Genomic DNA, 71,749 nt, shown 5'->3' on the forward strand with positions numbered 1-71,749 from the left:
TCATTCTTTTTCAAATGCAGGTTTTCAATAGTACACAAAATAGAATTATATAAGAACATCCCCATCTTTGTTAGCCACGACCAACAAATATCAGCTTATGGCTGCCCTTGTTTTACTACAAGCCACCCACTTACCTTTCCCTATATTCTGTAAAGCAAATCTCAGATATCATATTTCGTCTGTCATTTTGCCAGTATGTTTCCGTAAATGAGGACTCTTTTTGAAAGTATTCTCATCATAGCATTATAATTGTTCATAAATTAATTCAGCATCTTTAATGTCATAAAAGAGTGCTCAAATTTCCCATTATTGTTTTTAAGTTATTCTTTCTTGGGACCCAAAGAAAATGCACAAACTGTAATTAGTAGGATATGTGTTGAAGTCTTTACACACATATTTACTCTGGGTTTCTTCCTCCCTCCCTCCCTTCCTTTCTTCCCCTGCCTCTTCCTTCCTCCCTCCCGTTGTCCCTCCCCCCCTTCTTTCCTTGCTTCCTTCCCTCTCACTCTTGCTCTAGCTCTCTTGGTCTCTTGCTGTCCTTTTCTTTTCCTTTCTTAAATCATTCATTTGTTGAAGAAATGGAGTTGTTTGTTCTGTAGCATTCCCACAATGTAAATTGTATAACTGGGTGTACTTTAATAAATTCTTCCGTCCTCCATACTTTCTTTTTGGTGGTAGAATCTAAAGCAGTGCTGGAATATAATGAAATTGCAAACCACATATGTAATTTCAATTTTCCGAGTAACCACATTGAAAACTGAAAAGTATAAGCACACAATAATACAAATATTATCTTCTACACAGCTAATTAATGCTGCACATTAAGGGAAACATAATTCCACCAAAGCTTTAAAGTTGTGCTTAATAGAAAAATGTTGTGCATATCTTCAGCCTTTAAGTTTACATTCACATGAATTATAAATTAAACATAATTAAAATCCAGTTCCTTAGTCGTCCTAGCCACATTCTAGGTATTCAATAGCCATATGTGTCTAGTGGCCCCTATTTTGGACACAGTAGATACAGAGGCAGAGGAGATTGTGTTTGGTATCCTGGCAAGGGCACCTCAGAAGTGGTGTGTGCTCTCTGATCAGGAGGCACATCAACTCCTGTGTGTTTCCTCAAATAATGTTAGCAGCCCTTGGAGTTCAAGGCCTAGATCCGTGAACTAGTTATGTGGAGCAAAATGGTGATATTCCATGGCCATGTGTTATCTAGCTGGTACACTTGCATAAAAAAAAACTTCCCCTTAGTACTAAATACTGTTTAGTTACTTAGTGGTTCCCTCTGTAAAGAAAACTGCAGCTTAATGAGCAATTCCCCAAGCATCCTCCATGGTCACCAACTAGTTTCTTTTATTTCTTTTTTTTCCCCCTGTGCTAATATGAAATCAAAGTTTCAAACACATTGAAGTATTTCAATTCATTGCAATAGAGTCCTTACTGATACTCCAATGATCCTCTCTTTCAGCAGTGAATGTGCCTTTAAGCTGGCTCCTTTCTCCTTTTCATAAGATTTTAATAGTCTTTGAGACCTTTGTAGATATCACTATGACAAGGTGCTTCTGTCTCATCTGCCCCTGACCGGGACTCAGTCATATCTCTCAAAATCTCTGATTCCTTTCTGTGAAAAACATTATTCCCAAATCAAATTGTGTAACCTAAAGACACTCAATGGAAGTGGTTGAATTCTAGACCTTTGCAGTGGACAGAGCTAGCAAATACATACTCATATTTGTATGTGTTCATGCATTCACATATATTCACATTCACAATTCAAACTCAGAACTACAGGCTTTGATTGAATGTCTGTCTTTCAGCTGAGACTCTTTTCTCTAATACCACTAGTTTTGTTTTTAAGGGCACTGGGAGTAATAGAAATACAATATCTTATACCGCCTCCTTTGCTTTTCCCCACACTATATTGACAAAAGAATAAAGAAATACCCAACAATGCCAATCATAACACAATTGACGAGAGCAGGTGTTAAAATTTTGTCACTGTTCTGGGGTACACATAAATTATTATGTTTTATACTCTCTTCGGCTAGTTCTTATCCATGTGGCTGTTCCACAGAAGGCCTTGCACAAAAGGTTTATGTGTTACATTGTGTTTTCCATATCCAGAGGCAACATTTGAAAAAGGAATTTAAGTTTATAATGATAAAAAATTAAATCTGGTTTCCACCCAAATCTAACCAAAGTATATTCGCTACAGGCTAGCCTTGATGATAAGCTCTGCAAGTGTCTCAAAGGCCTTGGGTGGAGAGGGGTCAGGGAGCCCTGGTCTCCCCAGACGCTGGAATCCTTGGCCTTTCTCCTCTTTCTGGCTGAGCTTGGGATGAAAGCACGGGACTTCCTGGGGTCAAGATTGAAATCTCAGCCTAACAGCGGCTTTTCGTGTCCAATGGAGACTTAGGAGCTAGAAATTCTGAATAAAATCGGAACACAGTGGAATAGGATCAATCAAACTTCAGAATAGAATAGGCACCTCAATACAGCACTACCCATTCGGGTCTGGAACCATAAGAGGCTGTCACCCTGTCTGACCAGCGACATCACAGCCCCCCACAGCGACCCCTGACTCACAGGGACAAGCGCGCAGTTACGCCTGCGGTGTGACGCCCCCTCGCGGGGCAGGACTCAGGCGGCGCAGCCTCTGCCTTTTACCCCCGAGACCCAGGGGGCCCCGACGGCGGGGTGGCACTGGCTCGGTCGCTGCGCCGCTTGGCGGCGGGGCCGGGCCTCCGATGGCCAGAGACGGGCTGACCGCCCGGGGCCAGCGGGGACACCCCGGGCTCGTCCCCCACCTGCGCGCCACCTGCCCATGTGGACCGCGCAGGTCGGAGAAGCCGGTTTTCTGGAGAAGGAGCCGGCAGAGGTCAGGGAAGCGGCTGCGAGGTGCCTGCGGTGGCAGGAACAGGAGCCGGAGGAACGCGGGCTTCGGCAGGAGACTGAGTTCTGGCTGCGGGAGTAAAAGACGCCGGCGCGGCCTAAAGGGAAAGGTCCCACCGAGACTCGAACTCGGATCGCTGGATTCAGAGTCCAGAGTGCTCACCATGACACCATGGAACCGCCGCAGGCCCGCCCCTCCCGCCGCGGAGCCAGGCCGAGCGCAGCCCCGGGGGCCCAGCACCCGCCTCCCGCCGGGCGCTCTCGTCCCCCCGCCCCGAGCCCGCTTCCTCCGCGACGCCAGGAGGCGCCTGACTCGCCTGCCCTCAGGTTTGTACGTCGTGGAAAGACACGAAGTCCATTCGGGAGGAGCGACAGGGGAGGGCTTGGCGGCCTCCCCCAAATGCGCCTGCTCTGCAGGCATTTCTAGAGTTTTCTGCCCTGAGGTAAAATTCCCGCCAGAAAAAAAAACCCAAACGCCAAAAAACCCCCAAACTTCCTTTCCCCTTCTTTGCAGTTGTCCTCTCGCCGCTGCCCTGGGAGCTCTGAACATCCTCAGGACAGGGCTAGGCACGTCGTGGGGTGTCCCCTCCCTGGGACCCAGGTGCAAGGGTAGACGCGCGGGGCGCTGCCGGCTTCGTCGGGGGACGGCGCATCCTCTCTCTGTTGGGAACCAGATGGGAGCCGAAGCGGCCGCGGCCCCACCCGTCGCACCGCGAGCACCCAGGCCGCTGGCGCCCTGAGGGGTGAGGTCGGGTGTGAGCAGCTGACAGTGTTTCTTCTGGGCTCTTTCCTCCCTCCCCTTCGTGCTCCTCCTCCGCTTTCCGGGTTCACCCCCTCTCCGCCCACCCGCGTCCCCGAGACTGAGGCGGCCGCTGGGTCCTGGGAGCGGAGCTCAGCGCGGCCCACGGGCTCCCCGTCGACGTTTCCAGCCTCCGGACGTTTATATGGCTCAGCGGCCAGTTTTAAAGTTTTGAACGTCGGCCACTTTTGAAAGCCTGTCCCAGCCTCGCATTCGGCGGAGGGGGACGCGCAGGGAAGAGGGGCACAGGGCGGGCTGCAGCCCCAGAGGCTGTGGCGGTCCCCTGTCACCTGAGCGGAGGCTCCCGAGGCGGCGAGGCGCAGGCGGCCTGGCCCACTCCCTGGTATCAAGGCCCTCATGTGCCCCATGTGAGAACAGCGTGTCCTGAGTGGCCAGTCTGAGTGTGTTTTCAGAACCGGAGGGAGGGGTTGGGGGGCACGTTCTCACCCCGTGGCAACAGCAGAAGAGTGTGTAATGCGGCTCTGTGAGTACAGTATGCGAGCGTGCTGTTACCTGGAAGACTGGTGGTTCAAGCCACCACGGAACATTCGAGTCGTACTTCAACTCATTTTCCTGCTTCCCATTCTCAAAATTGACCAAAGCCTCCTGAGCTGCTTTTATCTTTCAGGCAGCCACCTCATCCGGTAGCTCTCAGTTCCTGTCCTCCCTGTCCTTTGCTCTGTGGCCACGGGTGGGGCAGCTGCTGAATCTGAGCCGTCCTGGATCTTCACCGACCTCGGCCCTCCGATGGTTTCTCCCAGCTGTCACCACATTCCAGTGTTCTCTCTGCACCATATGGAGCTCTGCGGCCACCTTGACCTACATGTTTCCACAGCCAGATTCCAGGGGAACTGCCAGGCTGCAGAGGCTGATGGCATAGGCCTGGTCAGACTCCAGGTTGGTGCACCTCAAGGGCTAGTATTAACTATGCAGTTATAGGATGCCAGCAACACTTTGATTTGAGGGTGTTGCATCATTACATTTTTTTAAAAATTTATAACATTACTTGTTAGAACAGTTTTAGGTTTACAGACAAATTGAGCAGATAGAGACTTCTCATATATGCTCTGTTCTCTCTCACACAATTTCTTCTATTATTGGTATCTTGCATTGTTGTGGTACAGGCGCCAGGGAGATCCCATGATCAGCAAGATGGTTTTCCAAAAAAAAAAAAAAGGCTTATCCGTTGCACTCCGGATGTACTGAGCCCTTTGATTTCTCCAAATTTAGGAAACTCGACTGCACAATTTGTGGTAATGGGGGACAGTGTTTGCACACTCTCCTGACAGGTAATGGTTAATAACAGACCACTGTAAATATATTCAGTAGTTTGGGCAAATTCTTGGGGAGCATTTCCTAGATACATTTTCCTGGAAGATAAACCTTCCTACTCCCCTTCTAAGTTTGTTTTGGGGAAAAATGCTGTATTCCTTTCCAGGGCCAGACTGAATTGACAACCATCATAGTTGATGAGGATTAAGGCCCTAATCAGCCAATGAAGAACACTTTATTTCAGACCAGTCCCATTCCCCATTTTCTGCTGGAAAGAAAGTGGACCAGCTTATTCCTTTACTGCAGAACCACCACCAGAGGTCTTAAACTCAGGGAGACCTGTGTGGCCAGGTGACTGCCTCTTGCAGCCCCGGGAGGACAGATATTTCTAATACCTCACCTAGCTTTCCCGTCTTTCTTTTCTTTTGTATAACTGGCATGGCAATACACCCAAGAAACAGTAGTATCTAGCGCTGTGTCCCCTGCTTAGCAAATAAGGCACAGGGTCATTTTATACCACCAAGAGGAGGAAGATCCTGTGAGTGGAGGACTTTGTGGGGTCTCTTTTGGAGCAACCGATGAGGTTCCTGAGAGAGGGTCTGGGAATCTCTGCCCCTCGTTCAGTGCCTGGGTTGTAGCCCACCAATTTGAAATGTTTGGTGTCTCTCCCTGGTTCCTCAGGGAACATAAGTCAGCCTAGAAGCAGTGTTTCCTAAGAGATACTCCACGAAAGCCCCAAAGCTGGAACTTTCCATTGGGCCACTTTGTAGTCACGTTCACCCTTCCTTTGAAGGACCTTTTGGAGAATAGGAATAATCAAGGGTGACATGCTTTTCAAGAGGCATCTCCACTCACAAAGGACTGGTTTTCACCACAGACCTCAAGGGAACATTCCCTCAGCCTTTGGGCAAGGGGCTATGGGGTTTGCAATCCCCAACATAGAGTCAGGCCAGCATTGTCCTTAAAACGGGTATGGTGCTTTTAAAATACACTTTTTTTTTTTGGTCGTAGAGTTGATATACATTATTATATAATTTACACATGTACAATATAGTGATTCACAACTTAAAGGTTATATTCCATTTATATGTATTATAACCTATTGAGTATCTTCCCGGTGTTGAATAATATACCCTTGTAGCTTATTTTATTCATAATAGTTTGTACCTCTTCATCCCGATCCCTAGGTTGCCCCTCCCCCTCCCCCTCCCCGCTCCCCTCTGGTAACCGCTAGTTTGTTCTCTATATCTGTGAGTCTGTTTCTGTTTAATTTTATTCACTAGTTTGTGGTATTCTTGAGGATTCCACATATAAGTGATGTCTGACTTATTACACTTGGCACAGTACTCTTCAAGTCCATCCATACTGTTGCAAATGGCAAAACTTCATTGATTTTTTTAAGACTGAGAAGTATTCCATTTACTACATATACCTCATATTCTGTATCCATTCATCTGTTGATGGACACATAGATTGCCTCCCTATCTTGACAATTCTAAATAACCCTGCTATGAAAACTGGGGTGCATGTATCTTTTCAAATTAGTGTTTTGGGGTTTTTTTGGATGCATACCCAGCACTGGAATTGTTGGGTTATGTGATAATTCTGTGCCCACTAACCATGTGTCAAGGTTCCCTTTTCTCCCCATCCTGGCCAGTGTTTGTTATTTGTGTTCTTTTCGATGACAGCCATTCTGATAGGTGTGAGGTGACATCACACTGTGATTTTGATTTGCATTTCCCTGATGATAGTTGATGTTGAGCTTTTTTCCTGTTGGCCATCTGTATGTCCTCTTTGGGAAAACGTCTGCTCAGGTTTTCTGCCCATTTGTTAATTGGGTTGTTTGGGGTTTGTTGATGTTGAGTCCTACAAACTGTTTATATATTTGGATATTAGCTCCTTATCAGTCAAGTTTAAGGGTTTTCCTTCGTTCACAGTCTTACCCTGGTTGTGACTGTGCTTTTTATTTTGTAAAAGTTTCTTTTCAGGATCTTGATAGATATTTTCCAACTGTGATTTTATAAAGGGGGTGCCACATGAATACACACTAACAGAAACTGGATTTACTCTCCCACTTGAAACAGCAAAAGAAAGCAACAACAATAAACTGGACAAAATAGATGAGACAGAGATTTTCAAAAGACTGGCCATCAGGCAGTAAAGGTCAGTGAGTGATCCTGAGAGATGAGAAACAAGCAGATGAGCCTACATTTGCTCCAGTTTACCACCTGGAGAGAGTTTCCAAGCAAGGCAGGGGAGAGGAAACTGAAAACAAGCCAGTGGACTTCATTGAGTTGAGGACACTGAGCTGAGTCATTGCACCTCATCCTCATCTTCCCTTTCAGCAGGTGGAACCTATTGGTGTCTGCTGTTGTTATTCTACCTACAGAGAGATACCTAGGCTGAGCTGGGACCAGTCATCTTCAAACTTTCTTCAGTAAGGAATGTGTACCCTCATTCATATCCCACAGTAGAATTAGCACAGTGCTTTACCCACAGGGGCTTTGTAAATGCATTCGTGGAACTCAGCTAATTTAGGATCCAAGTCATCTAGATGAGCAGAGATATTATATTTTGTACAACATGATGGGATAGAGGAGTGACTCAAGGAGTGTTAGATTATTCTGTTTCTAAGAGCACTAAAGAGATATCAGGCACGTGAAAGCCAGGATTTTACTGCTAGACCCCACTACATTCTCACTGCAAACTTGGAAGTTGCTTTACTCCTTTACTTTGCTTACTGGATCTGAAATGTAAGGGTAAAGCACCAAGTTCTAAAATTCTAGGAATATGACCAATATTTAAATTGTCTTTGAAATGGGGAGAGAATTTGAAGTCTAGAAGGCATTGCCTTTTGTAAGAGAAGACAGATAGTCCCTGATTGTTATGACATGATGAAACTATAAGACTTATTCAATTTGTCTGTTCCTTTCTCCTACTGACCAGGACATAGACAGTAGAGACAGACATCAGCAGTTTCCTCTGGAAACGTTGGCAGTGTTGGCTACTTTGAGCCAACATAGATTGCAGATGTTAGTTGTATCATGAGAGGATGAAATCTGGCTGAGAGCCACAGTTGTTGGACCTGGATTGGTCACCAGCTGTTGATAAAGAAAGAAGGGCGGCCACGAGAAACACTGAGGTCATCCCTAGGCAGCACGGGTCACTTCCTCCAGTGAATCCACCCCCATTACACTTCTCATGACTTTTTGGTCGCTGGACTGAGAGCTCCAGGAAAGTTGGAATACCCTTTAATCATCTCTGTGTTCATGTCTCCTGGCACCGAATCAAGCTGCGAGTAGGGTCTCAGTGACATTTGTTCACTGATTGAATAAAAGTGGTTGCAAATCTTCCACCTTTTCAACTACATTCCTTCCCAAATGTGCTCTCAGAGATACTCTGCTTTCTCCCAAGATGTAGCAAATCCCCTTCCTTAAGGGACGTGCCTGCCCTACATTATCCACGCCCTTTGATCCAGACCTCTGGTGACTCTGATGAAGACCCAACTCTCCGCAGTGATTCCTCTCAGGGGTTCACTGTCATTAGGAAGAGATGTCCTTGGCCTCCCCTCCCATCCTCTGGTCTGCCACAACACCTAATTGAGAAGAGCCCCACACTTTGTTGAAAGTATCCACTTGGATTCTTCTTCCCACTGCTTTGATGTCCTCAGGTAAATCTTACTGATAGCTGAACTCCAAGTTGTTCACAAAGCATGAGGAAAAATAAACCCTCACAAATACTTAAGAAATACTGTGTGTAAAGTTTTTCCAAGTGTAAATGTGGAAGAATATTACTAGTATCTCTGCTTCAGATGGAAGGGTCCCCTTACCCTGCCCCCTCCTGACCTCAGGGCAAAACTGGTGAAGAAAAGAATGGACATCTCCATCCCTTCTCCAAACATTCTTTCTCCCTCTAAGCTCACGCTTACTTGGGGCATCTGCTGTGGGGGCAGCTGCAGGTGCAAACAGCAGGGTCCAGCACAGAGCCTCAGGGTCTCCTCCTCCTCCTTTTGGAATTGGTGCTCCCAGCAGTGCAAACGAACCCTGATCCATGCTGTGGATCTCCTCGGCAGGTGCACAGGTTCACTGTGGAGTAAGTTACTCTCTCAGTCCTCCCTGCTCAGCTCAGGCTGCTCCTTGAGGACGTGGATAATGCTGTGTGCACTCTTCACTTTCCCTTGATTCTTGTGAACTCAGCTTGTCCTTCTTTTCATCTCTGCTGGCAGCCAACTGCTCTACCATTTCTTTACCCTTCTTTGTGTTATTCTCGTTCTTCCAAGCTGCTGATTTTCTTTCTTCCATCTCCTCTATCATTTATGTCTTTTCAGGGTTTGGGCTTGGCTTAGGCTCCTGCATGAGACACACAGAGAAGATACCAAGGTCTGCTCTTGGCTGCAGTTCCCAGGTCCCATTTAATACGCATCTCAGTCTCTTATGCATTCAGAGAAATGTGAACTGAAAGGGACTTTGGAGGACTTGAATAACAGCTTTTTTTTACTGATAAAGAAACTGATTCCCAAAGAGAACAGGAGATTTCCAAAACCCTGGGAACAACTTAGTGACGGTAGAACCATCACACAGGTTTGGACACAGGCTACGCTGTCCGAAGCGTACAACACACTGTCCAGGAACCTACAGCTGAAATTCAGAGGACATTGTGTCAAACATCAGTATTTCTACTGGTAAAATAAAGTCTGATTATTTATACTCAGTCAATTTTCAATCCCTGCTGACAAAATGGGAGCAAGGAACATGTGTATGAAATACACCACGGTCATCCTTAAAAAACATATATGTGATTCTCTGTAAAACACCTGGCTCTGGTGCTAGAGGTCATCTTCCTGAGAGCAGGTGCTCTGTGTGCCTTGTTCACCCCTCCTCCCCAGTGCCTGCTCCAGAGCCTGCCAGATAGAACATTCGGTAAATATTTGTCAAGCAGGTAAATATAGCTAACAAGGAGAAACTAACTTTTACTGATGTGTTCTAGTGCTACCGTATTTCCAGTCCGATCCTATCCTAGGACTGTGCTGTAGCAACGAGAGCACAGCCCTAGGAATAGCTGTCCAAGATGCAAATACCAGCTCCACCGCGTACCAAGTTTGCTGTACATGGTGATTTCATTACCGTCTTTGAGCATATGGTCCTCATGTGTAATGGAGAAGAATGTATAATGTAAAACAGAGAAAGTAGTATTAACCTTGGATGAGTAACTATGATATCATGCGGCTGACAGGCCCCAATCCCTGGGCCCTAGCTGCGCAGCTAAAGAACACCTACATCAGGGTCATTGTGCTGCTTCTTAAAGGCCTAAGAAACTGCATTTCAGACAGAAATTCCCAGGAGATTTTCATGAAAGGAAGAAGCCACACCTTCAAACAAGCACTTTAGAATGGAGACCCCAAAAGCCTAGTGGCAACAGGAATGACCCAGTGGGATCAAACCAAGTCCGTTGTCCAAGGTGCTCTGCCAAGGGGAAATGTCTTCTTTTCCAGGAAGGGCACCTACCTGAAGTGGAACACAAAGAGGACCCTACTTCTTCATTCGGGGCTTTTAGTGCCTCCATTGTCTTTTAGATTTTCTCCCCTGCTCTAATCGCTGGGGATCTCAGCCCTCATATGGGTCCTGTTTTATGAAGACCTCTGTTATTTTATTCTCCTCTTGGAGAAGGACATGGCAGAGATCAGTTCTGGGCCTCCACATTCCAGGCTTTCTCCTAAGCCTCTTTCTTTCAGGTGAGCTGCAAGAAATCATGGGGGTTGGAATTCAGGTCAAGAAAGAGGATCCCAGAGGAACACGAGACCACGAGGGCAGCCCCTCATGGGAGATGGTCACACCACGACGTGGTCAATATCAGCCCTATTCAGGTGGGGAGGACATAGTGGCCAATTGTGTGGGCAGAGGACCCAGCTACATCTTTCCAAACCTCTAATCAACAAGATTCTGAGATAACAAAAATGGATTGCTTTAAACTATTGTTTTTGTAACCTGTTAATAGGCAGAAATAGGGAACTAATTCAGATGCTTATCTCTACTTACCTGATTTTCTGACTTTTCAGAAAAAATGTATGCTAAACTTGTATGCAAAAAAAAAAAAAATCAAAGAATCACAGTAAAAATCTTGTGCTCACCTTCATGTGGCTGTTTCCAAGCCCTTGTAACATAAAGGACACTATGAAGGGCATTTCTGGTGGTAGAGGAATGTGTCATTAATGTTACCAAACAACCTTGAAAAGAATAAAGAGGGTACAACACTTAACTCCACATAATATTATCCAAGAATTTATCATATATCTCTGTGTCCTGTGGCAGATTTGTTTTTAGATCCTTGTTTTCCTGGGCTCTCCAGACAAGGCTTATGTGAAGTATCAGTTACCAGCATAGGCGAACCAATTCCAGGAGAGCAATACAACAGCCACTGTTATTAAGTTCCCCAAACAAAGTCCTTTGAATGCAGTCTTGTGGGAAGACATTCAGGAGCCTTTCTGAAACCTTGAAAATGTTTAAGTATGTGGGCCGAGCGATGGGATTCAGAATGTCCCGCTTGAGCAGTGGAGGAGCTGAGGGTGCGGGGCGTGGAGACTATGGGGGCGTAGGCAGAGGGTTGGCTGTCTCTAGGGGCACAGCCCCTTTCTCACTTGCACACCTCATATCACCCTGTTTGGCCCTGGAGGATGACTGGTTAGCCAAAGACGGGTAAGATTCCTCAGGGGAGGTACAACCTAAGACAGGCACAGCCTCAGAGGAGCCAACAGGGGTAGGGCCCAGACCCTTCCTCATATCACCCTGTTTGGCCCTGGAGGATGACTGGTTAGCCAAAGACACATAAGATTCCTCAGGGGAGGAACAACCTAAGACAGGCACAGTCGCAGAGGGGCCAACAGGGGTGGGGCACAGACCCCTAATATCGGAGAGAGGTCTCCTGCCCCCAGGGCTGTTTGGCTCTCCACGCCCAGCTCAAATCCACACCTGCTCAACTCGGACCTAGGAGGCAAACAAAGATCATTGCCCCAGTCATGTGAGGCCTTTGATTGTTTATGGGATTAACCTGGGAGTGTTAGCCAAGAACTCAATAAAAGCCACGTGGGATGAATCAGCAAGGCTCTTGATCCTAGAGGTCTTGAGTCCCCCGGTCCCATCTTTCTCTTCAGTCTGTGTCTGCGTTTTCTTCAAGCTTGCGGCACCCGTCACTCACCTCGAGTCGCCGAGCTGGTCTCGACACAGTCTCTCCTTTTGTTTTGACTACAAATGAAGAAAAGATCTAATAGTTAATGTCCTATTCAAATGAAACGTACACTTAGAAATCTGTTTTCTAATTTTTATTTTGCTCAGGCTCAATCATGGAGATTCACTCCTCAGGATGAGTGAGTTCCCAACTGGCAGCAGCCTGGGCTGTCTGTGAAGGGAAGTCAAGTTAACACAACCTCATATCTCTTCTGTGAATCAATCCCTCACCCTCAACATCGCGAACAATACATGAACCCAACAGGCAAGAGCATCCACCAAGCAACAGTGATATGTTTGCACTTTACTTGGCTCAGCGTATCTGAGAGAACAGAGCAGTCATAAAGAAGAAGAGAACACAGAAAAGTCAAAATATCAGCTCTTCCAGGATGTCAGTTAAACCAATGAGTGTAAACTCACTTGAAGACATCTCTCAATAAGGGGTTAATTGTTGACAAAATGAATGGCATGTACAGAGCTATCCAGTGTTGAACACAGAGTGGCAAAAAGACTTTTCTCATAAATGATTGAGAATATGAATTTGTAAAGCTTCTTTGCAAGGCAGTAGGGCAGGATTAGCAAAATGAGATACATGTGTACAAACCATTTCTAAGCTGAGAAATTCCTTTTACAAGAATAGCTACTAGAAAAACCCTTACACCAGCAATAATGGGGATATAGTTGGCACTGTAGCCTGCTGGTTGCACATTCCTGGACTCAAACAAACAACGACCGACAATATTTTTAACAGTTCCAAACACTTAGTTAAAGTCACTTTGATACCCTGTCAGGTTTGCATCTACAGCTTGAGGACCAGAGTGCTTGCTTTTTCTGTTCTCTCTTTTAGGGATTTCCAGTGAGAAAGAAAAAATACCAGCGTCTGCTGCCCTGAACTAATCTTACACTCACAGCCTGACTGATTTGTTTTTATATTGGAAGTAAACAATCTCAGATACGGAATATCAGCCTCACACAAGATTATTCTGAGACTGAAAATCAAGCAAAACCAGTCTACCTCATAAACATTTCCAGGCACAGACAAAAACAAGGTCACCATGGAACCTACAAAATCCCAAACCTCCTCTTCTTTTCATAACAAAATGACTGTTACTTCTTTACTTCAATCATAAATTGCCGGTGCTAACAGTACTCAATATGGAACATCCCCTACGTCCTCCCATCCTCCCCCATATCACCCAACCAAAGCCCAAATCTTATAATAGACTCTTTCTAACATCCTCTTACCCTGAAGTGTGTTCTTTCTGGCTACAAGGAATAAAAAACAAACAACAAACAAACAAAGAACAAAAAAGAACCCCCCAAACCAAGTTGTTCAATGAGAGACGTATTCTCGCTATTTGGCTTCAGGGAATCGGTACCAGCTGTCCAGGAGAGAGCAGCTGCAGAAAACTCAGCCTCAGGAAGAAAGGTTATATTGTCAGTGAGCTTGGAATTCCAGAACTTGTTTTTACCCTTAAAAAAAATAATTCTTTTTACCAAGCCCTTTAGAAACTAACGTGAACCTTAGGAGTAGGGGCAGTATTTTCCTGTATCTGATTGAAAGGGAGAGGGTGAGGATCAGGATCAGAGAAGTAGTGCACAGAGAATGTGCAGCACAAACAGAGCTCAAAAACACCTGGGATCAGTCACAGAACACTATCTGTTGGGCTCAAACCATCAACCATTCAAGTAACAGGTAAACGAGCTCATGGGTTACCCAGGGAAAGAGAGTCATCTTCTAACCTACATCCTATTCATGGTTTGTGAGCCTGGAACATGGGCAGTTCCCCTGATCTGTGTGTCACTCTAACTCTGCTGGGATTGGCTAGGCTGGTGGTTTCACAAGGGTGACAATGGCCACAACGTCTAGCTGTCCCTCTAAGCATTCATGACTAAGTAAAGGAAGGAGCAAGCAGATTGTTTTTCTGCACTGGGGCTCCACCTTCTCACAACCCCCATGCAAACTGAGGAGTGAATTTAGGGTGTGAGGAAGCTCAAGAGTACATTCTATGGCAGGAAAACAATAGTTGGCCAAATTCTTCCTAAACTTCAGCAATTGAAACCTAATCAAAGTTAAGTGACTTGCTTAAAGTCACATTGCAATGATTTATTTGAAGTGCTATTAAAATAGCCTAAACCCCATAGACCATATATTAAAGCAATTAAGCACCAAGCTTATTCAAAACCTCTGGAGCCCTAGGCAGAACTTGCTCAGTGCAGAAAGCTAGTTTTCGGAGTGATGATTTATTTTTTAGTTTTTGTCTCATGGAAATCATTTTCTGAATGATTCAACTAAAGTAGTATCTGTTCTGTATAAAAATGTTACCATGAATAGAATAATCCGCAATTCTTTTTTTTTTAAACTCTTTATTGGAATATATTTGCTTTACACTCTTGTACCCACCTCTGAGGTGCACCAAAGTGAATCATCTGCATCTACACACATATCCCCATATCCCCTCCCTCCCGCGACTCCCCCCCACCCTCCCCGTCCTGGCCCTCCAAAGCATCTCCCATGAAGTTGATCTCCTTTTGTTATACAGCAACTTCCCACTAGCTATCTGTTTTACAGCTGGTAGTGTAAATATGTCTATGAAAAAATCTGAGATGGCTTGTTTGGAACAAACAGTGCTATTCAACTCCATTGATCCACAGAGAAACAGGAGTCTCTTCCTGCACTTAAACAAACTATACATACCATCTCTGTCTCTCAAATCATGTAATAATGCAGAGATCTTCAAGGTACAGGATAAAGTGACTGAAGTTGATGACAGTGACCACAAGGTATCAGGGAAAGATGGCCTTGGGATTTTGGAGTTGCTCATGGTACCTGCAAAAGAACAGTAGTGATTTTGGAAGACACTCTAGCAAAATATGTGGTTATAAAGGCCATTGAATGTTTAATCCATGATTTGCCAATCAATTTGTACACTGATTAGCCTGGTTTGATTTTGGCCAACAGTGACTTTTAACAAAGTTAAAACTGTGATATTTAAAAAGGTCAGTGAATGGTATACGAGCACATCCACTTGAAATGGAGATAACATGAAAAACACAAAAATCATAAATCTTGCCCAGTGTCGAGTTTTACTCACATTTTCAAGGAGGAAGTTAATTGTGAAGGATGAGCAAAGCAACAGAACGTCTGAGCTCACCAGCACTGCCTGCAAGGACCTTCTTCCCACATTAGCACATGCTCCGGCCCAGCCTCAACACACGTGGTCTCTAAGTGATGTATGAGGTCATCAGTTACACAGAATGGAGCTCTTGGGGTCATCTCCTATGCTGACACTTACTTAATCAATGTGACAGTCTCCAGGGAACTAGTCCACTTAAATCCCGGGATTCTAGGTTTGATCCCCTAAAGAGTTCAACACAGACTAGATACATCCCACTGAAAGTATTCCATAGGTAAATAGTCTCCCAATAGTAACCAGCATTAATGCATTTGCCAGGAGATTCCTCGCTAACTATTTACAAGGGAAGTTGACCAGGATATTTTTCTTTCTTTCCAGGCCATCCCCCACTGAAAGGAAATGATAGCAACTAGAAGAAATACTGTTTCCCTTCTATCCCTAAACTGTCTAGGTGGAGATTTTAGGCACAGTTTATACATCAGTAGGGATTTACTTGTCTTTCTTTGAGAGAAGGTACAGTGGTTTCTCCCAGCATCTCTGATTAGTCAGTGCCATATTTCAGAGAGAGAGCTAGACATGTTTTTCTTCACAATAGCATGATCACACTCCTCTCTGGAATCCTAACTCACTTATGAGCATGCCTGCTTTTTGCTATGCTTTCCCCCATTTGCATTATGCACTATTTGACCTACATCTTCCCCCAGTAATGGAGCCAGCTCAGATGTAGTGCTTAAGCTAGAGGTGGGGCCAAGGAGAAGCAAACACATGGCTATCTTGGGGCTGCATTCAAAGTTAGCCACAATTTGGCTACTTGCTGGTATAAACCCGGCTACAGTACCATTAGGAACATGCACTGCCGAATGTAATGGTAGATTTTGTGTGTTTTGTATTGATATCAACTTTCTTGGTACAAATGTATTTAGACTTATGCATGAGACCATGGCCTCAGAAAAAATGAAAGAAAAACTGCATGAAGCGTGGAAGATGTTGTTATCTTCGTTATACTGAGTTGTATAATTGCACTCTCCTGTAGCCTCCCCACATCTGATAATGAACTCAGGTTCGGCTGCTTGCTGCTCAAAAGCCAGTACTGGAAAGACAAGTGTTGGTAGGAAAGGGAAGGTTGCTTTATTCAGGAGGCCAGCAACATGAGGAGAAGGCAGACTTGTGTCCATAAGCCAATTCCCCAACTGCCAATCAGTGGGCAAGAGCTTTTAAAGGGCAGTTTCACGAGTGTATAGGTTGAGGGAGGGGGCTTTGTGCAGAACAGGACAGTTGGCTCTGACAGTCAACTTGAAATTGTTCCTGCGGTGGCCTGATGAGTGTCACCTTGATTGTTTGAAGTACGGTTAATCTTCAGGTCCAGAGTTGCTTTGTTGCCATTCCTTTGAGGTGAGTTCTCAGAATTGTGTAGGATGGAGCAGCTTATGTCATGGTTACAGTCTGGTCACCTTGTAGTTAACTTGTATCACCTGGTGGGGTTTTCAGTATCTGCAAAACAGCTCAAAGGATATGGCTTAGAATATCACGTATTGCCCTTGAGGAGGACCTAAAGGTCCTTCACTTTGGTTAATGGCTAATTATTATTTTGTCTTGTTTGACTATTTTCCTTTGCTTCTGCATTCTCTCATTTTTCTGATTAACTTTATCCTTCAGCTAAAATTTTTCTATAGTCAGGAGTCAGACAGAGGACATGGGTATTGGGGAGGGGGGTTGTCCTGTGAAGGCCGCATGAGGTCATGCTCAGTTACATTTCTTCCTGCAGAACCTAGAACATTTTTCAGTGGAGTCCCCACTTTACTTTCCAGCAAATTCAATCTGAGGACACAATAATTTATACTATTAACCGACACTTTCAACCTGTTCCCATAACCTGTGTTGCATACCACGTTTCAATTGCCCATTCCTATTTTCAGTGAGACCACTACAGTGAGGGTGGTAAGGAATGTGGTCTGTCTACGGAATATTGTATTTCTTTGTCTATTTCTGTACTCAGCATGTCAACTTCTGTCTGCTAGTGTACCTTTGACCACACATGACAAACTCAGGAATCTTCAAATTGTAGGGTCTCTGGGTTGAGCTTGGGAAATGCCAGCCAATGCTTAGGATTCTCTCAGAGCTGAGAATGGCTCTTGATCTGGCTCTTGATCCCCTATCCTTTCCCTAGACAGAGTAACTCCAGATTCCTGATCCACACACCTTATGATAGCCAAGGTAACACACACACGCACATACACAAACACAAACATACATGCACGCAAATGCACACACCCCACTGTTTTCATGTTGGCAATAACGTTTACGAAAGTGCAAAATGTGTTCCATCTGCTGTGATCCCTCCAGGTATATATTCACTGAGTTCGTGCTGTGCAAGTCCTCCTTCCCATCCACCCAGTAGGAGACCTTCTAGAAGCCCAACCCAGATCACCTGGATCCCTTTGATCCTTCCTGTGTAACCCTCTCCTGCTTTTGGTCTATTTTGTGACAACGGCCTCCTCTGAGTAGGACAGTCCTCTGACTCATAGAGCTACCTTGTTCCCAGTCCCAGAGAATGGGAAGTACATGGAGTGTATGAGCACCAGAACCCATTTATTTGACCTCTCCCTAGGCACTTAGCCACTCAATAAAGGGTGCAGGAATATGAAATCTCAGTGTCCTGGCCTGGGGGAGATTAACTCTTAAAGGTAATTTACCTCCAAGATCTCTTGCCGTCATAGGGCACTTTGCTTGAAATGACACCACATATAGCAATTAACTCAAAATAAACCACAGACCTAAATGTAATAGCTAAAACAAAACTTCAAGGGGACACATAGGAGAAAAGTTACTGTGCATGTAGGTTAAGCAAAGAGTTCTAAGATCCTACAGCAAACGTGTTATATAGAAGAGAACTTTCATGAAAATTGAGAACTTTGCCTCAAAAGACAGCATTAAGAAAATGAAAGGACAAACCACAGACTAGGAGAAAATATATGCATATCAAATTGCCAATGAAGGAATTGTATTTACAATTGCTAGAGAGCTATTTCAACTCAATAGAAAGATGCGACACAATTTTTCAAATCAGCCAAAGACTTGAATAGACATTTTCCCCAAGAAGACAAATACATGGGTCATAATCTTAGGAAGAGGTGCTCAATGTCATTGTCCATTGGGAAAATGCACATTAAAACAACAAGATATCACTTTTCCCCGACTAGGATGGCTATGTTTAACTAGGATAGACCATAGCAAGTGCTTGTGAGAAGGTGGAGAAACTGAACCTTCAGATGTTGCTGGTCAGAATGTAAAAATGATACTGCCACTTTGGAAACCAGTTTGACAGTTTCTCAAAAGTTAAGCATAAGCTTACCATAAACCCAGCAATTCCACTTCTTTATATCTATTGAAGAGAAATGAAACATAGGTGCAGATTGTTCAATGTATTTATAGCAGCATTATTTATAATAGCAAAACCAAAAGAAAAACACCCACAAAATCAAAAAACAGGAAACACTGAAATGCCCATCAACTAGTGAATGGCACCTGAAATGTGGTATATTTACACAGTGGAATTCTACTCAGTAATAAAAAGCAAAGAAACTCAAGCCAGAGCATGGATAAACCTCAGAAACATTGTGCTAAGTGAAAGACGCCAGTCACAAAGCACTACATATTGATTTATTCCATTTATCTGAAATGTCCAGAAAAGAAACTTATGGAGGCAGAAAGCAGATTAATATTGCTTGGGGCTTGAGGGAGGGTTGTCTGAAGCAGGGCTGGAGGGAATCGAAAGCAGTGTTCTGAACCTGGATTATGGTACCTGGGGTGGGGCAATAAAGGAAAAAAGAAAGCGACAGTCTCAAATGAAAGGGTGGAGGCATCTGAGATTGGTCCGTGAATACTGCGCGTTGCGGTGCCCTGCAGGTGGTGCACAGAGCCTGATTGCCGACATCCCAGCTTGAGTAAGAGATTCCCCCCACCCGTGTGCATGTCCCTTTATCCTCTGGCAGGTGCCCTGGAATGTACAAGGCAGATGAGTTAGTGAGGGGCAGCCCTCATGGAGTGGTGCCAAGACACAGGGGCACCAGGGTTAAAAACCCGGAGGAAGGTGCGTGCTGGGGATCAGCTGGGCTGGGTGGAGATTCCTGAAGAAGGGCGCTGGGGAGGAACTGAAAGGGCAATTGGGCAGACACGGAAAAGCGGCAGCTGAGACCTCCTTCGATTCTAGGCCGAAGCTCGTCCCTGGGTGGGCTCGAACCACCAACCTTTCGGTTAACAGCCGAACGCGCTAACCGATTGCGCCACAGAGACACAGGGCTGCGAGATCTTGCTGTAACATTCTGGAAACAATGTATTTCCCGTCCCTTCCAGCCCCAGCGGAAAACAGAGTAGAATGCCTCTATCTTGTCCAACCTCGCTGGCACCAGAGACACTGAGTCTTGTCACTCGGGAACGTCAGGCCGTAGACACCGAGACCGAATCAGCTGCGGGCTCCGACGAAGCAACGCCGGGCCCACGACCATCCTCGCCTGCTCCTGGCCTCCTTAAAAGCAGCCCCTCTACGCAGCACGACTGCAGGCTCTCTCGGGCCAAAGTCTCCCGTTTCCCACTAGTGATTGGCCTCACTCGTCGCGCTGACCGCAAGTCCCCCCTCACCCCACCCCACCTCCAGGTCCGGTGGTCGTGTGGGGGAAAGGACAGCAACCGGCTGTGTCCCCACCGCGCTGCCTCCTCTTGGCGCTTCCAGAGAAGGACTCCACGAGGCACGACCTGGAATTTGCGCACCAGGAAGCCCCTTGCCCGGAGCAGGGCCTGGAGTCCAGCTGGTGCCCAATAAATGTCTGGCTGAGGATGCATTCCGCCGCAGGGGCCGGAGGTGGTGGGTCCACCGAGAATTCTTATGCCACCTCTAAGTTTTTAGTCCTAGAGGAACCTAGAGTTTTCCAATCGGCTGCTCTTCAAAACCTTTCTTCTGGCAGCTGATTTAGAACCAGGTAAAAGTTCTAGAAAGTCCAAGAGGGCACCACCTGGACCAGCTCTGAGCTCCCATCCAAGACAGTGCAGTGGCCTCAGCCTGTGGGTGCAGGTGTCATGTCTGAGAGGGATGAAGGAGGAAAGCTGCTAAGGTGAGAGACGGTTGGAGTAGGCAACCTCAAGTATGATGGAGAAAGGGAGAGAGAGAGGGAGAGAGATCTGTGGAAACTGTCTTTCCATTTCCTTAGGTATGCTTTCATCACTTGCAACTATGTTTTGTGGGTTTCAGTGTGCAAGTTTCACCTCCTTGTATATGTTAATTCAATTCATAAATATTATATTCTTTTGGGTGCTATCTTGTTGCAGAAATCGAATCGGTCTGTCGAGAAACCAAGCACCACACTCGGAGAGTTGGAGAACTCAGGTTTATTAAGCCGGCGGCCCCCTTAGCATTTTGGTTGATTGGTTACCTGCTTACTATAGGTTGTGGGCAGTTACAGAGTGGGAGTTGTTATGGGTCCCTCGCAGAGGGTTTCCAAACAGAAACTTGCAGGAGCAAGAGCAGAACATTCCATATTTATCAGAACATCTTAAGGTTACAGTTGATTGCTAGGTCATCTGTTCTTATCTTGGTTGCAGCAAGCAGATTTTACAAAAGCAGAGCAAGCATGAAGTTATTTCTAGCTGATTCCAAACTTCTAATTTTCCTCTTCAATCTTAAATCGAATTGTTTTCTTAATTTCTTTTTCAGATTCTCCACTTCTAATGTATAGATAGACAACTGATTTTTGCCTATCTGTACTCTGCCACTATACAGAATTCGTTTGTTGACTGGTAGCCTTGTGTTGTGTGGGTTATTGCGGATTTTTCTATGTATAGGAGCTGGCCATTCACAAAGACGACGACAGACAGGAGAGGTTCCTTGTTTGGGTGGCTGCAGCCCCTGAGCCTTGCTTGTATCAGCCTGCACAGCCTAAGCCAGGGAAATCAAAATCTGCCTGAGCCCTTGTTCTTTGCAAGCCAAAATCCAATCGGCAGGAACACAGCGACCCCTCGAGGCCCCTGCAAGGGGCACTCGGCCCCATGAGGCCAGAAAAGGGTAGATTCTGACCAATCCAGCCAAGTCTCCAGTTAGACAGAGGAGAAGTTTGTTCCTGGAGCCCCAGGCACTCTTCTCAGCGCAGGGGGGACCTGGAGGGGATGCTGACTTCAGGCCTTGGGGGCCTCGGGCGAAGTCTGGGCCGCCTCAGAGTTTGAGTCCCCCGGTGAGGTGTGCGCCGCGTCCCCTCGCCCACCTGCTCTGTGGGCAGTAGGGGGCAAGCCACCAAGTCCAAAAGGTAGACCCACAGGCTATTGCCGGCGGTGATCAGGCACGGGAAGCCGGTTCTCTGTTAGGATTTGAATTCAGACCCAAGCAGCCAGGCTTCCATCACCGCACCAATCACACCGCGACCACTGTGCTCCACCGGGGGATCCACGGAGCGGTGGTCGGGTCGACGTTAGCACTGGAGGTAAGCAGATGGCTAGAGATGAACCAGTCTCTCTCCCTCTCTCCCTCATACTCCAGATTGCCTACCCCAACCGTCTTTCTACTTTGAAGCTTTCCTCCTTCATCCCTCTCAGACATGACACCTGCACCCACAGGCTGAGGCCGGCGTACCGTCTTACATGGGGAGCTCAGAGCCGGTCCAAGTGGTGCCCTCTTGGACTTTATAGAACTTTTTTACGTTCCTCTAGGACTAAAAACTTAGAGGTGGCATAAGAATTCTCGGTGGACCCACCACCTCCGGCCCCTGCGGCGGAATGCATCCTCAGCCAGACATTTATTGGGCACCTGCTGGATGCCAGGCCCTGTTCCGGGCGAGGGGCTGCCTGGTGCGCAAACTCCAGGTCGTGCCTCGTGGAGTCCTTCTCTGGAAGCGCCAAGAGGAGGCAGCGCGGTGGGGACACAGCTGGTTGCTGTCCTTTCTCCCGCCCGACCACTGGACCTGGGGGTGGGGTGGGGTGAGGGGGGACTTGCGGTGAGCGTGACGAGTAAGGCGGATCACGAGTGGGAAACCGGGGACTTTGGCCCGAGAGAGGCTGCAGTCGTCCCGCGGAGCGGGGGGCGGCCAGGAGCAGGCGAGGATGGTCGTGGGCCCGGCATTGTTTCGTCGGAGCCCGCAGCTGACTCGGGCTCGGTGTCCACGGTCGAACGTTCCTGAGTGACGAGAGTCAATGCCTCTGGTGCCAGCAAGGTTGGACAAGATAGAGGCATTTGACTCTATTTTCCGCTGGGTTGGAAAGAACGGGGGAATGCATTCTGATTGCAGGATGTTACAACAAAACCCCGCAGCCTTTTGTCTCTGTGGCGCAATCAGGTAGCGAGTTGGGCTGTTAACCGAAAGGTTGGTGGTTCGAGCCCACTGAGGGACGAACTTGGCTTGGCATCTGATTAGCGGGCCCTCTGCCGCCGCTTTTATGCGTCTGCCCTTGCAGTGCCTCCCCCGCGCCCTACTGCCTGAACTCTCCTGGAATCTCCACCCAGCGGATCCCCAGTACGCGCGTTCATCCCGGTTTTTAACCCTGGTGCCCAGGTCTCTTGGCACCCCCTGGGGGGCTGCCCTTGCTAAGTCATCCGCCTTGTACATTCCAGGGCAGCTGCCAGAGGATGAAGGCACACGCACACGGATGGGGGGAATCTCTTACTCAAGCTCTGACGTCGGCAATCAGGCTCTGTGCACCACCTGCGCGGCACCCCCAAAGCGGAGTATTCACCGCCTGGTCTCAGGGCGCCTGCACCCTTTCATTTGGGACTGTGGCTTTCCATTCAAAGTGATCTGCAGAGTCAATGCAATTCCTATTCAAATCTGTTTCTTCTGAAGTTTGTTACCGAAAAACCCGAACCAACTCTTTGGCCAACCCAATATAACCGAGTCACTTCGTGGTACACCTGAAACTAACACAACACTGTAAATCAACTACACACAAAAAAATTACGTTATGGCCAATTTGGGAGGCAATGAGAAGAAGCCCTCGCTGGGATCAGGGCACCTGCTGGGGTGTGATGAGGAGGGGACACAGGCTGGATTAGACAACAGTGAGGGCCTCACAAAGCTGCACTGGTGCAGGAGGCAACAGGCAGACCCAAAGATCTCTAAGTGGTGACGCACTGAAAGTGGTGGATAATCTAGCCCTCCAGGAAGAGCACCTACATCTCTAAACATGCCTAGAAAACTGCCATGCCTTGGTCTAAAGAGTACCTTAACTCCTTGCAGCTCCATCCAGAACTGGGGGAGAAAAAGAGATGGAGATGCCTGCATTCCCTCTCAGACATGATTCTCCTCACAGCGGCTGTTTTACAGTGGGCTCAACATGACGACTAAAAATAGCATAATCTGTCCTCAGGCCATTCCTCAAATCCTGGACTTCAGAGGACCCACACCCTTTCGTGGGTAACGCTTCATGACGTCACCACTGCCAGCACTCACTGGGCTGGCACCCCACCACACCGAGCCACAGACCAGGCCTTGACTGGATGACTAGGAAAACAGAATCACAGAAAATCTTTGCATTCCCCTCTGAGGAGCTGGATGGACCTCCTACATTACTGCCAACCCAAGACAAAGTTCAACTCCTTGCAAACGGGGCCCACATTATTTCGACCTGGGTATTTAATACAAGAACTCCCTGGTGGGCGAGCCCCTTCCTTGGTGGCATCTCAGAGCTGTGCTCCGTGCTGGATAAGTGGATGCTGCCAGGAACCTTTTAGGAAGCTGCCTGTGCACCTAATGAACTCATTAGAAGGGTTTGCTCCTTCCTCTGTACTTAAGTCAACAATTACTGTTGTTTTGCCACCTTCAAAAAAAAAATTTCTTTCTTCTGGTCCATTTCTCCATCTGTCTGGAAGGACGTCATCGTTGAGCTGTCAAGGAGAAAAACTACCATGGCTTCCAGTTCTTTGATGAAACCTCAGATGCGTGGCCTTCTGGCCACGCGTCTGCGATTTCATATGGTTGGAGCATTCATTGTCTCCCTGGGAGTTGCAACTTTGTGTAAGTTTGCTGTGGCTGAACCAAGAAAGAAGGCATATGCAGATTTCTACAGAAATTATGATTCCATGAAAGATTTTGAGGAGATGAGGAAGGCTGGTATCTTTCAGAGTGCAAAGTGATTTTGGAATATAAAGGCAGACTGTTCCTGAAGGAGCATTCTAAGTGCCATATCATTTCTTTGGGTTGAGTTTCATGGAAGTTTGGCACTTACCTGTGTTCCTGAACTGTGAAACTGTGAACTATGAATATCTGGGCTAAGGAATAGTTTCTCTTGATAAATAAATGATTTTAAAAAACTTTTGTTTTCTGCATTTTCTAATTGCTCGCTGTTAATCCCTTGCAGTATGTTGTAGTTTTCATCCCTCTTATTATTATTATTTTTTTAATCTCTTGAAGTTCATTTGGGTCTTTTTTATGTTTCCCATGTGTCTACTGAACTGTTTGAAGTTACAGAATACAGTTGGAATAAATGTTTTAATGTCCTTCTCTGGTGACAGCTCTGGGTTGTTTGCACATGATCGATGTGTCTCTGCATTATGGGTCATTTGCCCTGCCTGTTTGGATACCTCCGAATCTCTGATGGAATGCCAGATAGTGTGAATGTTGCCTTGTTGGATGATGGAGAGTTGTGTGTTCCTGTAAACGTTGGGCTTTCTTCAGGGATGCATTCAAGTTACTTGCAAACAGTTTGATCCTTTCAGGTCATGCTTTGATGATTCAGTAAGTGGTTCTGAGCAGCACTCAGTTTATGGCTAACTAGTTGCCCTCCTGAGGCAAGACATTCCTGAGTACTCCACCCCACGCCCTCATGAATTGAGAGGTTTTGTCTGTCTGTTTTGTTTTCTTCCTTGCAGTCTATCTGTTGGGGACAAGCACTATCTGTGTGAGTGCCAGGCACTGTTCTCTGATCCTGTCAAAGCTCTCCCCCTGACCTTGGGGAGTTTCCTGCCAGGGCTGCACTGATCAGTACTGTGCTGCACGCAGGAGGGATCTCCTCTGTAGTTCTCTCTGATTTACTTTCAGCATCTCTCTCCCCTCTGGGAGTCTGTTCTGTGGACCCTAGCTCCTTTGGCCTCCCTGGACTTCAGGTTCAGTGTCCTCAACTCAGCAAGGTCCACCGGGCTCCTTTTCCGTTTGCCCTGGAGTGCCTTGCTTGGAAACTCTCTGCAGACAGTAAATTGGAGCCATTGTTTCCCACCACCTCTCCAGAACCATGCACTGTCCTTTTTCACCTGATGCCCCAGTCTCTTCAAAGTCTTTGTTTCACGTTTTCTGTTGTTGTTGGCAGGAGGATAAACCCAGGTCCTTATGAGTGTGTATGGTGGGCCACCCCTACTTTGAAGTCCAAGTTGGAAACACCAGTGAAGATTGTGCAAGATTTTTGCAGGGTATAGAACAGAGCTCCACAGTCAGAATGAAATCCTGAAGTAGGAAAACCCCTTGAAGCTTAAATCTGCAGAGAAACTTACATCTGCAGTGGTAGCAAAAGCCTGTGTTTGGTTTGTGCAGGGAAAGAAAGAACCTGGCTAGGTATTGGCCGTGATGCAGACCTCCCAGTTTTCATTGAAGCATTACTGGTTTATCTACCACCTTTACCCAATGCGCTAGAGAAAAAGATTAAAAAAAAAAAAAAAAGCAAAACTCTGGGATAAGCGAGAAGGTCACAGTTCTTTCTTGCTCAATTGCTTTTACACCCACTATCCCAGTTGCTTGGGTTTAACCTGTCATTTTGTACCCATTGCCAGGGGAGAGCGCGAACACAGTCCCCCACTACCACAAATTTCGCAGTCGAGTTTCCCGCATTTGGGGAAATCGCAGAGGTCAGCACACCCCCGGTGCAATGGGTGAGCCTCGCCCTGGGGAAACCACCATCGTGATCATGGTATCTCCCCTGCCAGGTAAGTATGAACGTTTCGCTCCCCGTCCCCGTACAGCCTTAGGCTCTTCCGCTGTACACACACGCTCACTTTGCCACAACCCCCACCCCAGCCCCTCCACCACCCCCCGCACCCCCTCCTCTTCCACGCCCCTCCAAACAACTCTCCTAAGAAAATCCGAGCTACATCTCCGGAAAACTTCCACAGCCCGGGGAGTGGCTGGCCGGGAATGGCACCCCTGCACTGCAAGATTTACATAAGCCAAGCCCCATCCCTGACCTCTAAGGCGGCTCCCCTCCTCCCACCCACGCCGGGTCCCTGGGCCGTCATCTCCCCTCCCACCCCTGCCCAGACGACCAATGGGCGCATCGGCTGCCGAAAGGGGACGTGACGTCGTGATTTCCGCCCACGTAGGTAACGGACCTCTAAGCTTTCATCTGAAATACTGGCGGGTTCTGCCAGCCTCCTGGCATTCTTCCCTTCTGTCTTGCGTTACACACCAAGGAAATCAATTCTGGCATCGTGTGTTACTGACCCAAAATGTTTGTTAGTAATAAAGAAGTCGTAAGGCAAGGGCTACAGGTATATATTTATAGGAACACAATGAAAGCACATGTCTGTGTCCTGTGCATAGACACACAGATTCAGGGTTGCCTCTCACAGTGCTGCTCGGTGTATTGTCTGTGCACGTCCTTCCTGCTTGGTTCTCATGGTGCCCCAGGGACCGTGCTTTTGCTTTCCTCACCGAACAGAATACGAGAAATGAAGATTCTGAAAAAGAAGCGGATGACCAAAAGAAGGGATAGAAAGATGACGTGTTTGCTCGGAGAGTGCGGTTGGTTTGTTTGTTGATTTGTTTTCTCTTTCTGGGTAAGACTGGTTCGCCCTGCGGGTGGGGGTGGGGGCCGGGGCCGCGGAGGCTGGAGAAGGAAGCCAGCTTGTGTTTTCAGACCAGAGAGCAAGGAGTGGAGTGACTGGATCCTTGAGGGTGCCTCTGGCTTAAGGGGGAAAGTGACTCTTGCGGAGAATCCTAGACGCAGAGGAACTCAGCACCCAGCCAACTTCCAGGAAGAAGCTTCCTTTCCTCCTCCCTGCTTTCTCCCTTTCCCCTCCTTTCTCTCTCTGCAGCCATCAGAAATAGACTCTGGCTCCTTTCCTCTGAAATATACTTTCTTCAAGGGATAGTGCTAGCTCAGAGACTCTCCAGCCAACTGGAGAACCAGGCTCTACAAACAGGGAGGAATAAGCAAGGCCAATGGAAGGGAGCACACAGACCAAACGGGAAGGGCACGGGTGCCCCCTGCTGAGTGACAACCCCTGTGGCTCTGCACAGGTGACACTACTGGCCCTGGACACTAGACACCGCCCATGGCTCTGCGACTTCTGCTGCACCTGGTCGGTGTTAAACTAAGGATCTGGAGGTGGGGAGAGTCTTCTGTTGCACGGGACAGGAAGAATTTCCCCAGGGCCTACTCCTTGTGTCTCTCAACTCCTGTCAAATGCTGGGGTCATTGTTACTCATGGGGATTGGCCAGCTCTTGGTAATAGACCCACATCTTAGCCCCTAGGAAAACTGTGAAAGCCAGTATGTGATCCTTAAAAGTTGTGGAATGTGGGAAGCTCCTCATACACAGGCAGGGGGTTCAGATAAAACCCCCTGCAGCTAGCCCCGTGGAGAACATTGTAAATCCAGTGCCCAAGGCCATGCAACCCTGTCTCAAATATACACGCGTGTACCACCCAGCCTCAGAGCGTACTAGACGTTTATCCCTGAGCCCAGGGTGAGGGTTTCAGCCTCTTATAAGGGGATGGTTTGGTACACCATCCAGTATTATTTACATTATCTCCACTGAGAATTGACAAGCTTGAAAGTTCACATTTCTGGGGCTAGAGTAATTGGTCTACAGCCATGGTAACAAATGGCCACCGATGTCCACTGTAGGAGTTTCCTGTTGCTACTGTAACACATTACCACACACTTAGTGAATTAAAACCACGCACATTTATTATCTTATGGTTCTGGAGATCAGAATTCCAAGATGCATCTCACTGGGCTAAAATCAATGTGACAGTGGGGTTGAGGTCCTTTCTGGAGGCTCTAGGGGAGGATCTCTTTCTTTGCCTTTTCCAGCCTCTGGAAGGTGCCCACATTCTACTCTCATAGCCCCCTTCCGTCTTCAGAGCCAGTCACGGATGATCAAGTCATTCTCAGAACGCATTATTCTGACCCCAACTCTCCTTCCTCCCTCTTTCACTTACATGGACCCTTGGGATTCCATGGGGCCCTCCAGGACAACCTCCCCATCTCAAGAGCCTGAATGTAATCACACCTGCAAAGTCTCTTTCGCCATGTCAGGTAGCATGTTCACACACTCTAGGGATCAGGATGTGGACATCGTTGGGGAAGCATTATTCTGCCACCACAGCCCGTCTCCTCGGTGAACACATTTCTGCAAGCGTATCAGTCAGTGGTGGCCCCTGTCTTCTGAAAGTCATCCAGGTGAACGCAAGTCAGTCCACTGCCTTTGAGTGTCAGCCAGGCAACAGCTGTGCCTCATGTGGAGGCCTCTGAGTCAGAGAGAGAGAAGGAGGACGTCTGTGAGGAGAGGAATCGAAGGGACCCAGTGCCTGGAAAGTTCCCAGGGACCAGAGCTGAGGGCTGCAAGCGCCTTCATGGGAGGAGGAGGCTGTGGAGGGTGTTAGCACCTGAATGGATGTGTCCCCCCCACCCCCACCCCCAAATTCATATCTGGAACCCTAATCCCTGTGGGACTGTATTTGGAGAAGGAGCCTTTAAGGAAGTCACTTAGATTAAATGCATCCATGGGCTTGGGGCCCTGATCAGGTAGGATTAGTGTTCTTACAGGAGGAGATACCAGAGAGCTTGGGCTCCTGCCCTACCCCAGCTCAAGCAAGGAGAAAAGGCCATGTGAGGACCCAGGGAGGCATCTGCTGTCTGCAAGCCAGGTAGAGAGCTCGCACCAGAAACTGCATTGGCAGGAACGTCCGTCTTGATCTTGGACTTCCAGCCCCCAGAATGTGTGCAAACAGAGTTCTGGTTAAGCCCCCCGGTCTAGGGTAATTTCTTACGGCAGCCCAGGCTGACTAATACAGATGGTTACTTAGCCATTGGCCTAAGCTGCTTCTCCTACCTGGGCCTTTGTGGGATCTGCCCCAGTTTTGTTCATTTCCTGTAATTAGTACTCACAGCCTGCCCTGCCCTTCTTCAGGCTGGTCTGCGACTTTAGAATGAGGATTGAGCACCCGGTTTAGGATTTCAGAGTGTAATTTACTCCATGTAACAATGACCTGCACCAAGGAGCTTCTTAGAGTTGTGTTGTTGTTGTTTTTAAACAAGTCTGACATCTTCCCAAATATCAACATAGCATGACTTGGACAACTGGATTGGGAGTCTGCAGAGTGACCCCATGACCCCACGTGGCCTGCATTTGCTCTTCTCCTGGGAGATTTCTGTGCTTCGGACTCTACAGAACCACAGGCAAGGGTTTGGCTGCTGGTGAGGAATCTGTGCCCAGCTCTGGGGAAACCGAGGGGCAAAGGAAAGTATCCCCCAAATCAGGGCGTGTAAGAGGGCTGGGTGCGGGGAGTGATGAGAGGCTGCTCTTGTGGGAATAAAGGAGGATGAGAGGGAGGTGGGGGGGGTGTGTGTCCAGCATGAGGTCAGGCGAAGTTCACGAGAGGGCAGCTGCCATTCTGGGACCAGAGACGAGCGCCTCCTTGGCATTCACGCTCTTCCTCTGCCTCCAGTTTCCGCTCCTCGGCCCCCTCCTCCCCTAGCATCTCCCCAGGCTTGTTTTCTTCCCACGCCTCCGCCTCGTCCCTGCTCCTCCTGCTCCCATCCTCCCCACGCCTCCCCCACGCGACGAAGCAGGCCAGCCAAGGAAGGGGCTGCCCCCGTCTGAGAGGACCATGAGGGAGTGTCTTCCACCAGCCTGAGAAGCAGGGACACATTTCTCTCTGGTCAGAACCTGGTTTGGAGGAGACAGGGCAAGATGGCCTCCGCCTGAGGAGCTCAGCCTCCACATAGTTACTCATCCAAGGTTAATACTACTTTCTCTGTTTTACATTATACATTCTTCTCCATTATACATGAGAACCATATGCTCAAAGACGGTAATGAAATCACCATGTACAGCAAACTTGGTACGCGGTGGAGCTGGTATTTGCATCTTGGACAGCTATTCCTAGGGCTGTGCTCTCGTTGCTACAGCACAGTCCTAGGATAGGATCGGACTGGAAATACGGTAGCACTAGAACACATCAGTAAAAGTTAGTTTCTCCTTGTTACCTATATTTACCTGCTTGACAAATATTTACCGAATGTTCTATCTGGCAGGCTCTGGAGCAGGCACTGGGGAGGAGGGGTGAACAAGCCACACAGCGCACCTGCTCTCAGGAAGATGACCTCTAGCACCAGAGCCAGGTGTTTTACAGAGAATCACATATATGTTTTTTAAGGATGACCGTGGTGTATTTCATACACATGTTCCTTGCTCCCATTTTGTCAGCAGGGATTGAAAATTGACTGAGTATAAATAATCAGACTTTATTTTACCAGTAGAAATACTGATGTTTGACACAATGTCCTCTGAATTTCAGCTGTAGGTTCCTGGACAGTGTGTTGTACGCTTCGGACAGCGTAGCCTGTGTCCAAACCTGTGTGATGGTTCTACCGTCACTAAGTTGTTCCCAGGGTTTTGGAAATCTCCTGTTCTCTTTGGGAATCAGTTTCTTTATCAGTAAAAAAAAGCTGTTATTCAAGTCCTCCAAAGTCCCTTTCAGTTCACATTTCTCTGAATGCATAAGAGACTGAGATGCATATTAAATGGGACCTGGGAACTGCAGCCAAGAGCAGACCTTGGTATCTTCTCTGTGTGTCTCATGCAGGAGCCTAAGCCAAGCCCAAACCCTGAAAAGACATAAATGATAGAGGAGATGGAAGAAAGAAAATCAGCAGCTTGGAAGAACGGAATAACACAAAGAAGGGTAAAGAAATGGTAGAGCAGTTGGCTGCCAGCAGAGATGAAAAGAAGGACAAGCTGAGTTCACAAGAATCAAGGGAAAGTGAAGAGTGCACACAGCATTATCCACGTCCTCAAGGAGCAGCCTGAGCTGAGCAGGGAGGACTGAGAGAGTAACTTACTCCACAGTGAACCTGTGCACCTGCCGAGGAGATCCACAGCATGGATCAGGGTTCGTTTGCACTGCTGGGAGCACCAATTCCAAAAGGAGGAGGAGGAGCCCCTGAGGCTCTGTGCTGGACCCTGCTGTTTGCACCCGCAGCTGCCCCCACAGCAGATGCCCCAAGTAAGCGTGAGCTTAGAGGGAGAAAGAATGTTTGGAGAAGGGATGGAGATGTCCATTCTTTCCTTCACCAGTTTTGCCCTGAGGTCAGGAGGGGGCAGGGTAAGGGGACCCTTCCATCTGAAGCAGAGATACTAGTAATATTCTTCCACATTTACACTTGGAAAGACTTTACACCCAGTATTTCTTAAGTATTTGTGAGGGTTTATTTTTCCTCATGCTTTGTGAACAACTTGGAGTTCAGCTATCAGTAAGATTTACCTGAGGACATCAAAGCAGTGGGAAGAAGAATCCAAGTGGATACTTTCAACAAAGTGTGGGGCTCTTCTCAATTAGGTGTTGTGGCAGACCAGAGGATGGGAGGGGAGGCCAAGGACATCTCTTCCTAATGACAGTGAACCCCTGAGAGGAATCACTGTGGAGAGGTGGGTCTTCATCAGAGTCACCAGAGGTCTGGATCAAAGGGCGTGGATAATGTAGGGCAGGCATGTCCTTAAGGAAGGGGATTTGCTACATCTTGGGAGAATGCAGAGTATCTCTGATAGCACATTTGGGAAGGAATGTAGTTGAAAAGGTGGAAGATTTGCAACCACTTTTATTCAATCAGTGAACAAATGTCACTGAGACCCTACTCACAGCTTGATTCGGTGCCAGGAGACATGAACACAGAGATGATTAAAAGGGTATTCCAACTTTCCTGGAGCTCTCAGTCCAGCGACCAAAAAGTCATGAGAAGTGTAATGGGGGTGGATTCACTGGAGGAAGTGACCCATGCTGCCTAGGGATGACCTCAGTGTTTCTCGTGGCCGCCCTTCTTTCTTTATCAACAGCTGGTGACCAATCCAGGTCCAACAACTGTGGCTCTCAGCCAGATTTCATCCTCTCATGATACAACTAACATCTGCAATCTATGTTGGCTCAAAGTAGCCAACACTGCCAGCGTTTCCAGAGGAAACTGCTGATGTCTGTCTCTACTGTCTATGTCCTGGTCAGTAGGAGAAAGGAACAGACAAATTGAATAAGTCTTATAGTTTCATCATGTCATAACAATCAGGGACTATCTGTCTTCTCTTACAAAAGGCAATGCCTTCTAGACTTCAAATTCTCTCCCCATTTCAAAGACAATTTAAATATTGGTCATATTCCTAGAATTTTAGAACTTGGTGCTTTACCCTTACATTTCAGATCCAGTAAGCAAAGTAAAGGAGTAAAGCAACTTCCAAGTTTGCAGTGAGAATGTAGTGGGGTCTAGCAGTAAAATCCTGGCTTTCACGTGCCTGATATCTCTTTAGTGCTCTTAGAAACAGAATAATCTAACACTCCTTGAGTCACTCCTCTATCCCATCATGTTGTACAAAATATAATATCTCTGCTCATCTAGATGACTTGGATCCTAAATTAGCTGAGTTCCACGAATGCATTTACAAAGCCCCTGTGGGTAAAGCACTGTGCTAATTCTACTGTGGGATATGAATGAGGGTACACATTCCTTACTGAAGAAAGTGTGAAGATGACTGTTCCCAGCTCAGCCTAGGTATCTCTCTGTAGGTAGAATAACAACAGCAGACACCAATAGGTTCCACCTGCTGAAAGGGAAGATGAGGATGAGGTGCAATGACTCAGCTCAGTGTCCTCAACTCAATGAAGTCCACTGGCTTGTTTTCAGTTTCCTCTCCCCTGCCTTGCTTGGAAACTCTCTCCAGGTGGTAAACTGGAGCAAATGTAGGCTCATCTGCTTGTTTCTCATCTCTCAGGATCACTCACTGACCTTTACTGCCTGATGGCCAGTCTTTTGAAAATCTCTGTCTCATCTATTTTGTCCAGTTTATTGTTGTTGCTTTCTTTTGCTGTTTCAAATGGGAGAGTAAATCCAGTTTCTGTTAGTGTGTATTCGTGTGGCACCCCCTTTATAAAATCACAGTTGGAAAATATCTATCAAGATCCTGAAAAGAAACTTTTACAAAATAAAAAGCACAGTCACAACCAGGGTAAGACTGTGAACGAAGGAAAACCCTTAAACTTGACTGATAAGGAGCTAATATCCAAATATATAAACAGTTTGTAGGACTCAACATCAACAAACCCCAAACAACCCAGTTAACAAATGGGCAGAAAACCTGAGCAGACGTTTTCCCAAAGAGGACATACAGATGGCCAACAGGAAAAAAGCTCAACATCAACTATCATCAGGGAAATGCAAATCAAAATCACAGTGTGATGTCACCTCACACCTATCAGAATGGCTGTCATCGAAAAGAACACAAATAACAAACACTGGCCAGGATAGGGAAAAAAGGGAACCTTGACACATGGTTAGTGGGCACAGAATTATCACATAACCCAACAATTCCAGTGCTGGGTATGCATCCAAAAAAACCCCAAAACACTAATTTGAAAAGATACATGCACCCCAGTTTTCATAGCAGGGTTATTTAGAATTGTCAAGATAGGGAGGCAATCTATGTGTCCATCAACAGATGAATGGATACAGAATATGAGGTATATGTAGTAAATGGAATACTTCTCAGTCTTAAAAAAATCAATGAAGTTTTGCCATTTGCAACAGTATGGATGGACTTGAAGAGTACTGTGCCAAGTGTAAGAAGTCAGACATCACTTATATGTGGAATCCTCAAGAATACCACAAACTAGTGAATAAAACTAAACAGAAACAGACTCACAGACATAGAGAACAAACTAGCGGTTACCAGAGGGGAGTGGGGAGGGGGAGGGGGAGGGGCAACCTAGGGATCGGGATGAAGAGGTACAAACTATTATGAATAAAATAAGCTACAAGGGTATATTATTCAACACCGGGAAGATACTCAATAGGTTATAATACATATAAATGGAATGTAACCTTTAAGTTGTGAATCACTATATTGTACATGTGTAAATTATATAATAATGTATATCAACTCTACGACCAAAAACAAAAAGTGTATTTTAAAAGCACCATACCCGTTTTAAGGACAATGCTGGCCTGACTCTATGTTGGGGATTGCAAACCCCATAGCCCCTTGCCCAAAGGCTGAGGGAATGTTCCCTTGAGGTCTGTGGTGAAAACCAGTCCTTTGTGAGTGGAGATGCCTCTTTAAAAGCATGTCACCCTTGATTATTCCTATTCTCCAAAAGGTCCTTCAAAGGAAGGGTGAACGTGACTACAAAGTGGCCCAATGGAAAGTTCCAGCTTTGGGGCTTTCGTGGAGTATCTCTTAGGAAACACTGCTTCCAGGCTGACTTATGTTCCCTGAGGAACCAGGGAGAGACACCAAACATTTCAAATTGGTGGGCTACAACCCAGGCACTGAAAGAGGGGCAGAGATTCCCAGACCCTCTCTCAGGAACCTCATCGGTTGCTCCAAAAGAGACCCCACAAAGTCCTCCACTCACAGGATCTTCCTCCTCTTGGTGGTATAAAATGACCCTGTGCCTTATCTGCTAAGCAGGGGACACAGCGCTAGATACTACTGTTTCTTGGGTGTATTGCCATGCCAGTTATACAAAAGAAAAGAAAGACGGGAAAGCTAGGTGAGGTATTAGAAATATCTGTCCTCCCGGGGCTGCAAGAGGCAGTCACCTGGCCACACAGGTCTCCCTGAGTTTAAGACCTCTGGTGGTGGTTCTGCAGTAAAGGAATAAGCTGGTCCACTTTCTTTCCAGCAGAAAATGGGGAATGGGACTGGTCTGAAATAAAGTGTTCTTCATTGGCTGATTAGGGCCTTAATCCTCATCAACTATGATGGTTGTCAATTCAGTCTGGCCCTGGAAAGGAATACAGCATTTTTCCCCAAAACAAACTTAGAAGGGGAGTAGGAAGGTTTATCTTCCAGGAAAATGTATCTAGGAAATGCTCCCCAAGAATCTGCCCAAACTACTGAATATATTTACAGTGGTCTGTTATTAACCATTACCTGTCAGGAGAGTGTGCAAACACTGTCCCCCATTACCACAAATTGTGCAGTCGAGTTTCCTAAATTTGGAGAAATCAAAGGGCTCAGTACATCCGGAGTGCAACGGATAAGCCTTTTTTTTTTTTGGAAAACCATCTTCCTGATCATGGGATCTCCCTGGCGCCTGTACCACAACAATGCAAGATACCAATAACAGAAGAAATTGTGTGAGAGAGAACAGAGCATATATGAGAAGTCTCTATCTGCTCAATTTGTCTGTAAACCTAAAACTGTTCTAACAAGTAATGTCATAAATTTTTAAAAAAATGTAATGATGCAACACCCTCAAATCAAAGTGTTGCTGGCATCCTATAACGGCATAGTTAATACTAGCCCTTGAGGTGCACCAACCTGGAGTCTGACCAGGCCTATGCCATCAGCCTCTGCAGCCTGGCAGTTCCCCTGGAATCTGGCTGTGGAAACATGTAGGTCAAGGTGGCCGCAGAGCTCCATATGGTGCAGAGAGAACACTGGAATGTGGTGACGGCGGGGAGAAACCATCGGAGGGCCGAGGTCGGTGAAGATCCAGGACGACTCAGATTCAGCAGCTGCCCCACCCGCGGCCACAGAGCAAAGGACAGGGAGGACAGGAACTGAGAGCTACCGGATGAGGTCGCTGCCTGAAAGATAAAAGCAGCTCAGGAGGCTTTGGTCAATTTTGAGAATGGGAAGCAGGAAAATGAGTTGAAGGACGACTCGCATGTTCCGTGGTGGCTTGAACCACCAGTCTTCCAGGTAACAGCACGCTCGCATACTGTACTCACAGAGCCGCATTACACACTCTTCTGCTGTTGCCACGGGGTGAGAACGTGCCCCCCAACCCCTCCCTCCGGTTCTGAAAACACACTCAGACTGGCCACTCAGGACACGCTGTTCTCACATGGGGCACATGAGGGCCTTGATACCAGGGAATGCGCCAGGCCGCCTGCTCCTCGCCGCCTCGGGAGCCTCCGCTCAGGTGACAGGGGACCGCCACAGCCTCTGGGGCTGCAGCCCGCCCTGTGCCCCTCTTCCCTGCGCGTCCCCCTCCGCGGAATGCGAGGCTGGGACAGGCTTTCAAAAGTGGCCGACGTTCAAAACTTTAAAACTGGCCGCTGAGCCATATAAACGTCCGGAGGCTGGAAACGTCGACGGGGAGCCCGTGGGCCGCGCTGAGCTCCGCTCCCAGGACCCAGCGGCCGCCTCAGTCTCGGGGACGCAGGTGGGCGGAGAGGGGGTGAACCCGGAAAGCGGAGGAGGAGCACGAAGGGGAGGGAGGAAAGAGCCCAGAAGAAACACTGTCAGCTGCTCACACCCGACCTCACCCCTCAGGGCGCCAGCGGCCTGGGTGCTCGCGGTGCGACGGGTGGGGCCGCGGCCGCTTCGGCTCCCATCCGGTTCCCAACAGAGAGAGGACGCGCCGTCCCCCGACGAAGCCGGCAGCGCCCCGCGCGTCTACCCTTGCACCTGGGTCCCAGGGAGGGGACACCCCACGACGTGCCTAGCCCTGTCCTGAGGATGTTCAGAGCTGCCAGGGCAGCGGCGAGAGGACAACTGCAAAGAAGGGGAAAGGAAGTTTGGGGGTTTTTTGGCGTTTGGGTTTTTTTTTTTTTTCTGGCGGGAATTTTACCTCAGGGCAGAAAACTCTAGAAATGCCGGCAGAGCAGGCGCATTTGGGGGAGGCCGCCAAGCCCTTCCCGGTCGCTCCTCCCGAATGGACTTCGTGTCTTTCCACGACGTACAAACCTGAGGGCAGGCGAGTCAGGCGCCTCCTGGCGTCGCGGAGGAAGCGGGCTCGGGGCGGGGGGACGAGAGCGCCCGGCGGGAGGCGGGTGCTGGGCCCGCGGGGCTGCGCGCGGCCTGGCTCCGCGGCGGGAGGGGCGGGCCTGCGGCGGTTCCATGGTGTCGTGGTGAGCACTCTGGACTCTGAATCCAGCGATCCGAGTTCGAGTCTCGGTGGGACCTTTCCCTTTAGGCCGCGCCGGCGTCTTTTACTCCCGCAGCCAGAACTCAGTCTCCTGCCAAAGCCCGCGTTCCTCCGGTTCCTGTTCCTGCCACCGCAGGCACCTGGCATCCGCGTCCCTGACCTCTGCTGGCTCCTTCTCAAGAAAACCTGCTTCTCCGACCTGCGCGGTCCACATGGGCAGGTGGCGCGCAGGTGGGGGACGAGCCCGGGCTGTCCCCGCTGGCCCCGGGCGGTCAGCCCGTCTCTGGCCATCGGAGGCCCGGCCCCGCCGCCAAGTGGCGCAGCGACCAAGCCAGTGCCACCCCGCCATCGGGGCCCCCTGGGTCTCGGGGGTAAAAGGCAGAGGCTGCGCCGCCTGAGTCCTGCCCCGCGAGGGGGCGTCACACCGCAGGCGTAACTGCGCGCTTGTCCCTGTGAGTCAGGGGTCGCTGTGGGGGGCTGTGATGTCGCTGGTCAGACAGGGTGACAGCCTCTTATGGTTCCAGACCCGAATGGGTAGTGCTGTATTGAGGTGCCTATTCTATTCTGAAGTTTGATTGATCCTATTCCACTGTGTTCCGATTTTATTCAGAATTTCTAGCTCCTAAGTCTCCATTGGACACGAAAAGCCGCTGTTAGGCTGAGATTTCAATCTTGACCCCAGGAAGTCCCGTGCTTTCATCCCAAGCTCAGCCAGAAAGAGGAGAAAGGCCAAGGATTCCAGCGTCTGGGGAGACCAGGGCTCCCTGACCCCTCTCCACCCAGGCCTTTGAGACACTTGCAGAGCTTCTCATCAAGGCTAGCCTGTAGCGAATATACTTTGTTTGGTTAGATTTGGGTGGAAACCAGATTTAATTTTTTATCATTATAAACTTAAATTCCTTTTTCAAATGTTGCCTCTGGATATGGAAAACACAATGTAACACATAAACCTTTTGTGCAAGGCCTTCTGTGGAACAGCCACATGGATAAGAACTAGCCGAAGAGAGTATAAAACATAATAATTTATGTGTACCCCAGAACAGTGACAAAATTTTAACACCTGCTTTCGTCAATTGTGTTATGATTGGCATTGTTGGGTATTTCTTTATTCTTTTGTCAATATAGTGTGGGAAAAAGCAAAGGAGGCGGTATAAGATATTGTATTTCTATTACTCCCAGTGCCCTTAAAAACAAAACTAGTGGTATTAGAGAAAAGAGTCTCAGTTGAAAGACAGACATTCAATCAAAGCCTGTAGTTCTGAGTTTGAATTGTGAATGTGAATATATGTGAATGCATGAACACATACAAATATGAGTATGTATTTGCTAGCTCTGTCCACTGCAAAGGTCTAGAATTCAACCACTTCCATTGAGTGTCTTTAGGTTACACAATTTGATTTGGGAATAATGTTTTTCACAGAAAGGAATCAGAGATTTTGAGAGATATGACTGAGTCCCGGTCAGGGGCAGATGAGACAGAAGCACCTTGTCATAGTGATATCTACAAAGGTCTCAAAGACTATTAAAATCTTATGAAAAGGAGAAAGGAGCCAGCTTAAAGGCACATTCACTGCTGAAAGAGAGGATCATTGGAGTATCAGTAAGGACTCTATTGCAATGAATTGAAATACTTCAATGTGTTTGAAACTTTGATTTCACATTAGCACAGGGGGAAAAAAAAGAAATAAAAGAAACTAGTTGGTGACCATGGAGGATGCTTGGGGAATTGCTCATTAAGCTGCAGTTTTCTTTACAGAGGGAACCACTAAGTAACTAAACAGTATTTAGTACTAAGGGGAAGTTTTTTTTTATGCAAGTGTACCAGCTAGATAACACATGGCCATGGAATATCACCATTTTGCTCCACATAACTAGTTAACGGATCTAGGCCTTGAACTCCAAGGGCTGCTAACATTATTTGAGGAAACACACAGGAGTTGATGTGCCTCCTGATCAGAGAGCACACACCACTTCTGAGGTGCCCTTGCCAGGATACCAAACACAATCTCCTCTGCCTCTGTATCTACTGTGTCCAAAATAGGGGCCACTAGACACATATGGCTATTGAATACCTAGAATGTGGCTAGGACGACTAAGGAACTGGATTTTAATTATATTTAATTTATAATTCATGTGAATGTAAACTTAAAGGCTGAAGATATGCACAACATTTTTCTATTAAGCACAACTTTAAAGCTTTGGTAGAATTATGTTTCCCTTAATGTGCAGCATTAATTAGCTGTGTAGAAGATAATATTTGTATTATTGTGTGCTTATACTTTTCAGTTTTCAATGTGGTTACTCGGAAAATTGAAATTACATATGTGGTTTGCAATTTCATTATATTCCAGCACTGCTTTAGATTCTACCACCAAAAAGAAAGTATGGAGGACGGAAGAATTTATTAAAGTACACCCAGTTATACAATTTACATTGTGGGAATGCTACAGAACAAACAACTCCATTTCTTCAACAAATGAATGATTTAAGAAAGGAAAAGAAAAGGACAGCAAGAGACCAAGAGAGCTGGAGCAAGAGTGAGAGGGAAGGAAGCAAGGAAAGAAGGGGGGGAGGGACAACGGGAGGGAGGAAGGAAGAGGCAGGGGAAGAAAGGAAGGGAGGGAGGGAGGAAGAAACCCAGAGTAAATATGTGTGTAAAGACTTCAACACATATCCTACTAATTACAGTTTGTGCATTTTCTTTGGGTCCCAAGAAAGAATAACTTAAAAACAATAATGGGAAATTTGAGCACTCTTTTATGACATTAAAGATGCTGAATTAATTTATGAACAATTATAATGCTATGATGAGAATACTTTCAAAAAGAGTCCTCATTTACGGAAACATACTGGCAAAATGACAGACGAAATATGATATCTGAGATTTGCTTTACAGAATATAGGGAAAGGTAAGTGGGTGGCTTGTAGTAAAACAAGGGCAGCCATAAGCTGATATTTGTTGGTCGTGGCTAACAAAGATGGGGATGTTCTTATATAATTCTATTTTGTGTACTATTGAAAACCTGCATTTGAAAAAGAATGATAGGAGAGCACAGGTCCACCTAGGATAATGGCAGCAGGAACTCTCCACGTGCATTTCAGAGGGCTAGGGACTAACAGAGAGAGTCAAGGACACCAGTCATAACCCTGCCCCAACCAAGGGCCAGAGGACACCGTGGACTCCAGTTGGTTTGTATTTAGCCAGGTGTGGGAGCCACACAGAAGTAGAGGAACCGGCAAAGACTCTGCACATAGAGGAGCACAAAGATAATTGACACACATCAGGGATCGATAAGGGCTGGTAAAATTTTAGAGAAAGCACCATAGAATAAGATATTCATACACTCTCAAAGCACCACTAATCAAATTACTGATTATAGACAGCAAACATGTCTTTCCAATGAATGGATCTCATGAAGCCCTGCACAACAAAGTGTCCAATGCTAAAATGACAATAGTGGTGACAGGCAAAGTGGACACTCTCAGCCTCCAAAGGGGCTGTGCTAGGAAGCACACAGCATGCACTAGGTGGTGTTCTAGGCAAAAAGGTTCCCCCTGAATTTAATCATGAGGAAATGATCAGACAATGGCAAACTGTAGGCCTTTGAGCCAGACAACTGACCTGTCCTCTGCAAACAAGTCAATGCCACCACCACTGAAGACAGCTACCAAAAGGTGAGGAGAGGCTTGAGGTTCCCAAGGACTAAAGAAATATAGCAGCACAATCTTTTTAGGCCTTTGGAACCCAAAACATCTCTTCTCCTTTTTGTGGTCTTAGTTGTGGAGACATTGACTATTTGAAGAAAGACTGGCCAGGTGTCTTGCTCAGTGGCCTAAATTCTGCAGTTGTCTGATCACTACCTTGTAATGAAACTCAGGCTAAACATTTTCAGCAAGAACACTGCATAGTTAATGCCATCTACTCCTGGTCCAGTCCATCTAGTGGCAAAGAATGACCAGGTTGACATGTTGCCTTCTTCCAGTTGCTCCTGATGCTGGTGTGTGGAGGAGGCATATTGAGAGGAACAAGAGTTAAGGTCTCTCCAAACTGTGTGTCCATCAAAGCATTGGTCTCCTTATTGACTGATCATACTTGGAGGCTGATGGCTGGGATTTCTTCCATCAAATCTGTCTTTTGGAGTGTGGAAAGTGGTTGTTGGTTGGGATGTCGATTCTCAGGAAAGGATCCCTCCAATATTCTGTTGAGGCTTGAACTTGACTTGCTGTTGTAGATTTTTTTCATCAAATGGAAAAGGTACGTTTTATAATATGGATTCATCCAAACTAGCAATATCTTTTCTTAGTTCCTAGGGAAACTGGTATCTGCAAAAGACAGAGGGAGAGAGAGAGATGACACGGGAGTTTTCCTAGGTCCTGCTGATTCCTGAGCCTGGAGGGATGGCTACATGATGACAGAGGCCCGGGCAGGCTGAGCTCCTGTTGACAGGAGGAGCTGAAGGGGGAGCCACAGGCTGGCTGAAGGGGAAAGTGAGATGCATAAGTTAGCAGAAATAGCTCCTGAAATTTTCATCCAGCCTGTGGAGCAGAATCTAGGGACCCCTGTCCTCACCCCACCAGTGCTTGGTCACATTGCAGCTCAAGCTGCTGCAGAGCCTTAGCCAGCTTCCTACCACCCAATCCGCAGCAGCCACTTTACTCTTGAACCCCTTCATCTGAATCGAATGATGACATTCTCACATGTACCAGGGATGGATGTACTTAGCATCCCTCGTACACATTCAGAAACGGACTGCTATGGGAGCAGAGATGCTTGCTGGAGAAATACACTCTCTTCTACCTCTACATCCCTGCCTTCTGAGGAGGAGGGACCGGCTACAGGGAGAGCCCTGCAATATGAGAGCCAACAGGGACCTCAGAAGGTATCCAAGTCCAGTTCCACCTTTTACAGATGAGGAGCTCTGGTGCCAAGGAACTAAGGACTAACTAAAACCATGTGGCCTGTGGTTGCCAACCCTGGTCTAGGACCCAGGCCACAGGCCCTTTCCATACACTTGGGGGAACAGAGAGGAGAGGCTCCCATGTGGAGGTGTCAGCAATTAATAGAGGCTGTTTGGTCACCCTCCTGGACAGGGATCAGGCTCTACAGAGAAATCCTGCTCCAGAGGGGCTGAGGAAAGAATGGAAACAGGGAGAACTCAAAATGAAATTAGCAAAATGAGAGCAGGGAGTGTAACGGCGGCCCAACCCCTTTGCATCCCATGGACACCAACAGTCTATGAAGGTGATTTCATGCTGGATCCCCCAAGAGCATTGCTAGAAACGTTCTCAACCTCTAGACAAACACAACTCTGAAGTGAAAGGGAAAAAGCACTAGTTTTAGTTATACTAGATTCTCATCGCTGTTTTCTCTAACTTTGCCCAAAGAAAGAGTCTCTCCTAGTATTTTACACTAGTGTATAGACGGGCATGAAAAAGGATACACATAGGAGAATGAGGCCTAAGATTCATTATGGGGCTTTTGATAAAGAAAGAATTTAATTAAAAAACGCATTTGTTGAATCTGCAGTTCTGAGCCAATTAGTAGGCTGTGAAATCCATTTAGTAAATAGTGAACTGCAAGTTGCATTTTACAGTAGAAATGAAAACACTCCAGTTCATTATTGTGGTAAGGGGAGGTACTATTTTATACTGTGGGTTTCTATGTAATGTGTATTTTTTATTGTATCTTGTACTATAAAAATTGTAAAAAACATTGGATCCAAACAGAGAGATTATATATCGAACCTACGTATCTATCTTTTTTCTCTTTGCTCTGAGCTATACAAATAGTTCTGTTGAGAGAAGAATGCTAATTCCCTTAAAGGCTGATCTTCAGCTTTTCTATGAAGTAGCCACACGATGGACACTGCCATACTGGTTACTGATGTCCTACCAGATCCATAGTCCTTCTAATCCCTAGACGCATATTAGCAGAGCTTTTAAAAATACTGATACCCAAACCTCACCACAGAACTTTACAATCAGAATTTGAAGAGATTGGGTTAAGGCATTCAGGTTAGATCAAAACTCACCCAGTTTTCATTTTCTAATTGCATGATTGAGAACTACTCACTAGACCTACACTGTTTCATACCATTCTTTTTCTTCTCTCCATCTAGTCCACCACGGACTCCTTTCCCACTGGCCCTAAAGATTTTTTGGCCTTTCTCCGACACTCCCATATAAATAACTTGCCTTCTCAATTAGATTTGTCTGAAGCAATGATTATCTTATATTCTTGTGTATCTAACTGGGTCTTCATACATCTGGCCCAAAGGTAATTCACTCCAATGCTCTCCTCCATTCCCTGGCCTCAGATTCCAACTCAGTTCATTTTTCTGGATTCTTACTGAACATGTAGAAGCAGTCATTTGGAAAAAGGGAGAGGTCTGAATGCCTATGCACCTCACGTCTATGCATTTTGAAAACCTGGCCTCTGCATCTCCTTTTGGCCACTGTCCCTTTAGCGTGCCATCTACTGTCCTCCATCTACTGTCCTCCAACTACTGCCAGCTCCAGTGAGTCCCTGGAAGCCCCATGCACATCAGCACAGAACTGCCCACCTGGAGCCGAGGAGAGCCCTGACTCCAGGCCAGTCCAGGACTCCCACCTATGACCCAGGCTCTTATTTAGTTTTTATAATCAGGGCTCTTTTCCTCAGTTTCAGCATTTCTTATTCAGGTGGAGAAGTTGAGGGTTAAGGGCTGTCCGAGGTTGGGTCCTCCAAAAGCCAACCCACATGCAAGTAATTCATTCAGTCGCGATCCTGGAAGGAAGAGGCAGTGGATTTGGGGGGGATGGGCAAGGAAAGGAAGCTGAAGAAACCAAGAGAATATGTGGTATCAGGCGAAGCATCATGTCTTCAGTGTCTTAAATGATGCTCTTCTGATGGAGGACCATGGATCTGAGCCTCCCTATGGCTGAAAGGAACGGTCAGAGGGAATATCAGGAGAGCAGTTACAGAGACTGAACAGGGTTCAGAGTACAAACAGGAGAAGGAGATGGAAGGGCCTGGCAGGGAGGCAGCCCCCATGGGAAACAGAGCAAAGACCAGACGAGGTAGCATCAGCTGTTGAGGGAACAAAGGAGGAAGAGGGAAATTGGTGTGAGACTGAGCTGTAACCTTAGATGAAGAGTAAAAGGCAGGAGTGCATGGAAGAGCCTCAGGTGTGCTTACCTCTGTACCCTAAGCTTGAAGGCCAGGGAATCTGCATGCTAGTCTCCACGTGCTGAACAGCAGTTTTCTTCTGATAATCTTCTGTTTCAGGACACTTAAGGCATGAATCTTGCTGCAGACCAGACACTCATGCTTGCTGGCAGCTGAGCCCTCACCCTCCAGCTTGGGAGGGGTCTTCATTCCGATGGAGGCATCCAAACCCAGCTCTGACATAAAACCACAGACAACAGGATCCATTGTTACTCATGACCTTCCTGTGACTTATTCCCCCACCCAAGAGGGACATCAAGTAAGGAAAGTGTCCAGGAACAAGAAAGGCCACCTGAAAGGCCATGGTCAGGTGAAGCCAATGGCGACACGAGTATTTTCTTTTTTCTTGATATTCCTTACACTACCCATAAATGGTAAGACTGCCAGTAGGCAAACATGCTCCCAAATAATAAAAAAAATGTCAAGAAAAATAGAATTGATAAAAAGTTCCTAGCTAGAAAAGGTAAAGGCAAGGAAATCATTCCAGATACAGGTTGTACTCTCTGGAGGAAAGAGAGTGTAGAGATCAGGCAAAGTCACAGTTGAAGGAAAACCTTGAGATAGAAGAGAATGCAGGAAGTCTCAAACTGGAAAATTTAAAAATATACATCAATATATATTTCACATATATATGCACACATACTATGTGTAATATTTATACATAGTCAATCTAAATAAGGCATGGAAGATATGATACAATGCAACAACACTCACAAGTGTGTGTGTATAAAGGAACGAATGCATGAGGGTGATGAGATATCGACTGGATCATTCTAACGGCCTCCTGATGAGCTGAGTTTGAAAAAGCAAGGAGGAAAATAAGAAGAATGAAAAAATGAAGCTCTGGTGGGAAACATGAACTGTTATATATGGGGGGGCAGGGATCCCAGGGTGGAGGAGGATGAACATAAAGTCCACGAAGATTATCCTTTGCTGCAAAGTCTGATGCAAAGCCTGGATTTATGCTGAGTCCTCTGGGGAAATTGAGTAGGAGACAGTGACTGAGCCAGCGGGTTTAGGTCTTGGCTGGAAATGTGGGAAGCCAAGGACAAGAAAAGGAGAGACTAGAGGGAAGAGGAGACAACTAAATACCACAAGACCTACTGGCATGTGGCAGGGCTGTGCATCCCTGCACTCCCTGAGCACCTTCTATGAGACTCTCCCTGGTGCCACAGGGGCGCTCCTTTTTATCTCACCCCCACCGAGGATGTGGGGCTCTCCTCATTTCTCAGATGAGGCCATCACCTGAGGGATAAGCCCCAGGCAGCCCCAGGCTCCGGTGCAGATGTGGAGAGAGGTGGAGGGTAAGGATACATTCGTCCCAGGTGAAATGGATGTGAGGGTTTCAAAGCTCTTTTAAGACAATCTGAGCAGTGGTGGATCCTGGGGAGAAGAAAACTGAGGACACGGCCACGGAGCTGAGTGAAGAGGGTGAATCACAGGGAGTGTCGTCAAAGAGACTGATCAGTGCACTTCAAGGATGAGGGTGGCCCTTTATTTTAAAAAGAGAGGAAAACAAGAGGAAAATAACCTGGATATGAAAAGCAAACAGGAGACTGAGTTGTGGGGCCCTGTTTACATTGCTACAGAATGTTACTAATACACTGTTACTGAGAGCATCTAGCAGGGAAAATTTGGCTTGAGCATAGATGTTGAAGGGAGAGAAAAATATTGGCCAACATGCCTTTCTGAAAAAGCAAAGGTAGATGGGGTCCAGAGAAAATGGAGATCATAAAAACTACGCTACCTCAGGAGAAACAATGCACGTGCAAGCATTTACTAAGTGTTAAGCACCAGAAAGACCTAATGGTTAGGGATTATATATTCATAGTAATTCTGAAGCCATTTTTACTGAATCATGCACTCTAGACATTACGTTGCTTAATATTCTCAACAACCACGGAATGAAGATAGAATTCTTCAAGAGTTCAGATGAGAGATGTGAGATGGAGACACCAGTTAAACACCAGGCATTTGCAAACCCAGGACCTGAGGCAGAGCTGGTCCTAAATCCCAGGTTCTTGCCCACTCACTCTGTTAGTGCATCACAGATTTCAACTTGACCTACAGCAGGTGTGGAAGAGGCCCCATTGCCTCCTCCACCCACAACCCTCTGATGACTAGAGCTTCTAATCCTTGTTTTTTTCTTACCTAGGAAGAGTGGTCCCTGGTTTACATAATCAGTGTCGGTGTTAAAGCCCCCGATGGTGAAGGAAAGACTGAGCGAGGCTTTGCTGTCACCACAATCGAAATCCTGGTCCAGCCGTACTTGCAGATAATTGGTATCCTGGGTGCTTTTCTGCAACTGTGCTTGTGAAGTTTGCACCTCTGACCCTTGGAAATTCACAGGCCCTCGATGACAGTCCTCCCATGTGTCACCTGCAAGGGAAAGAGTGTGCAGTAGGACCAATCCAAGTTTTCCTTTGCTAATCCCTCCCAGAACGGATGTGCCTTCCTATCAATGAGACCATCCAGTGACCCAACAATAAAGGCAGAAATCGTGTCCATGAAGGAGAGGTCATGTTTCTGGCTGGGCAGATGCTGGGATGGCAGTTGCTAGGCTGCAATATCCTTGAAATGAAAAATTACCCACTTGAGTCTAGAGGGTTTTGGATGGCAGATGTGGTCCCATCTGTTACTAAATTATTACTAAACTTAACCCTGTAGCTTACAGACAAAGCTCTAGGCAGGCCTCAAGGCATGGAGGAGAAAGAGTTGTTGATATCTACCCACAAGAATAAAAGAACAGGGGAAGAAGTATGGCCTAAAGGTCACCTGTCTTATTACCCCCAAATGCTGTTTCACCGCATGCTCCTCGGCTTGTGGAAATCCATCCTCCCTTCTCTAGTACACGAGCTCTACACTCCTCACCTGCCTTTGTAGTCCTCCTGTCATCTGGCTCCTCTCTCTTCTGCAACATCCCTTCCCACAACTGCCTTCTACAAATCCTCCCAGACTCAGGCGGGCCCCTCCCTGACCCCAGCCCTGCACCAGGAGCCTCTTTGAGCCTCCAGGGCTTTTTTCACAAGCACTTCTCTTAGCCTGGTGTGCCCTTCATATTTCCTCCAGGCAGAGTATTTTAATCATTAATCATCAATGTTAGGACACTTCATCAGATCATATGGTAATTCACAGTTCATATGGGTCAAACCTTTTAATTTAACAAATTAGGTGGGTGAAAGATGTATCAAAACCAGGTATCCCCATTCTCCAATGTGATTTTCAATCAAGGTCTAGGATTGTTTGTTGTTGTAGTTGTAGTTTTGAAGGGTTGTTTTTTTTTCTTTTTCGGCTTTGTTGGGTCTTCATTGCTGTGCGCAGGCTTTCTCTAGTTGTGGCGAGTGGGGGCTACTCTTCCTTGTGGTGTGCAGGCTTCTCGTTGCAGTGGCTTCTCTTGTTGCGAAGCACAGGCTCTGGGTGTGAGGGCTTCAGTAGTTGCTGCGCATGGGCTCAGTAGTTGTGGTGCACGGGCTTAGTTGCTCCACAGCATCGGGATCTTCCTGGACCAGGGATTGGACCCATGTGCCCTGCATTGGCAGGTAGATTCTTAACCACTGAGCCACCTGGGAAGTCCCTAGGATTGTTTTCAGTGATCACTCCTTACCCTCTTCTGCAGACTAATGGGCTTTATTAAATTTATGCTTTGAATATTCTTTGCATTTGCATGGGAAAAAGACAAACATTTCATCAAACATCGACACTATTGCCTCATATTATTAGTTTGGCATGATGGGAAGAGGCCCTAAGAAAAGCTCATGTTGTAATTTAAAAATATACTGTTTGCACTGTTTCCACAGGGTTTCTCCTTATACAGAGAGAGGGTGGGGCAGACGCGACCACCTGTGCCCACACCGCTGCATCACAGCTGTCCACACTCTTATATCCACACTGTTCTCAGGTTATCATCAGAACCCAGACACAGGATGGATCCGTGGATTATTTAGATGTTCCACTCATTCCTCTCAGCTCATCTGTGTGGGTGACTTGGCCTCTCCGGGGCCGTTCTGAATGAGGGCCTGGCAGGGCTGGGACACATCACACACATCTCACTCGTGAGACCTGTGTCTGAGCATCACTCATCCTCCTCATTGAAACTCAGACCCTGACCTGGCAGATCCCCACCACAGCATCCCCTTCCAAGTCTCAGTAAAAACTAGACAGATGCTGGGGAACAGTCCACCTGCCTTCTGACAGAATCATATTCAGGCTTTTCTCATCATATGCTGGCTGGTTTAGCTGAATGATGATTGGAATCTACAAAACCTCACATGAAAATGAATCTTTGTTGCTCCATTGAATCTTTGGCCATTCATGGGTGGGTGGGTGGGGGGAATGCCAGGGCTCTGCCTTGGTTCACGGAAACATACAAGCAAGGTGAGAGTAGGGGTCTTCGTATCCTCATATCCAGATGACGGTTTTGCTAAGAGGACCAACTTAGAGGAGACAGACACTGGGGATGACAGCAGTGACACCAGGGAAACAACAAATCCAAAGATGGAGTTAAGGCTGTCAACATCGCTGGAAAGGCACAGACATCCAGGGATGTTTGGGGGTATGGAAATGGGAGCATTTGGGGGTAAGAAGAGACATTTCATGGGTATCAGGAAAGAAGACAGTCATCTCTGCGCACTTGCACATTTGCAACTGAGTGAGTTTGTCACACCTACCTCGGGTCCAGTGATCTAACTCAGGGCCTGACCCACAGGCTCGGCCAGGATGAAGAAGAGACACTGCTCCCTGACCCACCTGATGTCTGTGCTTAAAACTCTATCATAAAGCCTGATTCAGATCAGTCTGTCTACGGAGCTTGTACACAGTGGGGAAAAATCTCAGCACCACCTGAGGCGTGGGGTACAAGGAATTCAGAGTGTACCTGGGAGTCCAGTTGGAGTTTTATCACATCGGCAAGAGAATACTCACTGCTTACATCTGGAGCATAGGGGACATCCACTTCCTCACATGAGAAGATGGCGGTGCTCCTATAAGGCCAGAAGGAGTCTGACCGACCAGGAAGCACTGAGTAAGTCAAGTGGTATTCATCCAGTGAGTCCCGTGGGACACCATTCTCTCCCATCTGTGGCAGCTCCCCGCTGAGCCTGGTGGGGGAGGAAGGACTGACAATTAACCCAAGAGGGATCAGCTATCCTAGAGTCCTATCTGGTTCTGATGGCATGTTTACGGGAGTGGTGAAGCAAGCCAAGGACCTGATCCACTAAAGATGGAGCAACTCCCTTTTGGGTGTGGGACAGAGTGTGTTTCTACAGGGGCAGGAGCTAGAAAGGACAGCAGGTGCTCAGTGCTCTGGCCAAATAACAAGCTGGTGAAGAAAGAGACTGAATTATCTCCAGATGGTACAGCCATGACTCACAACATATAGGGTCATGTAACAGTGCCTTTCACCTTCTCGTTTACGTTGCATTGAGTGTCACATGGAGGGGCCACAGGCATACAGCTTTTGGGGCATTCTGCTATCCCAGACATCTCATGCCATCAAGGCCTCTCTAAATATTGTAGCATTATATAATAATATTATTATCTATTCACTTTTCTTACTGTGACATACATGTCAACGTGCTAATACCAAACAGGCAGAAAAGAGCTATGCACTCACTCTCTAAACCATCCTGGAGATAACAAGTCTATGCAAGAAAATCACTCTCATTTAGTTCACCTGGGTCAACCGACTTGGGTTATGAACTTGAGATGTTACAAAGAACTGGAAAACAGTGTAAGTACCACAATGAAAGCAGAAGACATTATGATAAAGGATAATTCATGGTTGGCAACATTGATGATACAAAATATTCAGCACTTTCTGCTTTCCCCTGGATCAGAGGTCTGCAGATGTCATCATTGTATGAACAGCCCACAAATATTCATAACTACCTGGGGGCAATAGCCTCTGGTCCTTCCAGGTCATCCTGATCACTTTGGTTTTCTGCAAATAAATTAACAGGAAATTACATGGGGCAAAACCCTTTCACAAAAGCCCAATTTGATGCCAGCCTTCACACTGTCCTAACAGGCTTTGAGGGAAATATCCTAAGAGACCCCAGATGGAGCCTCATAAGAAGGCGCTGGGTTTCCTTCTTGAGCCATTGGACAAATCTGCTTGATATGACAGGTCATCAGCACAGTATCCTATGTCCTGAGTCTGTGCAAACAGCTAAACAAATCCTTTCCGTACAGATCCTGCGGAACTACCGAGCTACCTAGAGCACTGCTGTAACATTCAGGCTTTTTCTATCTGAAATGCTGTTTGTTAATGGGTTAGAAGAATTATACTTTGAGATTAGGTGGGAGTGGAATCCATACACCATCAAGTCAAAAGAATCTTCAAAGCTGCAAAGAAACAGTGGCCATTTGTCAGATTGGGAACTTCCAAGGCCCTGCCTTGCTTCAGAGAAACATACCAAAGATGACAGTGGGGCTTACGTTCTGGTTTCAGAAAACTCTGGACAAGATAATACAAATGAAAGGAGCTGGAATATGGGTTGACAGAAGTGAAACCAAGGAGTGGCAACTCCATAGATATAAACAAGACTGCCAACAGCCTCGGACAGGTATGGGAACTCAGGGACATTGCTCAGGAATGAAGATTAGAGCATTTCATGTGATATAAAAGATTCATTCAAAATTAGGAGGCCTGAAAGGTACTTCCTGTGCCACAATTGTAGTGGTACATGTGAGTCTGGCAGGACCACCTTGGGTCCAGTGATTTGCCACAGGGTCGTACATGACTAGCAACTGAGAAAACTTCACTGACCTGTGGAATGTCTTGTTTTAAATGCCATTGTAGTGCCTGGTTTGAACTTCAATATGTTCGTATACTGTCTATCTAAGGAGATTCATTCTCTCAAGTAGACTAACAAAGAGCATGCAGATTACCTGGAAGACCAGTTGGAATTTTATCCTCTTTAGCATAGGAGCAACCACAGGCTCCTTCCAGAGCAGACCCCACTTTCCCTTCATCAAATGCACATTTTCCATCACTGTAAGGCTGGTAGCAGTTAGCACCTTCCTGGACACTTGAAGGAGCCAAAACACATTCATCTTGGGATTCCTGGAGCACTTCCTTCTTTTCAACCTCCTGCAGCTCCACTCTGTGTCAGGTGGGAGAGGGGTGACAGAAGATTAAATGAAGAGGATCAGACACCAAGCCATCCTGGCCGGTTTTGATGGGAGGCAAAGGGAGTGGTCACAGAAAGCAAAGGTGAAGTGGTCTTAAAGACAGAAATGACTATCCTTCTGTGTGTGCAGTGGAGTGTGGCTTCCATGGGGTGGGAGAGGGAGAGACCAGCAGATGCTAAGTGCACTGGCCACACAACCGGCTGTTGAAGGAGGAGAATGAATGCTCCCTGCACGCTCTAGTCATGACCCCCAGCACACATGGAGAACTAAGACAGTGGTTCCAACTCTTTTGCATGCTTTGTATTGATCTGTACTTGCAGTGTCAAAGTGATACAGCTTTTGAGGAATTACAGACTCTAGATATTCTCCCTTCAGTAACTATTTTCTCAATATTTTGTTATAACATGAATTTTTTCTAGCTTCTTCACTTGCAGTCAAGTATTTACCAACATGCTGACGCCAAACAGGCACAAAGTAGGTGACTCTCGCCCTACTGTTAACCACACGGGGAAGAACACTTGATTACAGGAGCTCCCAAGTTTGCCTGTTCCACCTGGGTCAACTCACTGTACCTCACTGTACTTGAAGGATTAAGAAATTGAAACACACACAACTTCTGAAGTGAAAATAGACAACATTCTTAAAAGGGATATTTCGCTGTTGACTGAGTGGATGAAAGAGTTATATTTAGTAATTTTTCCCCCCTGGATCTGAGGTCTCCTGATGTCACTCTTGACATTCACAGCCCACAAATCTTCAGAATTACCTGGGGGACACTGGCTCTTGTCCATCCACTTGCAAATGATCATGCTGATTGTCTAGTAAGAAATTCAGACACAGTGGGTCACAAGAAACAAATTACACCTCACATGTACCAACTCAGTGAACACATTTACCACAAGGACATTCATACTCTCAGTGCAAGAACATAATACGATATTCCAGGACACTTAACTCCTAGAATCAGGGGGGACCACTTCCAGACCCATCAGGGAAATTCTCAGGAGCGCTCTCCCAATATCCTTTGTTCTGAGTCTGTGGAAATAGTTAATTTTCCCCAGTGATCCTAGAAAGTGAGCTGAATTATTTTCTAGAATTGTTTCTACAATATTGGTTAGGCCCATCAGATTTTGTTGCTGTTGATACTTTAGAGAAATTTATCCTTAACACTAGAGTGATGGATGAATTTTATAAACCCTCAAACTAAAATGAATCTTTGGTGCTACAAAGAAACCATGGCCATTCAAGGCTGGAGGGACTGCCAGAGGCCAGCCTTGCTTCATGGAAACATCCAGGCAAGACAATGGTACAGTTGTTTCTGTCCTGGTTTTCAGATGACTGCTTAGCTAAGAGAAGCCAACATAGAGAAGATGGAGACTGGGGCTGAGAGCAGTGATACCAAAAAGAGAAATCACCTCTCCTAAGGTATAAGCCAGTCTGCCATTGTGTTTGGATCAGAAGAGAAAGGCCAGGGACATTTACAAAAACAAAGTTAGATCATTGCAGGTGACAAGGCATATCTGATCTAAAGCAACTCTGACAGACACCTCCTGTGGATGTCCACCCAAGGTGGGTGAGAGTTGTCACACTGATTTAGGTCCAAATGCCTGACACTGGGGCCAGGGTGACAGAGGCATGACCAGGGCCTAGAAAGGGATGAAGGCTCCCTGGTCCACTTGATGTCTGTGTGTCTTAATAGATCCTTTTCCCTGGTTTAAATCAAGATGTGTCTATAGGGCCTGTCTTCAGAGACGAGCTTCCTCAGTCTACACAGGTTGTGGGGAACAAAGAACATGGAGGCTACCTGGCAGATCGGTTGGCATTCCATCCTCTGCAGCATGGGAGCAACCACAGGCTCCGTCCAGAGCAGGGCCCACCTCCCAGGCATCACATGCGAATTTGCCATCCCTGCAAGGCTGGCTGCAGTCAGAACTTCCTGGGAGACGCGAAGGAGTCAAAACACACTCATCCTGGGATTCCTGACACACTGCCTCCTTTGCAACCTCCTGCAGCTCCAAGCTGTGTCAAGTGGGAGAGGGATGACAGAGAAGTAAACAAAAAGGATCCGACCCCTTGCCGTCCTGGTTGGTTTTGATGGGAGGCCTAGGGAGTGGTCACAGAAAGCAAAAGGGCAGTCCCCTTAGAGAGGGAAGGAACTATCCTGCTTATGTGAAGTGGAGTGTGGCTGCCATGGGGTGGGAGAGGGAGACCAGCAGGTGCTCCGTGCACTGGCCACATACCCTCTGATGAGGAATGAGACTCAACCCTCCCAGGATGGTACCTTCAGGAACATGAAGCACAAATCAGCTTCCACGCCAGGTGCTACCCCCTGGTCCTACGCCATGTTCAATGTAAGATCAAGTAGTCAAGTGAATACTGCTATTAAGGCAGTATACACTCTCAGAGACGTTAGGCCTTCTTTTTAGGAATAGAAAGGCCTCCAAGGCCTCTTTCTCTTACTCTTGTGAAATAGCAACCAATGTTTTGTCTAGATAGTTTTCCTGATCTTTAGTTTCTCTAGTTACTTCTCTGCTAATTCCTTTGCTAGGTACCTTCCTCCCAAGGACCTAAAACAACTGTGTAGGAATAGATATTCCTCTCCCCTTGGAGCTCCATTAGGAGAGAACAGCTATCCTCTGTGTGTGCAGGAAATCCTAGGGATGGTGCGTTCAGCTTGCGTCACACGTACAAGTAGCACAGAGATCACAGACAACCAAGTTACCAGGCCATCTCCAGGTGGGTTGAGTGAAGTAACTCAGTACAGCCTGCAGGTTTGCTTATGCTTGCATCTGGCATCTGTGACTCTCTTGACCTCACTTACTCTTTCTGTGACCCTGTCCATATGTTACCTACACATTACCTGCTCCTGACAGTTCATTGGTACCTGGGCGTGAGTGTTTCTTCTGCTGGTTCATCTTCCTCATCTTCATCAGTTTCTACAAGCAAATTCAGAAATATCCAGTCAGCTTCTTGCCACTTCACCCACGACAAACACAGCAACCCATATGGTCGTAGAGTCATGACTGTCTGTGTGTGAACTGGTACTGTGCGGAAGTTCTAGTGCCTTGTCTTTACACACCCCGCCCCCAGCATGGATTTCTGACCCATCAGGACGTCTGACTCTAGACCAGAGGATCACCATTGTGGCACCTTCTGCCTGCAACTGGGCAGACATTTAAAAGGTCTTTTCTTCCTTATATCACTGCACACTTGTCCACCTTCCATCTCGACCTCTACATCTGCATCATCCATCCTGCCACAAATTCTGCCAAAGACACAGGCTCTCTAAACCTTCTCAGCTCTCCCAAGATCCCTTCCTTCCTCTGAGGAGAGCAACCACGTCCCGCATCCCTCCACCTGGGAACATCCTGGGCTCTTCAAGGTGGTTTCTGTGTGTTATCAAGGGAAAGTCTCTCTATGGAAAGGGGTCCAGTCTAAACAACATTCCCAGCACCAAGGCTGACTATATCAAGTACCTTATCGGACACAACACAGTGAAGGGCTTCTTTTTCTGCTGTTCATTCATACATATTTCCTCATTTTATCACTAGAGCTACCATCAACAGATTATTTGATCTATTTTACAGAGGAGGAAACAGACGCTAAGAGAGGAAAAGTCAGTCACTCGCTCGCTGTTACTGAAGGCAGCACTCAGGCTAAACCTGGAAACTTGCATGCTTAGTCCAGGGCTCTTCCCACTCTCACAAGCTGCCTCCTGTCACATCGTCCTTTCTGTGCTTTAACACTGGGCGGATGCTGCCTCCTGCCCCAAAGGCCATGGTCCATCAGGAAGGAATCAGTTGCAATACTATGCCCTCTACCCTGTGCATTTCTCCCCGTCCTCCCACTCAGCCAGTCCTGCTCCTCTCAGAGTCCCAAATGGGCCATGAAACAGGAAAGCTGAGAAAAAAGAAAACCACATCCTAGTCGAGGTGCACAGTCTCTTGTGAGTGGCTCAGTGCTATCAGGTTCTGTGGGCCCCTTACCTGGGCTGAGCTTGCGGGCAAGGCGCTCTGCCAGCCTATGTCCCTCAGTCAGCTGCTCTCGGAAGCCCGGCCCCTGGTGGTTGTCAAGGTCATTGTGGGTGACGAGGTCCTTGAGGTGCTGCTTGAGTAGAACAGAGTCATCTTTCCCTTCCCGTAATGTCTGCCGTAACTGGGTCAGCTCTCGCGCCTGACTTCGAATTAGGATATCACACGTCCTAAGGTGGGACAGAAGATAATTTTAAAATGCAAAGAGTTGCATGACGACTGCGAGGGATTCCTGTGAGAACATCCTCAAGGAGCCATCGAAGCAGCATTGTGGCCCATATCTGGTGGCCAGCCTGTGCCAAAGAGAAAGAGGGACAACAAAGGACTCCCCTGAGACAGGGCGTGCTCCTATAAGATTGCCCATTCATCTTGTTCTGTAAACAAAACCTAGGGTCTTTCTAAACCTACATGAAGATGTCTCTTCATTTCCTCACTCAGCCATGCCCATTTCCATATAAAAATAGACAGAGGGCATGGTACAGTGGATGACACACAGCCACATATAGCGTGGACAGGTACAGCAGGTGTGAGTTGGAAAGAACAAGAGAATAACAGGGTCAAAAAAGGATGACAAGCTGTAGTCAGTCAGGAGGACATTGTGATTTAAAGGTCAATGAGGTACCGATTGAACAACACTGTGAAAGTACCAAATGCCACTGAGTTGACTTGTTCACTTGAATTTGGTGAATTTCATGCATGATATGTGATTTCAAATTAATAGTGTTTTTCAAAGCAGAGTAACTGAAGCCCTGAATAAAATCAGAGTCCATAATTCACCAGTTGGTGTCCTCCACCTGGTTGATAAATATTGTGCCCATGTGCCTGCCACGCACATCTCTGCCCTCCTTACCTCAGCCTCTCATCGAGCGTTGGCTTCTCTGCCAGCTTCTCTGCCAGCCTCAGCGCCTCAAACGACAGCTTCTCGCCCAGCACGGATTCAATGATGTCCTTACAGGCTTCACACTCTGAGGAAAGAGAGACGCTGCCTAAGGGGAAAGCTGGACCTGCTGCTGTGGTCACGGCCTTCAAGGGAGGAGGCAGGGTCCACCCCAGGGGCAGATGTAACTCCAATACCAGGCTCTATGCAGCGATCTCCACATCTGATCCCTCAGCCTCCCAACTGCGTGGCCTTCGGTTACTTCTTGTTTGAGAACTGAGGAAAGAGAAGCTCCAAGGCCCAGAAAGTAACTAGACAAGATGAACTGGCATTTGGCAAAGTCAGAATTCACATCCCCTGAGACTGACTCTGAATCCTGGGCCACTTTACCAAGACCTGCAGCCTCTTGGGTGACACGCGGAACAGGGCCATGAGGTGGCGATTGCTGTGTGGTCGGGAAGACCCCTGATGGGGTCCATACAACTATAGGCCTGATGGTTCCCTTCTGCTGGAATTTACTAATGAACAAGTGTCTCAAAGGTTTTCACCTTTGAGTAAAAACTCTCCTGGATACACTTGTGTGAAATAGAATATGCGAAAGTATAAGGACCTAGAAAAAAATGTGCCCAAACACTACGAAAGCTTTTGTGATTAGAAATAGTATAGTGTGAATGTACTGTGCTTACACTGTGACAGGCACTATTTGCAGAGCTTTGACAGAATTTCTTCATTATTCAATACAACTGAAACAAGTAGCCCACAGTTTCAGTGAGGAGCAACCTCACCCTTAAGCTCCTTTAAAGCAGATACTATCCTCTGCTTTCCCCAGTGTGTAACCACCACGTGACCCCAGTGTAACAAGCACGGGGCTTTGCCAGTGGGACCTCAGGGGAACTGGGACTGATGCAGTTCATTAGTGCCAGATGTTCAGCCAACAGTGATGCAGGATCAGATACAGCACAGAAAAGATTCCAGTTGACACACTTTAGCTTGTTGCTGAGAGAAACAGGCGGTTCTGTGACTGCATCAGGAATCAATGTCTAGAATTGTAACTTGATTCTCACCCTACAACGCACCGCAAACTTGGAAAAGGGACTACACTCTTTGTACCTCAGTTTTCCCATCCTCAGGCAACTGAGGGTAAAACAGCCACTTCTACCTTTCCTGGATTGTGGTCAGAATGAAATTCAAAATGACAAAGGAAATAGGAGATAAAGTCTAGAGAGTTTAGTTTCTTGGAGGGAAGACGGTGATCATTCATCACTTTGGTGACCGTGACCCCTAGGACTTACTGTATTTCTGCAGCTGGTTGGCCAGGGAGTAGGCAGTTGCTTGGGATACAAGGAATTTCTCCGTGAGGTCTCGGAAGCCCTGCTTGGTCTTTGCCAGCTGCAACTGAAGCTCCCGGTTGATTTCCGTCAGTGTAAGTTCTGCCCTCGGATCAGATAAAGGGCCAAGAGATACTGCCATGGTGATGTGTGGTAGAAGGGGTAGAGCCAGGGGCTGGGGAAAAGAAAGCCAAACATATGTTGGATTAAAATCAGGTGAAATCACATAGGTTTACTCAGGACTGAGGGACGACAAAAACTGGCGTTCTTAACTTACTGTTGGGAACAACGGAGGGTTCACAACTGCAAAAATAAGGTTCAAGATGCCAGAGCTCAGAGCCAGAGGTACTGCCTGTAGCTCAGACTCAGACAGGAGTGACGGAAGGGGACCCAGTGTGCCAGGTAACCATCTGGAGTTGCAATAACAGAACTGGTAGGTGGGGGCGGGTCACGGAATCTTGGGGGCCCCTGCCTTCCAGTTGCCTTGGCCATGCTGGTACACAAGGCTGCCTGGGGTCCTGTGAAGGTCACCCCGGATAGCACCCAACCCCTCAGCAGCCACTCTTCAGTTGTCCACACATGTCCTGATACCACTTACCCGTCTCCTTCCAAAACATATCTAAGCTGAGTTCTCCCTGTTCATTCTTCTGTGCATAAAAAAATTCATGAGAGAAATAGTTTGCCAACAAGTCTTAATTTCCATAGGGCTGTCATGAAGCCATCCCACCTTCTCTTTACATGGATCTTAAGGTTTTTCCACAAGTGAGAGATGTCAAACTTTGAGACTGTCATGAAGTTCTTCACTGGGTCTTCTCCAGGTTTGTCTATATCCTGAAATCTGTAGGACAAAAAGCAGAGTATAATGCTATGTGAAAGCATACTTAATTTTTTAAAATGTTTTCTGTCCCAATGTAATATTCTTTTGCTGCATCACAGTGTTGTATCAGATTCTTATCTTCCCTGGGCAGCATGATGGCTTTAGAATAAACTTAAGTTTGACATCCCTACCTTCTAAGCTCCTCCTCTGTATGTGGGTTGCTCTACTTGTGGTTTTTTTTAAATGTCACTAAACAGGACAGTTCATACTTTCGCTTATGGATTTCATTGTAGTCCCAGAAGAGCTCTTTCCAAGCTGTCAAAGTGATTAAAAGAGTTTACATGTATATCCTTGGCTACCTGGCATGACCATCTGTTTAGGAAAGACTTGGGAGCCTGAGGCTATTGATCTGTGTTGATTAAATTCACCCACATCATGAACAGGCCAGGGATCCAGGGCGGAGTTTATGGGACACTGCTTGATAGATCTCTTTGAGTTGTCCTCCTGCCATTGACCTGTGGTTGTACTCCCAAAACAGCATATGGTTAAGTTCAAGATCTTGGGTCAGGGATGGCTGATGATCCACAGGGAACATATGGATGTGTTCAGTGACATAAAAGCTGAGGTTGAGGAGAGAGGGACAGGCAGGCCCGAAGGGAGTTGTGTTCTGAACCAACTCCACACCTTCAGCATCTGCTCCTAGCCGGGTCTTGTGAGCCTGTGACTTGGGAGACCCCTTTGCAACATCCGTCTCTTCAGTTTAGCTGCTGGTCTAACCTGGATTGAGGGTGAAATGGATGTGAGCAGGGGTCATATGTGTCAAGGTAAAGGATGGAGGACTGGATCAACCAGTTATGAAAGTTCCTCGTCCCCGCACCCCAAGCCATACTCCAACTATCCTTCCTTTTTTTGTTTTTTAATTCTCACCTTTTTACAAAACATATTTATTTATATCTTTTTGGCTGTGTTGGGTCTTCATTTGCTGTGCACGGGCTTTCTCTAGTTGAGGTGAGTGGGGGCTACTTTTGGTTGAAGTGCACAGACTTCTCATTGTGGTGGCTTCTCTTGTTGCGGAGCATGGGCTCTAGGCACATGGGCTTCAGTAGTTGTGGCATCTGGGCTCAGTAGTTGTGGCAAATGGGCTTAGTTGCTCTGAGGCATGTGGGATCTTCCTGGACCAGAGATCAAACCCATGTCCACTGCACTGGTAGGCGGATTCTTAACCACTGCACCACCAGGGAAGTCCCCTACCCTTCTTAATGAGACTGGTTTGTGAGATTAAGCAAATGCATTAAGGAAATCTATTTTCTGGTGTCTGTGGGCCTGACATTCTGTGGGGGAAAGAAAAATGTATCACATTCCTTCATTCAAATAATCATGAAATGGAAGGCTCACAAAAGGTACCTGATGTACTTGAAGTCAAACACGGATTAGCTTTTACAGGGCTAATAAAAGTTATCACAACAGTTCTAGTTCATTGACTGATATTGGGGTCAGGCAATTTGTATAATCCTGTGATTATGATATTTTATTTTCCTTATAATCATCTAAGGTAATATTATTGTGCTAAGTAAATAATAAGAAATGTACAGAAGAGGACATTAAATAATCTATCTGGCCAAATTAAGAATTGAAGAAAATGCTTTTTATTTACCAAAGCAAGTAAGCTATTGCTTTGTGTTTTGTAAGTAAAGGAAACTTGCTTTCGTCTTTATCCTTCATTTGTGCCACTTACTTCTCCTCTTTTCCTCTGTAACCTGGCTTTGTTCCCAGACCCCTACTTTTGTCTTACGAAACCATTTCTATACACAGTCCAATGCAGAAGTGATGGCTGGGCCCTTGCAAAGGCTCCCTGAAGTGGTTACAGGTGTCAGGACACCAAAGTCTGGAGGCAAAAGCAGCCCATCTTTTAGAATGGCTGCTTTCCCACCTCCTTGAAGTTGACATGATGCCCCATGACAGAAAGGGATCATCTCCCTTTAACTTGGGAGTCTCAAATCTCAGGGACTGTAGTCTATTGGGCTGACCTGTGCTGAAACTGAATGCACCTGCTAACGTTCTGGTTTCTTGTTAGGTGGCTAGAATATTTATAAGGTTTTCTAACAAACATCTTTGTAAAAGGTTGCATTTATAGCAATACGATTTATTTGTGTAAAGTGGCAGCTTGAAGAAGACTGGTCCCATCAATAAGGAAAAAGAAAAGGTAAATTGAACTTTCACTGGAAACCAGCCTTAATTTGAAATTAGGGCTCTCACTTTTCTCAAGGTGGGTGGTCAGGTGCCTCAGCCATGTGTCCCCAAGGGCTTACGTCTCCGCTGTAAACTGGACAAGGGTAAAATGGGGTCAGATAGGCCAGGTCCCTTCAATTCTAGAGTCCTCCAATAGCTCTCGTCTGCTTTAGTCACTGGATTGGAAATATCTTTGTTCTTCTGCTCTGTCCTACTTCTGTGTTTTGGGTAAATTTTATGCAGCTCGGTGTGTTCTGCCCTCAAGTTGATCCCTGTAAGAATCACCTGGGAGAGTTAGTACCCATACAAGTTCACAGTCCTCATCTGTAGCAATCCTGATTCATTGGGCTGAGGTGGCACCTGGAATCTATTTGATAAAGTTACTCAGATGTGCAGTTAGATTTACCCACTGATTTCAGTGACCTTCCTCATGATTTGTGGGCATGATTATATCATATATATGAGTAATTCTAGTCTTCACAATTGACTTGTGCAGAGATCATTACTCTCTGCTGCTTTGCAGATGGAGAAACTGAGGCAGAGAGAGGGTCTATCACTGGCCAAGGCCCCCTTGCTGTACGTGCTGGAGCCAGACCCCAGGTAGAGTGCCCCTCCACCCCAAAATCCCATCCCACATTGTCCAGTTCAATCTTTTGTCAGATCTTTCCAAGTAGGTGCTTCCTTCACCTATACTGCCTTTCTACCAAAAACTGTCTAAATTTACTTTTTATTTTTTTTCTGATATCTTTCTTCTCAACAGGCTAACAACATCACATTCTGGTCACTGGCTATTAATTTGAGACACTGGTTAATGAAACTACAGGGCATGGAACCTGCAAAGATGCCTTGTTGATGATGATGATGATGGTGGCATAATTCATGCACCATAACATTCATGTTGTGTACAAGTCAGTGATTTTCAGTCTGTTTACAAGGTTTGAAACCACCACCACTATCTAATTCCAGAACAACTGCATTACGTCCCAAATAATCCTTGGTCCTATTAGCAGTCACTCCCTATTCCCTCCTTCTTCCAGCCCTTGGAAACCACTAATCTCCTTTCTCTCTGTATGGATTTGCCTTTTCTGGGCATATCTTCAAAATGCAATCATCAGACATATGGCCTTTTGTATTTGGCTTCTTCATTACCATAACGTTTTCATGGTTCATCCATGTTTTTGCATGTCTCATTATTTTATTTTTTTTTACACCTAAATAATATTTCACTTTATGACTCTACTGCATTGTGTTTATTCATTCCTCAGTTGGTGGACATTTGGTGTTGTTTCTACTTTTGACGTCTATGAATAATGCTGCTTTGAGTATTCAGGTGCAAGTTTGTGACCATATGTTTTCAATTCTCTTGGGTACAAACCTGGGAGTGGAACTGCTCCCAGTATGTCAGTGTCAACTCTATATTGAATTTGAGAAACTGATAGCTGTTTCCAAGACAATTGCAACATTTTATATTCCCGCTAGCAGTGTAAGAGGATTCCAGTTTCTGCACACCTTTCACATCTTCCTGCGTATGTTTTTATCACAGTCATACTAGCGGGGGTGAAGTGGTACCTTATTGTGGGTTTCATTTCCATTTGTTTAATGGCTAATGGTGTTGAGCATCCTTTTCACATGCTTACTGGCCATTTTTAAGTCTTCTAAGGAGAATGATTGTTCAAATCCCTTTTGCATTAATATATTCGGTTTTTTCTCCTTTTCCTCTTGAATTGTAAGAGTTCTTTACATCTTGTGGATACTAGACACTTTGTCAGATATAAGTTTTGCAACAATTTTCTCTGGTTGTGGGGATTGTCTTTGCATTTCCTTATTAGTATCCACTGAAGCACAAAAGATTTTAATTTTTTTTTTTTATAAATGTGTGCTGTTTTAATGTGTTTTGGTTTGTGGTATTTTGTTGTACAATAGATAAATAACACAAGAGGTATGGCCTCTAAAATCCCCAGACCCGCATCTCAAAATTTGGAACTTGAATGGATCTGAAGGCCACTTTGTCACCTTTCTTGTTCAAAAATCCTAACAGAGGGCTCTGAATGGCCCAGCTTGCATCAGGTTTCCACCCTACTAATTACCAGGGAGGTTGGAATCAGTAAAAAGATAGCAGTCCCATTCTGAATTAAACAGAATATTTTCCAGAATAAGAGCAAGTATGGGCAGGCAGAACAATAGGTGTTCATTGCAAAGGATGAATCATATAAGCATGTTATTTTCTCATAATCCAGAGGTAGATATAAATGAGTTAATAGTCTATGAAAATGCAATAGTTTATGGGTTGCAGTTCAGGAAGTACCGGTCAGAAAAGGACCTTTCACACAGGCTTGAGAGTCAGGAAAGAATTTCCAGGCAAAGTGACAACAAGATAGACCCTGAAAACTGAATAAGAGTAATAAATAGGTAAATAAAGGGCAGGTAAGAATGTCTCAGACACAGGGAACATCATGTAGAAAAACCCAGGAGCCAGAGAAAGAATGAAGTGTTTGGTGACTTCAGATATTTTTAATCAGTCAGATCATAGCATGAAGCACGTGGGGAAAGGGCCAAGAGGGAGGCTGAAGAAACTTGTCAGGGCTGGAAAATAAAGACCTTGTATTGGTCAGCGTTCTTATTGACAAATCATACCACTCTCCTCGGTAGCTCACAGGGTTAAGACACCATGAAGCACAAAAGATTTTAATTTTGATGAAATCCTTTGATCTATTTATTCACTGTTGTTTTTGCTTAAGATGTCATCTAAGAAATCATTACCTCATCAAAGATCACAAAGATTATGCCTGGGTGTTTTCCAACGCATTGCTTCGAATGAGAACTTCCTTGGGTTTCTAGCATGGGGGACATGTTTGAATTTTGTTTCCTATCAGTGAATATATATACATTGTATATATACAATGACAGACCTGATTGATACCCACAGGCTTGTCACCCACTGCAGTGGAGCCTTCATGTGCTATAACAGCGATCTGGGAAACCGTATTAACATCCTGGCTGTGATTCAAGTGAGAGTTCTGGTGATGTGGTTCAGTTTAGCCTTGACCCCTCCTGGTTTCAAAAATTGTTCAGTATCTTTAGCGTGGAACAACTGATTGTTTTTCTGAGGAACACTTGGGAGTCAAGGTTGTTCTAAAGCTATAGTGGACTTCCTCATTTCATTCCAGACAGGGAAGACTGCAGGGGTGAGCCCTGGTCAAGACTTTCATCTCTCTTTTAGAAGGAAACTAGCCATGCTCCAGGGTTGAAGGATGGCTGTTCAAAAGGCTCTTGTCCCTCTCCAATTCTTTCTACTATTAACAGGACTTCTTTCTAGAAATGGTGGGAAAATAGTTATTTTAGAACACATTATGTGTTCTCTGCCAATTGCATTCTATCAGTTTAAGGTGAATAAAGGAGAACAAAGTCAAGTATGTTCTTAGCACTTGTTATAGTTCAAGTGATCATATTTAATCCTCTGAACAATCTTATAAGTCAGGTGTTGTTCTTTTCCTCATGACACAAAAGCTCAGAATGGTTATAAAACTTCCTGACATCAAAATTTGGCAAGGAGAGCTTTGATCATTAGAAACCATTTCAATTTGTCCTTCAAAGGCAACCCTGTACCTTTATATTAAACTCAATGGCAGTACTTTTACAAGACTACATCTGCATTTGTTGTTCTAGGGTGATTTTTCCCAAGGGGGCAGTGTGTCATATTAATATCATTTGGACTTTTAAATTTTATTACTTTTCTCATTAAGTATACTTTTGAGTGTTTGTTTTGTTCCATTGCTTTGGGTTTCTTCTCAAGGGAGCCTGTTATTTATATGTTGAATATCTCATCTATTTTCTGTCGTTTATCACTTGTTTTACCCTTTGTCATCCGTCTTTTCAATGCCTTCAGTTCTACATTGAGGTGTAATTTGCCTAGAACAAAATGCACAAAACCTAGAAGTACAGATCAGTGAATTTAACATACGGATGCATTGTATCATCACCATCCAGATCAAGGTATAGAACATTCCCCACCATTCCCCAAAGTTCTGTTGCGTTACTTGCCAGACCATCCCCTTCTGCCAAAGACAAACATGTTTTGATCTCCTCATCAGAGATAATTTTGTTTACTCTTGCACTTCATATGAATGGCATGATGCAGTATGTTCTCTTTTTCCTGGGTTCTTTCACACGATATCTGGTTTTGAGGTTCAATCTTAATTGGCCATGTCGATAATTTGGCTTTATTTTTATGCTAAGAAATATTCTGTTTTATGATTATAGCACAATTGGACTATCCATTTTTCAGGTAATAAACAGATTTGTTTTTGGCTACTCTGCACAAAGTAAGTATGAATAATGGTGCACAAATTATTTTGTCCACATATCCACGTGTTTCTCCTAGGTACATACACCTAAGAAGAGAATTGCTTGGTCAATGAATGGAAACTGACACAGAGGTTGCAAAATAGTTGCGTCATTTTACATTTCTCCCCTCAATATAGAGCTGTTCCAGTTTCTGCATGTTCCCACATACTTTATATATTCAGTCTTTTAAATTTTAGCCATTCTGATGTCTATAGTGGCTTCCCATTTCGGTTTCCAAAAGCTGATTGGTCATTTGGCTATCTTCTACTGAGAAATGCTGCTTCAAATCTCCTGCTCAAAAATACACTACATTGTTTGTAATTTTCTTTGTGATATATAAAAGTTCTTTATATATTTTACAGAAGTCTCTTGTCAGATATATGTATTGCAAGGAATAACTGCGGGTCTATGGGTTGCCTTTTCACTTTTTAAATGGAAATTATGGGAAGTTAAAGATTTAATAATTTATGAAATCCAGTTTATTCAATTTTTTAATCTGTGATGAGTGCCTTGGCATTTTGTATAAGAAATTTTTGTCTATGCCTTAGTCAAGAAAACATTCCATCATTCTTTAAAAAGCATTGCAATTTTAAAAAGAACATCTCCAATTAACTTTAGTATATGGAGAGAAGTGATTTTTTTTTTTTTTTCTGTTATCCTGTCCCATGTGTTGGCTGGAATTCTTTTTTTTTTTTTTTTTTGGGGGGGGGGTACACCAAGTTCAATCATCTGTTTTTATAAAGAAGTGATTTTTAATATTAAATTATTTCTAAATGAATAGTCATTTGTTTGATCATATTTTGCAGAAAAGCTTTTCATTACTCTGCTATGCATATTGGTGACTTTATTTAAAAAATCAAATAATTGCATACGGATGTGGGTAAAATTTCTACTCTCTACTCTTTCACATTGATATAATTGTGTTGTGTTTACATACACCAATAGTGTAGTGTCTTAATTACTATAGTTTTCACCTGAATTTTGAAATCCAGTAGAGTAAGTCTTCCAACTTAATTTTTCTTCAGTGTGTCTTGGCCAATCTACATACTTTGACTTCATATACATTTCATAATTAGCCTGCAAATTCCCCCACAAAATGCCTGCTGCAATATTATTCGGAATAACATTGATTTGACATTCTAAAAATATTGACTCATCTAATTTATGTATATGATATATGTTTCTATTTATTTAGGTCTTTAATTTCTCTCAGCAATGGTTTTCAGGAGTCTTCAGTATATGTGTTCTTAAGCATTTAATGATTATGGATGTGAATCTCTATTATGTTTCACTGAATTTTATTTTCTAAACACTGCTAGTATGAAGAAAGAATTGCAGTAGATTTTTATATGGATCCTCTTGAGATATGATACAGGTAGAAGAGACTGCACCACTTTAAAGTATACAATAAGGGACTTCGTAGGTGGCGCAGTGGTGACAAATCTGCCTGCCATTGCAGGGGACACGGGTTCGATCCCTGTCCCAATAACATCCCACATACTGTGGAACAACTAAGCCTGTACAACACAACTGTTGAGCCTGTGTCCCACAATTACTGAAGCCTGCGCACCTAGAGCTGTGCTCCACAGCAAGAGAAGCCACCACAATGAGGAGCCTGCACACCACAATGAAGAGTACCCCCACACACCAAAACTACAGAAAGCCTGTGTGCAGCAACGAAGACCCAACACAACCAATAAGTAAATAAATAAATAAATAAATAAATAAATAAATAAATAAATAAATAAATTTTTGCCAAAAATAAAAGTTAGGAATAGCTCTGTGACTTACTTTGGCCAAAGCAATATGCGTGCAAGTGACATGCTTCACTTCTGGGTAGATGCTGAAAAAAATAAAGTATACAATTCAATGCATTTTGATAGATGTATATACTATTAAAACCACAGCTACAATCAAGATCCAGGGTATTTCCCTTCTGTCACAACTTTCCTGTGCCCCTTTGCAGTCCAGCACTCCCTCAACTCTCAGCCACAGGCAACCACTGCCAGAATAGATGAATCTGCCTTTTTAACAACTTTATATAAGTGGATCCATACACATACTCTTTTCTGTCTGCTTTCCTTCATGCAGCATAATGATTAAAGCATATCCATCTTACTATATGCATCAACAGTTCGTTCTTTTTATTGCTAAGTAGTATTCCATTTGTATGAATATATCAGCTCTGTTTATACATGCATCTTTTCTTTTTATTGGTTATTTTTCATACACCTTTATTGGAGTATAATTGCTTTACAATGTTGTGCTAATTTCTGCTATACAACTAAGTGACTCAGCTATATGTATACATATATTCCCATATCTCCTCCCTCTTCAGCCTCCCTCCCACCCTCCCTATCCCATCCCTCTAGATTGTCACAGAGGACTGAGCTTATCTCCCTGTGTATGCAGTAGCTTCCCACCAGCTATCTATTTTACCTTTGGTAGTGTATATATGTCAATGCTACTCTCTCACTACACCTCATTTTTCCCTTTTCCTTCTGTGTTCTCTAGTCCATTCTCTACACCTGCATCTTTATTCCCACTCTGCCATGCTATTCGCCAGTATTATTTTTCTAGATTCCATATATATATGTTAGCATACGGTATTTGTTTCTCTCTTTGTGACTTACTTTACTCTGTATGACAGTCTCTAGGTCCATCCGCCACACTACAAATAACTCAATTTCATTCCGTTTTATGGCTGAGTAATATTCCATTGTATATATGTGCCACATCTTCTTTATCCATTCATGTGTCGATAGACATGACACATGTCCTGGCTATTGTAAACAGTGCTAATGTTTCCACGTACTGGCTATTGTAAACAGTACTGCAGTGAACACTGTGGTACATGTATCTTTTTGAATTATGGTTTTCTCAGGGTATATGCCCAGTAATGGGATTGCTGGGTCATGTGGTAGTTCTATTTTTAGTTTTTTAAGGAATCTCCATACTGATTTCCACAGTAGCTGTATCTATTTACATTCCCACCAACAGTTTACTTTCCCTTTTCTCCACACCCTCTCCAGCATGTGTTGTTCCTAGGGTTTTTGATGATGGCTATTCTGACCAGTGTGAGGTGATACAGCAGGTTTGATTTGCATTTCTCTAATGATAAGTGATGGGCATCTTTTCATGTGCCTCTTGGCTATCTGTAGGTCTTCTTTGGAGAAATGTCTATTTAGGTCTTCTGCCCATTTTTGGATTGGGTTTTTGTTTTTCTGATATTGAGCTGCATGAGCTGCTTGTATATTTTGGAGGTTAATCCTTTGTTAGTTGCTTCATTTGCAAATTTTTTCTCCCATTCTGAGGGTTGTCTTTTCATCTTCATTAGGTCCCATTTGTTTATTTTTGTTTTTATTTCCATTCCTCTTAGGAGGTGGGTCAAAAAGGATCCTCCTGTCATTTATGTCATGGAGTGTTCTGCCTATGTTTTCCTCTAAGAGTTTTATAGTGTCTGGCCTCATATTTAGGTGTTTAGTCTATTTCGAATTTATTTCTGTGTTTGGTGTTCTCATTTCATTCTTTTACATGTAGCTGTCCAGTTTTCCCAGCACCACTTATTGAAGAGGCTCTCTTTTCTCCATTGCATATTCTTGTCTCCTTTGTCAAAGATAAGGTGCCCGTATGTGCGTGCGTTTACCTCTGGGGTTTTTATCCTGGTCCATTGATCTATATTTCTGTTTTTGTGCCAGTACCATACTGTCTTGACTACTGTAGCTTTGTAGAGTCATCAAGAAGGTGAGTCAAAAATTATCCACGTTCTGGCTGTAGAATTTAGTTTAACTTTTAGAAAAGACAAATACATCATTTTCCAACATAATCTCCTTGCTTTTCAATACACTTTGTCCGTGTGTTAAAAAACTTTCATATTGCCTCATTAAAAAATGTTTTAGGCTGAGCTGCGAGCCACGAATGCACCACTGTCTTCACTTCTTCATCAGAAGTGAATCTTCATCCTCATAGGGATGTTTTCAGGGGACCAAACAGGTGAAAGTTCAATGGAGCAAGATCAGAACTATAGGGAGGCCACTTTAACACCTCAAAACGAAGTAATCCATGATAGACTTAGGTTTCAAAAAGTGTCTGTGAGATGGGTACCCAAAACAACTCATGGAACAGCATAAACAGAAGTGCTTGGATATCTGCAAAGAAAATTTGGAGCGATACTCTAAGGAAGGTGAAAGTTTCTTAAAGAGAATCATTACTGGTGATGAGCTGTGGATTCATCACTATGAGCTTCAGAGTAAATGGAAGAGGATGGAATGGAAACATCCTCAACCACTGACCAAGAAAAAGTTCAAAACTCAACCATCATCAGGAAAATTGATGCTTACAATTTCCTGCGATTCCCAAGGGCCAATATTGGAACATTGCCAGGAAAAATGTTCAACAATCAACAGTGCTCGTTACAGTGAGATGTTTATTGAAGAGCTGAAGCCTAAACTTCAGATTAAATGCAGAGGACTGCTATCCAAGGGTATGGTAATCTTGCATGACAATGCACATCTGCACATTTCTGCCCACACTGTCGAGACTCTGCAAAAACTTCATATTTCATTAGGTCTTTTGACCAATTCTTTTTTTTCCTAATTTATTTATTTATTTATTTATTTATTTATTTATTTATTTATTTTAATTTTTTTAATTTTTTAGAACATTTATTGAAGTACAATAGACACACAATAAACTGCATATATTTAAAGTGTACAATTTGATAATTATTTTCTTATTAGTAATGTATATCTGGCAATCTCAATCTTCCAATTCATCCCACCCCAACCCCCGACCAATTTTTTTATTGCACTGTCTTATCGTACAAAACATGTGTAAGAACAGTACAATGAAAACCCAGAACATTACTTTGACAAATTAAAGAACTGAATAAATGGAGAATAAATAAATGGGAAACTTGTAGATTAGATGACTCAATGTTTTAAATGTCAATTCTCACCAAATTAATCAACAGATCTCTACAAACCCAACCAAACTTCCAGAAGATATTTTGGTAGACATTTATAAGCTAATTCTAAAAGATATATAGAAATTTGAATGTTCTTGATTCATCAAAGCAGTTTTACAAGAGAAGAGTTAGGTGGATGACTTACATTGCCTGTTTCCAGAATTACTATACAAATCTTTTCCCCAATGTAAAGTTGATCTCTTTGTCTTCTTTTTCAGTTTTAAGAGTTTCTGTATAGTCTGGGTATAAGTCCTCTATCAGATATGCAATTTATAAATATTTTTTACTAACTGTGGCTTGACTTGCCATTACTTACCAGTGCCTTTTAAGTATATATTGATTTAGTTGCACTGGATCTTAGCTGGGGCATACGGGATCTTTACTGTGGCATACAGGATCTTTTGTTGTGGCGCACAGGTTCTTTGTTGTGGCATGTGGGCTTCTCTCTCTAGTTGTGGTGTGTGGGCTCAGTAGTTACGGCACGTGGGCTCTGTAGTTGTGGCACACTGGCTCTCTAGTTGTGGCTTGCATGCTCAGTAGTTGCAGCTCGTGGGCTTCGTTGTCCCATGGTATGTGGGATCTTAGTTCCCGGACCAGGGATTGAACTTGTGTCCCATGCATTGGAAGGCAGATTCTTTACCACTGGGCCACCAGAGAAGCCCCCTAGTGCCTTTTAAAGACCAAAAGTTTTCAATGGTTATGAAGTCTTTTTTATCAATGTATTGTTCTATTGATTATATCTTTGGTATTGAGCTAAGAAATCTCTGTCTAAGCTGAAGTCACAACTACTTTCCTCGATGTTTTCTTCTACAAGTTTTACAGTTTTCAGGTTTATATTTAGATCTATGATCTATCTTGAGTTACTTATTGTACATGGTGTGAGATATGGATTCTGCTCATTTAGTTAACTACTTTTCATATGGATATAGATATCCACTAGCTGAAAAGGTTGAAAGAGATCATCACCGTTTGAAAGATTTCTTCACCATTTGTTGAAAAGAGTATCTTTTCTGGATTACCTTTTATCATTGGTCAAAAAAGGTCAGGCTCTTTATAAATATGGGTTTATTTGGGGACTCTTTATTCTCTTCCATTAATCTGTTGACTGACCACTACAGAATACCATAGTGATTTGATTACTACAACTTGAAAATAGTTCTTGAAACCAGGTAGAGTTAGCCATCCAACTTTTTTCCTCATTTTATAGAAAGTGTTTTGACTCTGCTATGTCTTGTGCATTTACAAATTCATTTTAAAATCAGCTGATCAGTTACCATCAAAGGTGCTCACTGTGTTTATTAGTTGGATTGCACTGAATCAAACTGGGGAAAATTGACACCTCAAAAATAGTGAGTCTTCTAACTCATGAGCAAAGAATTTATTTCCATTCTTTTCACAGTCCAAACAGTTGTTTCTGAATGTTCTGCCTATTTGACTGGACCCAAA

At 45.4% G+C, this 71,749-nt stretch overlaps 1 protein-coding gene and 6 non-coding genes across 7 annotated transcripts; 3 read left to right on the forward strand and 4 right to left on the reverse strand.

The window, feature by feature from the left end:
* Positions 1-3,002: 3,002 nt before the first annotated feature.
* On the reverse strand, positions 3,003-3,074 carry TRNAQ-CUG (transfer RNA glutamine (anticodon CUG)). Its single transcript has one exon. It is a non-coding gene; the product is annotated as a tRNA-Gln (tRNA).
* A 16,467-nt stretch (positions 3,075-19,541) lies between these two features.
* Positions 19,542-19,615, reverse strand: TRNAN-GUU (transfer RNA asparagine (anticodon GUU)). Its single transcript has one exon. It is a non-coding gene; the product is annotated as a tRNA-Asn (tRNA).
* A 3,004-nt stretch (positions 19,616-22,619) lies between these two features.
* TRNAN-GUU (transfer RNA asparagine (anticodon GUU)) lies at positions 22,620-22,693 on the forward strand. Its single transcript has one exon. It is a non-coding gene; the product is annotated as a tRNA-Asn (tRNA).
* A 1,510-nt stretch (positions 22,694-24,203) lies between these two features.
* On the forward strand, positions 24,204-24,444 carry LOC130844815 (cytochrome c oxidase subunit 6C-like). Its single transcript, XM_057721044.1, has one exon. The coding sequence runs from the start codon at positions 24,204-24,206 to the stop codon at positions 24,429-24,431; it is 228 nt and encodes a 75-aa protein (XP_057577027.1). The 3' UTR covers positions 24,432-24,444.
* Positions 24,445-26,054: 1,610 nt separating this feature from the next.
* Positions 26,055-26,218, reverse strand: LOC130842971 (U1 spliceosomal RNA). The gene has a single exon (XR_009050663.1). It is a non-coding gene; the product is annotated as a U1 spliceosomal RNA (small nuclear RNA).
* Positions 26,219-35,432: 9,214 nt separating this feature from the next.
* Positions 35,433-35,597, reverse strand: LOC130842139 (U1 spliceosomal RNA). The gene has a single exon (XR_009050365.1). It is a non-coding gene; the product is annotated as a U1 spliceosomal RNA (small nuclear RNA).
* Positions 35,598-37,339: 1,742 nt separating this feature from the next.
* TRNAQ-CUG (transfer RNA glutamine (anticodon CUG)) lies at positions 37,340-37,411 on the forward strand. The gene has a single exon. It is a non-coding gene; the product is annotated as a tRNA-Gln (tRNA).
* Positions 37,412-71,749: the final 34,338 nt, after the last annotated feature.

Source organism: Hippopotamus amphibius, chromosome 1 (assembly GCF_030028045.1).
Source record: "Hippopotamus amphibius kiboko isolate mHipAmp2 chromosome 1, mHipAmp2.hap2, whole genome shotgun sequence".
Taxonomy (NCBI): domain Eukaryota; kingdom Metazoa; phylum Chordata; class Mammalia; order Artiodactyla; family Hippopotamidae; genus Hippopotamus; species Hippopotamus amphibius.

What these genes read in the sequence shown, in the direction of transcription:
- LOC130844815 (XM_057721044.1), top strand. Translation starts at nt 24,204, where the DNA reads ATGGCTTCCAGTTCTTTGATGAAACCTCAGATGCGTGGCCTTCTGGCC.